Source organism: Callionymus lyra, chromosome 1 (assembly GCF_982586985.1).
Source record: "Callionymus lyra chromosome 1, fCalLyr1.hap1.1, whole genome shotgun sequence".
Classification (NCBI taxonomy): Eukaryota; Metazoa; Chordata; class Actinopteri; order Syngnathiformes; family Callionymidae; genus Callionymus; species Callionymus lyra.
This window is the reverse complement of record NC_141818.1, coordinates 29,353,479-29,414,426: the sequence shown is the minus strand read 5'-3', so window position 1 is coordinate 29,414,426 and position 60,948 is coordinate 29,353,479. Positions and strand designations below refer to the sequence as shown.

At 38.9% G+C, this 60,948-nt stretch overlaps 9 protein-coding genes, 2 long non-coding RNA genes and 2 pseudogenes across 13 annotated transcripts; 2 read left to right on the top strand and 11 right to left on the bottom strand.

The window, feature by feature from the left end:
* Window positions 1–633: 633 nt before the first annotated feature.
* LOC148088816 (uncharacterized) lies at window positions 634–2,088 on the top strand. Of its 2 annotated transcripts, XR_015709302.1 has the most exons (4): window positions 634–831; window positions 932–1,036; window positions 1,115–1,308; window positions 1,537–2,088. It is a non-coding gene; the product is annotated as an uncharacterized LOC148088816 (long non-coding RNA). The 2 variants fall into 2 exon arrangements; XR_015709296.1 differs by having other exon boundaries at window positions 1,115–2,088.
* Window positions 2,086–2,638, top strand: LOC148088815 (uncharacterized). Its single transcript, XR_015709307.1, has 3 exons — window positions 2,086–2,223; window positions 2,354–2,438; window positions 2,529–2,638. It is a non-coding gene; the product is annotated as an uncharacterized LOC148088815 (long non-coding RNA).
* A 13,264-nt stretch (window positions 2,639–15,902) lies between these two features.
* Window positions 15,903–16,389, bottom strand: LOC148088814 (histone H2A-like). Its single transcript, XM_087800342.1, has one exon. It carries the CDS (start codon window positions 16,387–16,389, stop codon window positions 16,003–16,005), a length of 387 nt encoding a protein of 128 aa, XP_087656468.1. The 3' UTR covers window positions 15,903–16,002.
* A 1,108-nt stretch (window positions 16,390–17,497) lies between these two features.
* Window positions 17,498–18,103, bottom strand: LOC148088813 (histone H1 pseudogene; annotated as a pseudogene).
* Window positions 18,104–19,847: 1,744 nt separating this feature from the next.
* LOC148088812 (histone H3) lies at window positions 19,848–20,284 on the bottom strand. Its single transcript, XM_087780090.1, has one exon. The coding sequence runs from the start codon at window positions 20,282–20,284 to the stop codon at window positions 19,874–19,876; it is 411 nt and encodes a 136-aa protein (XP_087636216.1). The 3' UTR covers window positions 19,848–19,873.
* A 1,090-nt stretch (window positions 20,285–21,374) lies between these two features.
* On the bottom strand, window positions 21,375–22,111 carry LOC148088811 (histone H2B-like). Its single transcript, XM_087800295.1, has one exon. It carries the CDS (start codon window positions 21,747–21,749, stop codon window positions 21,375–21,377), a length of 375 nt encoding a protein of 124 aa, XP_087656421.1. The 5' UTR covers window positions 21,750–22,111.
* A 424-nt stretch (window positions 22,112–22,535) lies between these two features.
* On the bottom strand, window positions 22,536–22,938 carry LOC148088810 (histone H2A-like). The gene has a single exon (XM_087800269.1). The coding sequence runs from the start codon at window positions 22,936–22,938 to the stop codon at window positions 22,552–22,554; it is 387 nt and encodes a 128-aa protein (XP_087656395.1). The 3' UTR covers window positions 22,536–22,551.
* Window positions 22,939–24,250: 1,312 nt separating this feature from the next.
* LOC148088809 (histone H1 pseudogene) lies at window positions 24,251–24,867 on the bottom strand (annotated as a pseudogene).
* A 1,576-nt stretch (window positions 24,868–26,443) lies between these two features.
* On the bottom strand, window positions 26,444–27,329 carry LOC148088808 (histone H3). Its single transcript, XM_087800255.1, has one exon. It carries the CDS (start codon window positions 27,327–27,329, stop codon window positions 26,919–26,921), a length of 411 nt encoding a protein of 136 aa, XP_087656381.1. The 3' UTR covers window positions 26,444–26,918.
* A 1,075-nt stretch (window positions 27,330–28,404) lies between these two features.
* Window positions 28,405–28,733, bottom strand: LOC148088807 (histone H4). Its single transcript, XM_087800320.1, has one exon. It carries the CDS (start codon window positions 28,714–28,716, stop codon window positions 28,405–28,407), a length of 312 nt encoding a protein of 103 aa, XP_087656446.1. The 5' UTR covers window positions 28,717–28,733.
* A 964-nt stretch (window positions 28,734–29,697) lies between these two features.
* LOC148088806 (histone H2B-like) lies at window positions 29,698–30,076 on the bottom strand. Its single transcript, XM_087800308.1, has one exon. The coding sequence runs from the start codon at window positions 30,074–30,076 to the stop codon at window positions 29,702–29,704; it is 375 nt and encodes a 124-aa protein (XP_087656434.1). The 3' UTR covers window positions 29,698–29,701.
* Window positions 30,077–30,866: 790 nt separating this feature from the next.
* LOC148088805 (histone H2A-like) lies at window positions 30,867–31,269 on the bottom strand. The gene has a single exon (XM_087800283.1). It carries the CDS (start codon window positions 31,267–31,269, stop codon window positions 30,883–30,885), a length of 387 nt encoding a protein of 128 aa, XP_087656409.1. The 3' UTR covers window positions 30,867–30,882.
* A 1,120-nt stretch (window positions 31,270–32,389) lies between these two features.
* On the bottom strand, window positions 32,390–33,022 carry LOC148088804 (histone H1-like). Of its 2 annotated transcripts, XM_087779986.1 has the most exons (2): window positions 32,507–33,022; window positions 32,390–32,437 (listed from the first exon to the last, which is right to left on the bottom strand). In XM_087779986.1, the coding sequence occupies exons 1-2, from the start codon at window positions 33,020–33,022 to the stop codon at window positions 32,390–32,392; spliced, it is 564 nt and encodes a 187-aa protein (XP_087636112.1). The 2 variants fall into 2 exon arrangements, with proteins under 2 accessions (XP_087636112.1, XP_087636042.1); XM_087779916.1 differs by having other exon boundaries at window positions 32,390–33,022.
* Window positions 33,023–60,948: the final 27,926 nt, after the last annotated feature.

The following is a 60,948-nucleotide window of genomic DNA, read 5'->3' as shown; positions in this document are numbered from 1 at the left end:
AATGGCATGTTTTTAAAACAGAACCTGAGCTTTTTCAGAAAAACTCTGAACTGGAGACACCAGAGGAAACGTCACACGCAGAGTGCCAAAACGAAGGTCCTCCTTTCTATCCCCCGAAAGGTTTGATATTACAGAACATGGTATCATACATTTATCAAAATAAAAAGATACCTGCTGATCTACCCAAGGATTTGAGGGCACTATCCCTTGCTTTAAATTATTCAAAAAACCTAGTTCCAGATGAGAGTAGCTGTCAGAGTTGTCCAGGTGTCACCCCTCTCAGTGATCCCATACTCATAACAAAGAAGGCAAAAATAATTACATCCTCCTCCATCATTGAAGGTATGTTGGTTATATCAAACTATGTGCATTGTATTCGTCATAAGTGTCCTCTAATAAATGTATATTTATATTTTAGATGTAGCCACCTACTGCAAGCAATGCCCACTCTGTGGAATGCTTTACCGCTATCAGGAGTGGAAAGGCCGGTTACACAATTTTAATGATCATATACTTCTTGACATTTCATTGTGTTTAACCTTAAGTCTTCTCCAGGTACATTGTTCATAAATATTTATATTGCAAAAAATGAATGTATCATGTAAAAATGTTTATTTTTTTTCAAGGTGCATACTTCAGTGAGCAGGGCAGTTTAGTGTTTCGAAGACTTGACAGGTTTGAAATATCCACCATCTGATACAGTGCTACATGCCTATTTGCACTTTGAAGCACTCACAGACCATGAATACACATATTCATGTCTTAAGTGGGGTGATTACCCACCAGTCGTGATTTTGGATCTGCATAAGAAGGGTGTTTTCAACTTATCCAGTATGTTCATTAAAATCATGTTCTCATCTTTTATTTTGAAATTATGTTATTGCTTAAAACTATACTAATATATATTTGGCATTTATTTTATTTTCTGCAGTCAGTGACCTGCATGAACCTCCAGAGAACTTTGTTGGAGAGGTAAATGTAGAAACCTTCTGGGAGGCATTGTCCAAAGAGATGATATGCAGAGGATTTGTTGCAAGTAAGTACAGTCCTTTTTGCTATTTCATATGTCAAATATTAAATCCAGTGACTTTAAAGTGTATTGCTTTTATTAAAGGCACTGGACAAAATCAGTTTGGAGTAAAACCCACTTATCACTTTTGGGCCCCTTGGATTGGGAAAAAGACACGCCGGTCGGACAGTGTTATAAACACTGAATATCTGAAAGTTAAACCTTCGAAACCTGGCTCTGAGACTGCAGAAATCTCTGTGACTGAGGAGCGTCTAAAGGAGGAATTACAAAAACAAAGGGTCAGTCACATTTGTGGATAACTACTTTATTGTATGATGTGTAACTAAATCTTCCAAATATACAATATTGTTTTCAAGGTTAATGTTATACGGGAACTGTGCAGAGAGTGTGGCCTTGACCCAACAGGCTCCCGTAATGACCTTAGAGCGGAAAGCCCCCGCGACTTTGTTGATGTTTTTTTCCCCTGGAAACATCTGCCAAACATTATTATTTATGACTTTGCACAGGGTCTTGCAACTCATGCCAATCTTCGTGCACCAGAATGGGTGCCCATACACCCTCATGAAGGGCGTCTGGCAGAACCCTCTGAGACCAACATCCTACTTGCCAAACAAGGAAAGCTCGAAGTGACCCTTCCTTGGCTTGAGGTAAAAAAGCCTATCAGTGATCCAAGTGGACATCCTTTTACAGGGTCTTCTGATCATTATGTGCAGTCAGATCGGTTTCATGAGCGAAATAGCAAGGACAAGAGAGATGTTCTCCGCAAAATAGGCCTAGTCCCTCAACTTGCTGGCAAAATAAACAGCCAGGTTGCCGAGCAACTTTTTTCCAAAATGTACAAAAACAATTATTTTTTGAACATGTCACACCCCTCCACCCATCTTTTTCAAATGAGGGCAATCCTTCATTTTTACAATGTCAAGAAGAACAACAAACTAAAAAACAGACTTATGAAGACTTTCAGCTCAAATGTGGGAATCGACGTACATGGAAAAGCTGTACTAGGTATTTTGAAATCAATACAATTAACATGTTGTTATACAAAAATTCAATTAATTTAATTCATTTTACATCAACTACAGGCTTCTCAAGTGATCTTAAGATGACCGAGGACCAAGACATAGTTGAGTGTGTGAACCCTGACCATTTGCTGAAAGATGCAGCTGTAGCACCAACTTTGTTGCCAACCACGAGTAAGTGTGTGTGTGTGTGAATATATATATATATATATACTGTATATACATATATATTATACATCCTGTCAATAATTGGGTAACACCCTTGTGTTTTTAGTAGTCTTCTAATTTATTTATTTTGATGTAGATAAGGAGATGGTGTGCAACATAAAACAACTGTCTGCCGAACGAGTTGTTAGGACTGTGACCCAAGTCAGCGGCAGCTAGACATGGTAAGAAAAGGGTTTTTATTCAATTGTAATAATTGCATGACACATAACCATGTTAAATGATCCTCTCTTTCTTTTCTACTTAATTTAAAGCTTGAATGGACATTGGGGAATGAGCGTCAACACGAGCAAGTGGCTGAAGTTGGCAACATCATTTTGAGAAGAGAAGACCTCTGGATCTTGGGTCTGAATGAGGAGTTGGAGGCAACGGTAAGTTTTGTAACGAGCTCCATTGGCATTGACAAATACATCAACAGACATATGGATTTTCAGTCATTCCTACTCTTTTAAACACACAGGTGGCAAACTGCTGTCTTCATGTGATATCTTTGGTGGTCAAGCAACATGTAAAATAACAACACACAAAATAGCTTCTTGTTGCAGTGCATACATGTTGGCTTCCAATTTTGTTTTTTTAGGGACTGGACATGTGGACTGCCAATGCATATGTGGTAGTGACCTTGTTGCCTCCAAATTATGCTGACCCATCCTTCGCATTTCCCGTAAGAACATGAAATTGGATCTGTCTGTCTTGTCCATATATTATGTATAACATATAAATATATAATAAATGTTAGATTTTTTTCATTTTATTATTTTATTTCTGGGTGTTTTATTTGTGGTATATTGCTCTTGCTGTTGTTTAAACCGAATTTCCCCTCGCGGGACAAATAAAGGATTTCTGATTCTGATTTCTGATATATCAATTTGTGATTAACTTTGTCCTAAGGATGACTTTGCTGGGAAAGACTGTATTGTCTTCCCTTGTTGGAAGCCAGGGCACTGGATGTTGTGTGTAAGTAATTCTTTTTTTCTGGCTGCATTTTATGTAACAAATAACATTAATTGAGCTTGATTTCCACAAATAAGAAATCAAGGGTTGTTTCTGGTGTTAAATTGATGAAAAATGACGAAACAAAACCATTACTTTAGGCACTATGGCTATTGTGAAGTTGCCAAAATTGTTTTACATTTTCATGCAGATCATGAAGCCAAAAGAGAGGCTCATGCACTTTCTGGACTCTACCAATCTCCATGGATTGGGTTGTCCAAATTATGTAGACCTGTTCAGTTTGCTTATTACACATTTAATCATTTGAGTGAACCTGTTCAAAGTTCGAAGTTCAAGGTTTGTTTTGCATGTTGGGATGCACATTGGAGGTTGCATGTCACATGGTTGCATGTTGCATGGTTGCATGTTGCATGGATGTGTGTGTCTTTAAAACATGTTGAATAACAGAAAAATGTATTCAATATTAATACTCTTTGGAGTGTGTTCAGTACTAAAAATCCAAAGTGCCTTTTTATACAATGCTTACAAACTCATCTGTTATCTTTGCAGTAAGATTACATCAAAAGTAAGTCCTGGCAGCTGGAAGCTGGTGCGAAACAATGTTTGGCAAAAAAAAAGTGTGGTAAAGCTCACATTATCATTTATCTTTCTTTTTTCAATTTATATATTTTTTAATATAGATTTATATAGCACACTCCACAACAAATTTGTGGGGTTGACTGTGGAGTCTACAGGTTGATGGTGAGATATGGTTGTAACTATATTAAATTTGGGTTCTACTTAACACGTTTATCATTTAACTTGTTCCAATTAATCTTTTTTAACCTTTTTTCTTGCGGCACCCTACAACTTCACAGCAGTATGTGCAAAATATTAACCTCTGTTTTTTTTAAAACAAACATTAAGTTCTTTCAATACATATTTTTCTTCCAGTCTGACCTTCCACAAATAAGGAAATGTCGGACCCTGGTTTTGATGGAGAACTTTGGGGACTTCCATGAAAGGCAAGTCCTACAACATTGAATTACCGTGTGAAGAACCCATGTCTAACCAATTCATAGTAGGACAGAAAACCATGACAGAGAGAGCCAGCGTTGACCAAAAAATAATACATCAGATGAGAACTACTGTTGAAAGTGTCTCATATTTAAGCCTTATATTGGTTTTATTCAGATACGAAGAATGACACTGATAAGATATTGTGTACAGTGTTCCAGTGTCTGTTTGGTAAACTGTTCAGGATTTTATACCAATAAACACTCATTTATTTTTGATTTTGAAACAATATGCAAAAACTTTTATCTTATAACATTGAGAGATTCTCTATAATGGTAGAAATAAACAAGTGAGTAAATAGTTCATAGCAATACAATAAGTACTTGTTTATGGTAACCCTTGCTGAGGACATAAACAACAAAAACAAACAAACATGGAACGTGTCACACCTGTATACGTGCCTGTCATGCGCAGTATAGTTTTCAAAAAATGTTATTTTTTATTTAAGTCACATAACGTAGCAGGTATCATTAGATCATCCATTATCTGCCAGAAGTATCTTTAACGCTCTGTTTACTAACTAGTCGTGTTGTTTCTAATTATAAATAAACTAAATACGTGTTGAACGTTCAACTAACTCCCCGTTTAATTGAATTGAATCACGCTTTGTCGTTCGATATACAAATCATGTTTTTTATCATTTGAATATGTTACAGTTTAGTTATAAAAACATGCATTGTAAACAGGTATTTAAAAATGGCGCCGTTTAAAAAAAAAAAAAAAAAAATTCTCGTGTAAAACAACTTCCTGTCTGGATTTACATTCCGTCTGAAATTACCGGCTGCAGGTGGACCCTCCTCCGGACCAGTACCGAGCCGCGGCCCAGTGGTTGAGGACCCCTACACTAGATGACTATATTGTAATATCTTGCGAGTGTTTTATTGCCTTATTTTGAGGGCAAATAGTAGAGCGATGGGCTCATTTCCATTATGCTTAACAAGGTTTCAACATCTATTTAATGGAGTCTGAGCAAAATAGCATTACATTTAAATGGCTATATTGTTTGTTGTATAAACATATTACATTTTGTCTTTTGTCATTTATTTATATATATATATATATATATATATATATATATATATATATATTATATATATACTATACTGTTAACGTTGGAGACTGGAATCCAGGAGAGTCCGGAACTCTCCTAGGAGAGATTGGAATTCCAAGCGTTGGGATTATTTTTAGAATAATCTGTTCTTTTTAGAGTTATAGACAAAAATGTTTTTTTCATTTTAATGTAGCGACTGGAGCTCAGTTGTCTTCGTCTTCATCTTCATCCAAAAAGACACTTAACAACATCCAAATACCTTCAAACTGCCTGACTGTCTAACATAAGAGATTAAGCCTAACAAACAAGTATCATCCACTCAAAACAATCTTAAAATATAGAATTCCAATCTCAACTAATAGAATCCCGAACTCTCCTAGATTCCAGTCTCCACTGTGACGAGAGGGACTCATCCTTCGTATCTTGCTAGTGTGAAAAAAACAGTATACAGTTCATTGATCTTCTTTTGGGTTTATTTGCTTTAATTGGTGTTTCATATATATATATTTGCATTAATCACATATGCAACTCACAAGGGTGATTCAGAAGTCAGTTATTTATCATCCACAATAAAATGTTTGCACTCCAGTTCAGAGATTTAAAAAATGATGGAATTGTTTTTTCAGATGTCGGCAGCCGACTTTGCCAGCTATACTTACGATTCGATCTTGTTCTCTTTAAAAAAGCCATGGCCGAGATTTTCAAATGGCATGGCAACAATTTAATTTAGTAATTTAATATTTGCACTATATGAGATTGTAGTGATTTATAAAACAAATCTAACTAGACATAAAGTGATTCATATAAACATGAAGTTGTTATCAACTATAACAAATCCAGGTGCGCGTCCACATCCATACACAAACCGCAGCTACAGCCATCTGCACACGAACACGCTGTACTGAGATTCTGTTTTCAATTATCTTCAATTTGTTTATTTTGCAAACAAATGAATTGTTGTGGAAATTCAATATGCAATGTGTTGGTACAATAAAAAAAAACTATTCTATCCTCATTGGTAAATACAATAAATGTCTACGTATTTGGGGATTTACTCTTTATGTTAGAAACATGTAACCAATGTGATATTAACAATTTCTCTATTTGTGATAATTATTAAACTTAATTGCTTTAGTTTCATTAAATGTAATAAAACTACAGTTGTGTTCAGACTTTATTATTAATTATTCTTTACAAAGTAATTAGTAAGTTTTAAATGGGTGGTGCCCGATTTCCTTTAAAATGTCAAAATAACATTGTTTGGTGGCTGTTACTCATAGTCTGCTGTCAACTGTAAACCCAATTTCCCGAAGAGGGAATAATAAAGTCTGTTTATGTATCTACTGAAGTTCACAAGTAGAGATACACTGACTTAAAAATAAAGGCATGCCCAATGTGTTGCTAGGTTAGTTAATCCTAAATGAAAATGTATAAACTAGCTTTATTCAAATGCATATCAAAACATGTTAGAGATTCGGACAAACGTATGAAAATTAAAAATATGTTTCTTAAACTGCGGATGTACATGCCAGAATGTATTACATACGTTAAAGTACTTGCATACAGCATACATGATCGTATAAATATAAATATCGCTATCTTATTTATCTTTAGGTTAATAACCTAGCTAGACAGTTTGTAATAAAGTGTATTGAGCATAGATTGATAGTGAGTGATATACTGTATAGTCATTGTTATATACACGGTTGGCATGATTGTATGCATAAATGTACAAATACTAAACCTGGTCTTAATCTAGACGTTGATTAAACATCTTAATAAAGACTAAATCTAAACTTAAATGTATATTGAGCAATGGCCATTCAAGTCACTTAAGTCCAATATTTGGACACCAGTTTTAATACGTTTTGTGCAATTATTTTTAGGGTCAATGCTCGTTATTTAAACTATTTAATTAAATTGTCTAGTTTTGGTTTAAAAAGAGACGTTGATTTGATATGTCTGGATTTAGACGTCTAAATATAAAATACACTTTCAATTGATAAATGACTGTTGGACTTGTATACATGATAAGTTAATGATGAATTAAAACGACCTATTGTAATATTTTTCCAAAAAATATATATCGTCTATACTTTGGTCAAAAATAGAGCACAGAATCAGAATCAGAAAACCTTTATTAGTCCCGCGAGGGGAAATTCGGTTTAACAGCAGCAAGAGAAATAAAAACACCCAGAAATAAAAACGAGAAAGAAAATCTAAATGGAATAAAAGATAAATCTGCGCTATATAATATATACACAATCATATTTACATAAATAACAAGAGGTGCAGTTAAATAGTTATCTTGGTGTGTTCTTGTTGTGGAGCACGATTATAAACAGGACTTAAAGGCTCAGTGGGTGTAGATAGACAGACAGACAGACAGATATTTTTGCACATGGCGTACATCAGAGTAGCTGAGACAAACGGGGAGTCAGACAAAAAGAAGGGAGCGCATGAAAACAGTCGCATGGACTTGCTCGGGGGTAACTATGCGAGTTTCAAACCACGTTCTTTGGAAATCTAAGTGGAAAGTAAACAGGGACGATTATTAAAGAGAAGGAGGAAACGAGATGCTCACACAGAGAACCACAAGTGTGTCACATGTTGGTTATTGTTTTTTTTGTCTTCTCTGAACTTTAAAACTCGCACTTGGTCGGATCTTTCCTGCTTGGTTCTTGCCATTGTCGTGGAGTTGTCTTCTTCAACAGAGAAGTATGAGCGAGAGCAGCGTTGGCTTCTATTTTAAACCGTTAGGCGCACGCGCGTCACTGAGACGCCTTGTTCTTCTCCCCCGTCTGATTGGTCACTTGTGCACGCCTGCCGCCTACAGGAACATAACGTCGCTACTGATTGGAGGAATCCGATTTGAAATGCATATATTCTTTTTAATTATTTTCGAGTGAATTTAATATCGGATAAGATGTTAAAAAACAGAAGACATTAAACTCTTGACAATTTCAGGACTTTGACTTTCTACCTTTGTTTTTGTCAAAGCTTTGTAATTGTAAGAAACTAAGATATAAATTGTTAGTAATCTAATCTAATACCACTTTTAAAAAATATAGGTAATTAAGGTCATAGAATGTGAATGCACTGATACAAAGAAATCTGTATCTTCTATCTTTGCAAAATATTGTGTGTTTTAGTTATTGTTCATTTTAAATAAAGGTTTGGGTCATGTTACAAGCACATACTTGACAGTTAGATCTGCATAGTTTCACTTTTATTGGAATCAACTCCCTGTGAGTTTTGGTGATTGTTGACCAATAGCTTGATTTTGTGATATTACATTCATAATTCCACATTTTTTGTATTAATTCAAATCGAGAACAGAATGTACTTTTTCTTAATTAAATTGTGGGAAATTATTTTAAAAATATCATTAAAACATCATTAAGCTAGATATATTTACGCACAAGATTATAACGCACTAAAAACCAATTGACAACTTCTAAAAGGTTCAAATACTATAATTCTGCTTTGTTTTTTGTCAAAGTTTTGTAATTGTAAGAAATAAATCATAAAGAATGCAATGCCATTGTGGTGGATGGATTCTGAATATATAAATATACAAACCAAACATGTCTCTATTCTATTCTTGCGGGAGTTCCGAATAACCTCCAATGAGCCAGAGCTTTAGTTATTGGTTTTTAGTGTTAGTAAGTAAGTAAGTAAGTCATTTTTATTTGTATAGCTCTTTTCCAGACCAGGGTCACAAAGCGCTTAAACAATCAAAACAATATTCAATAAAGTATGTATTTTAAAGATCAAGATAAAACTGATAACACCACAGGAGTTCCAGAAAATCAAGGAAAAGCCTGAACAAATAGAAACGTCTTAAGATGTTTCTTAAAGGAGTCAGTAGACTCCAATCAAACACAGAGAGAGAGGAAGATCGTGGTTAAAAAAACTCCACTGTCTACACTTTTTTTCATTCATGTCCATTGTCCTTTGTCTTTTGAGTTCTGTTAAAAATTTGTTTAAAAGTGACTTCAATTGATATGACCTTATTGTGAATAAGCAGTATGCATCGTGTCCTCCAGAGTTTACAAACAACAATACAAATTATGAACCAATATAACTTTTTGTTCTTGTGGCATATTCTCCAACACTCCATACATTACTGTGCTCCTTTTTATTTCAATGTCCAGTCCAATACTTTTTAATCTTGCCCAGATGCTTTTTGTCCTTTGACACTCCAAAAGAAGATGATCTAGGGTCTCATCCTGCCGACATTGATCGACGGGACACTGTTTAGTTTTAACGAAGCAACTCCATTTGACAACTGCGCGGACTGCGAGTCTACCGACCGAAACCAGCCACATCACGTCCCTAGTGTTCTCAGATATATCCTTAGAGAAAACATTTTTAACACACGTTTTGAAGTGGCACGTTTTCAGCTGCATGTATTCATGGAAACCACCGTGGAACATGTCTGAAATTATCTTTTAAATATTTTTACTTGAGTCATTGATCCAGTTAATTTTCAATTGTTCATATTTCGTTACAAAGTCACTATATATAAGATGGTAATATGGGAAACCACTTCTTGCTCTTCCCTTCTTCTTTTCCCATCTTGATTTAAGACCGATCCATATTGTTTTTCGACTGATAGCTGAAGCAATATTCCTGTTGTGGTCACAGCAGCCTGCTGTGTTCCCCTCCCCCTGGGCTGCCACTCCTCCTGTCGTCTCACCTCACACCTGGTCCTCATCACCAATCACACTCACCTGTTCCTGATCCCCCTTCATAAACCCTTGGATTCCCCGCGGTCGGCGCCAGATCGTACTTCACTCTACCGTGGTAACTATACGTGACTGGCTCAGTTTATTTGTTACCTCGTTCTCGTACTCAAGTCTCTTGTTGTTTTTTCGGACCTCATCTAACTTTTGTTCCTCTGCCTGCAGTAACTCGGATCCCTCACTCCAGCTCGCCGATCTCGCTCTCCCTCCGGCTTCCCCTTCAACTACCTGCTTCCCCTTCATCCAATAAACCCCTTTTTGTACTCTCTGGAACTTCGCCTCTGTCTGCTCTTGGGTTCAGCATCGTAGAACGTAACATATTCCTACAAAAAGCGATGTTTAATTTTATTTGCAAATCCATTGCTCCGAGTCCCCCGTATATACGGTCTTTATAGAGTAGTTTACGTGTCGTGACTTCTCTGGTGGTTCCCCAAATAAAATGTACTACCTGTTTATTTATGTTCTTCATCGTATGGGCTTTTGGAGGGAAGATATTTGCTAAGAAAATTAATTTCGACAATACAAAGGTCTTTATGATTGAAATTCTTAGTTTGTAATTTGTGGTTTTATTGTCCCATTTTCCAAGTTCTTCTATGACCTTTTTCTTTTTTCTTCCAGTTCTCCTCGTAGCTACATACATTAGAAAACATGATTCCAAGAATACAAACTTCATTTTGGTCTTTTATATTAATCTTTGGTTTGTTATTTATTTCACCAAACCACACACTCTCGGTTTTGTTTTGGTTCAATTTAGCTCCAGAGGCTTTTCCATAATTACATAGATGTTCGTTTATAATGTCCAACTCTGTTTGATTTTTTTACGACTACAACAATGTCATCTGCATACGCCATTATTACGACCCTCTCTCCATCAGTTGTGTCGGTACCCTTTAACCTTAGGTCTTCTTTAATCCTTCTCAAGAGAGGGTTAATAGCGAGGACGTACAATGCTGCAGACAGAGGGCAGCCTTGTTTGACGCCTCTTTTTATGCAGAACTGTTCAGTTAAAGTTCCATTTACATTAACTTGCACAGTGGAATCAGCATACAACAGTTGGATTTTATCAATAAAACTTTGTTTAAAACCATAACTCTTTAAAACATGCCACAAGTAATCTCTGGATACATAGTCAAAAGCTTTCCTTTGATCTAGTGTTAGAATGTAAAAGTTTTGTTTATTTTCCGTTATATTTCTGAGAGTTGCAAGATTGTCCCACATTAACCTCCCCTTTATTGCACAGGTTTGTTCTTGTGCAATAATTTTCCCCAAAATCGGGTTCAGTCGGTTCATTATGACATTTGCTAATATTTTGTAATCAATGTTATAGTTATTTGCCTCCAGTTGTTGAGGTCTTTGCAGTCTCCTTTTTAAAAAACAAGTGCCATCACACCTTTATAAAAGGAGGGGTGGAGGATCCCTGATGTTATTCCTTCATTAAAAACTACAGTAAGTAACGGAGAAATTTCTTCAACACAAAACTGATAAAACTCACAAGGAAGTCCATCCGGACCTGGAGCTTTCCCTCGATTTAACTGCAAAATGGCTTCTTTTACTTCATGTATAGCGAGTTGTTGTATTGAAGGTTTGGTATTTCTTTGTCATTTATAAAATATTTCATTTGTGCTTCTGATATTTCGATTTCTTTATACATTTCTTCACAAAGTGCTTTGATCGTTTCCCTTTTTAATTTTTCTTCTGTGATCTGTTCACCATTTTCATTATTTATTGTTGAAATAGTTATGTACGCCATCATGAGTTCTTTGTACCTTTGGTTTTTTTGTTTATTCAAAACTTTACATTTGTATTTGAAGAACCTTTTTAATCTTTCCTTCATATACTCCCAGAGTTCTCGCTTAGAGTGAAAAAATACCTCTAGGTTCTTGATTAGATGCATTTCAGCGATTAGTTCCTCTATGACGTCTTTTTCTTGTAGTACATCAATATTTAACTTCCAATAACCTCTTTGTTCGCAGTCTCCTAGAAGTAATCCCGTCTCAACTGTTAAATGATCGGAATTGATCAAAAGTTTTGTTTTATAATACACCGGTTTTACACTTTTTGATACATATACTCGGTCTATCCGTGTCTTGACCTTCACGTCAAAGCGGGTAAAATCTATTTTGTGCGGGTACAAAACTCTAAAAACATCTCTCATGTCACAACTTTCACTCAACTCCTTCAGTGCTTTCCCCTCTCTCGGCAGTTTCAGGGGTTTCACAGGTACTCGGTCTTTTTCGTCTGTGTATGCGTTGAAATCACCACACAATACAGTATTATACCCGGCAGTCAACAATTCTTGTACTTTTTTAAAAATCCTTACTTTGGTGGCAGCGTCTGGAGGAGTGTATACATTTATGGCTCTTAATTTAGTGCCCATATAAAAACAATCAACTAATAGAATTCGTCCTGGGATTATTTCCCTTGTTTTAAAAATATCAATTTTGTTCTTAAAAAATATTGCAACACCGTCAGCCTTATCACAACCTATGGAGATCGCGGATGATCCTTTTGTCCAGAGTTGAGTCACGTGTTCTACATCTTTCCTCGTCGTGAGTCTCAGTTCTTGTGCGCATATAATGTCATAGTGTGTGTGGATAAGAGTGTTGATTTTTGCGTCTCTGTTTCCTTTAGATTTAATGCCTCGCAAGTTTCATGTTGCCACGGAGATGACGCCCATATTAATATCGATGAATTACAATTTGCGAACTTTTTTCTCACAGACATTTACACACTCACTCGGGGATACTCGGTTTCGTTTACAACTCACGTGACCCGTGGGAACCTTCGACGCGGCGTCTGGCTGCTCCACGTCTTCACCAGATCCCTCGTCAGTGACAGATTCCTCACTTCGAAAGGAATCTGAATCACCACTTTCCGACTCGTCTCCATGACCCTCGCTGCTGCTGCTGCCTTCACTCGTCACAGGAAGCTGGACCTCCGCTGCATGGACTGGTGGGCTGCGCCGTGGAATCGCTGCCTCCGCTTGTCCTCCTCTCCTGTCGACCACTTGTTCCTCCGCCGCGCTTCCTGGAGTTGCTTCCTGGGAGAGTCGAGGGGAAAATCCTCTTCCTCTTCCTACCGGAACGTTGAGGGTCTTCTGTGCCTCCTGTCTCCGGGACTCGACAGTCAGAGGGGCATTAGATGGTATTTTAGCGCCCTCTGTTGGATGGTTTGACTTGGTGGTCCCAGTAGAGGCAACTGGATTAGATCGTTTCTGGCTTTTTACGATGTTATTGTATGATTTGGGACACTGGAAAAAGGTATGCGACCCCCCACACAGGCTACATGCAGCTGCCTGTGTGCACTCCTTGGCTTTGTGGCCCGCACATTTCCAGCACTTTATTTCAACACAGTCTTTCACCTGGTGCTCCGTGCTGTCACATACAAAACACCTTGTAGCTTGACCGGGGTGGAATATTCTTCCGCTGTAAGGGCCAAGAGAGACTGCATTTGGAATCCGTGCGGCTCCAGAGTTGGTGTTGTTTAATTTAACCCTATATTTGCGGATGCCATACCAGATTCCAAACTCATCCAAAGGTTTATAAGGCTCTTCGAGGATTGTGCAGAATCTGCCCAGGAAAGTAGCCACGATCAGATACTCTGCCTGTCCAAAATTTCACAACTATGTTGATGATGTCGATTGTGACAGACGAGTCGATCTGCCACTTTCCATCTGCTGTCTTTTATGTTGTTCGTGTACTTTTCTAAGAATTTCCTCAATTCGGGTTCTTGGTAAAAACAGAGCTCGAACTCTCTCCTGTTCGGATATGTTTGCTTGATTTACTTTGTCACTTTCCAAAGATACTACTTAATTGCCGCCCTTCCTTCGTCCAGACATTGTAGTAGCTCGAGTGGTCAAACTTCGAGTGTTGAACTACACTGAAGCCGCTGCACTTATATAAACCAAGCGGACGTTTTTGAAGACAGGGGGGGTGGTTTTAAAAAACAATGCCAAAAATGCGGTGACGTCACTTGTTAAAGCCCTCCAGTCAATACAAACGTTATGATGGTTTTACATTACATATGAACTTCAGGTTCACATTTATTTATTATAGATTCATCTTTTAATTCATATTAATCGTGGATTATACGTCTTCTTATTCTTTTGCTTTCGGCTACTCCCTTCAGAGGTCGCCACAGCGAATCAACCTCTTGGATTATATGTCTAAGAGGTGAAAATTAACTTTCTGAATGTAAAAAAGAACACGCATCTCTTCATCATTAGATATTACCTTATTATGAATTACCATCATGCATCTTGTTGTAATTCAAAACGAATTAATTATTAATTAACTAAAATAAATAGTTTTGTTGATGAGGCATACATACAGATTTTCACATAAAGCTCTCCGCCAAGAGAAAACCACTCTGTATGGATGAAGGAAGCTGAAACACTATGATCTGATACATGTGTGTATTTGATAAATTCCAAAAGTGAGAGCTGAGTTGAATATATAATTTATTTTCTTCTCTTGGTTGTGACAGGACAGTAGGGTGTAGGGAAGTGACAGATGTTGTTAATCATCCTAAAATAACTTTCATTTCAGCAAGACATCAAAATAAGATCTCATCAAATCCCAACAGACAAAACGCTGTAGCTCAAGAGAATTTTGGAAGTTAGACCTGCCGTGATCATTGAATTAGTTTCGGACATAACAGACGGGGACAGGTTGCGGTGCAAATATTCCATATCAAACTCACTTTATGGAGGTCCTTTAATCTTGCACATAAGAAAGACTTGAGTAACAGGAGTGATCACACAGTCCAAAATATCACCAGCTGATGAGAACATTATTGAGGAAACCTCACTGTCAGGAAATATACTTGAAGATTGTTTCAATATGTTGACATTTTAGCCTATTATAAGTCTATAGGCGTATGTTATAATATTGTATATGTATATATAATTTTGTTTTAAAATAAACATTCACCACTTTGAAAGAATGTGGAATCTAAATATATAATTCACAATCATGAACCTAATCTGGATTTTAGAACTGATAATGTCAACTATTTTTTATGTCCAATTACGCTTTTTTAAAAAACGCATTTTCAGTGTGCCATTACAAAGTGCAATATGATAGATTATAAAACAGTGTCTTTGCTGCACTTTTGACCTGACACGAATTTAACATGCTTGGGAGCAAATTTTATCAGTATCTAACACAAGATTAGAGCTACTTAAATATTGATTAATGACTGTAGTGTATGGCTGTTCATTTTTATTTAATTTAATTTTTTTTATTTATTATCATTGCATAACAAACAAACAAAAAAGTTTAATTTGTAACACTGGAAAGAACATATACTGATTAAAATACGTTTTTGACCCAGCATGTGGGGCTAATCAAATATTTGAAAGGATGTCGTTTATCAGAATCTGAAACTGGTAGTGTCAGTGTTGTAAACATGGGAATCATACGATCACACATCACTGCGGAAGAACAGATATCAAGCAAACACCCAGGAAAGCTCACCTCAAACGAGCCGCACCACATCTCAGACTGTCGACAAAGACTTACAAGTCCACGTTACTCGTGTAAACCGAGCTCCCAGCACTGCTGCAGCCTCGATTGATGAACGTAAATGTCATTTTCCGTTCTGCGAGCCACAGCAACAACTGATGTGATGCTACATTTTAAACTTGCTTCTGTGTACACGAGTCCAACTCAAATGTGGCCCGCAAACACATGAAGCCCGTCAAACAATTCAGATTCAATCAATTTTTCGTGAAAGCGCTTCGACTTAAAATAAACTCTAATGCTTAAGTTGGACTACATTAAACGAGAAAAGCGGACACGTTTGGTTCTTAGCTCTAATTGAATATAATTCAATAATTTAAATTGTTACAGGATCTTGCTCTCTGGATTGAGGTGGGTGGCTCTTAAAAGAACCGTTGAGTTTGTTATGATAAGTCGTTTACTTGGATTTCGCCGCTTTCTCGGTCTTCTTGGGCAGCAGGACTGCCTGGATGTTGGGCAACACACCACCCTGAGCGATGGTCACTCCTCCGAGCAGCTTGTTGAGCTCCTCGTCGTTGCGGACAGCCAGCTGCAGGTGACGCGGGATGATTCTGCTCTTCTTGTTGTCGCGGGCAGCGTTTCCAGCCAACTCCAGGATCTCAGCGGTCAGATACTCCAGCACAGCTGCCATGTAGACGGGAGCACCAGCGCCGACACGCTTAGCGTAGTTTCCCTTCCTTAGCAGTCTGTGGACACGACCGACTGGGAACTGGAGGCCAGCTCTGGAAGAACGGGACTTGGCCTTAGCGCGGGACTTGCCGCCGGTTTTGCCTCTGCCACTCATTGTTGTAGATAATGTCGAAGTATGTTTAAAAATTCCGGACAGTGTCTTTATATATCCGTGAGTAGAGGGCGGTTCTTTCCCTCTCACGCCAAGCGCTCGCTCTTAAACATGTCCTCCAATGAAAGGCTGAGTGTGCGGAGGGGTCGCTTTCAGAGGCGTGGTCACACGTTAACTGGAACTGAACGTTTGTATGTTTTTATTGATCATATGCACTTTTAAACTGATCTATAGAAGATATGCCATAAATGACGTTTAGTGGTGAAGTTTCACGAAAAGTAAAAGCTTTGTGGTTCTTGAGAGGAAGTTAAGAAACTTTTGCGAGCACCAGCTGCTTGAATTGATTCTTAGTCAACCGTTGAGGATATTTAGATTAATCTAGCCATTAAAAAAAAAGATCTAGAACTATAAATTAAACAATAACCCTTTAACGTTTAACTTGATCTTGTGAAAGTCTACGCACAATGTTTTTATTTATTTATTTGTAATTCATGTTTATTTTACCCATATAAATACATTAAACTTTGTTCACTTATACTTCAAATTCTGCTGAAGATGAAAATTAAGTCAGATCTTTGTCAACTATTACGTTTTTTTTTTTTAAATAATAAAATATTATAAAATACATTGTGAACAAACAGCTTTTTAAGCAAATATAACGTCATAAGTCAGTAATTAAATTATTAAACAACCGTAAATTAATTATTTTGCCAGAAAACAAAATTATAAACGGGAAATTATGACAGATCAGCAGAAAATAAATTTCATATTTCCACCACTTTTCTTCCAACAGTCTCACACACATCTGTAGACTCTGGTCTCATCACACAAGTGCCACTTTAAATCTAGAAAAGTAGTGTCTCTAGAATCTATAGAGAGAAAATGTCACTATATCAGTGATTTAGCGTAAGATTTGTTGCAGCTAGATTACGGCTCACTTGACCGCACTAAATAGACCGACTTTACAGGTGAACCTCGGTCTAAACTTGGCTCACGTCTTCATTGAATGAGTGAGTTATTGACAGCATGTGACATGTTGAGTGACAGTTGCTCTGTAGAGGAGTTGGGTGGCTCTGAAAAGAGCCTTTAATGGAAGCGGAGATTTGAGAGACTACTTCTTCTTAGGAGCTGCTTTCTTGACCTTGGGTTTAACGACCTTCTTGGCAGGAGATTTCTTCACTGCTGGCTTCTTCTTCGCCACCACCTTCTTGGGGCTCTTGGCTACCACCTTCTTTGCGGCCTTCTTGGGACTTTTGGCTGCTGCTTTCTTCGCTGCTGGCTTCTTTACCGCCTTCTTCGGGGACTTCTTGGCGGCTGCGGTCTTCTTCACGGCGGTCTTGGCCTTCTTGGCCGCTGCTGGTTTCTTGGCTGCTGCTGGTTTCTTGGCTTTAGGTGTAGCTTTCTTGACCTTAGGAGCTTCTTTCTTGCTCAGCTTGAAGGAGCCGGAAGCTCCGGTGCCCTTGGTCTGGATGAGAGTTCCTGCGACGACCAGCTTCTTAACAGCGGTCTTGATGCGAACGTTGTTCTTGTCCACATCGTATCCAGCGGCGGCGAGAGCCTTCTTGATGGCGGCCAGAGAGACTCCGCTGCGCTCCTGTGAGGCGGACACAGCATTGACGACCAGCTCGCTGACGCTGGGGCCAGACTTGCTCGTCGTCTTCTTCTTCTTGGCGGCTTTGGCCGGAGCGGCGGCGGGAGCTGGAGCGACTTCTGCCATGATTTCAGATTCTCAATCTAACGCGGGTCAGACTAGACTGACATGCGCGGGGAGTGGGATGGATTTAAACTCACCATGAGAACCGTGGAGAGTGAAGGCGGCTGCAGCTCCAGCGAGCAGCGTCTCTCTGCTCCTCTCCGCTCCTGTGTTTTCTCTTCGTCTTTCAAGCTGAAAAACAACAACATGGGACAAATAAATCATTATTTTACTGAACATTTGTGAAAGCGGACATGTTTATTTTCCCGCTTAACACACGAACATTTTAACTGGATTCGCAATATTTGCTGTGAATCGTTATAACTTCACCTCTTTGCTGTCGTCAGCGCTCGTACTCGCAGATTTCTTCCTCGTTTTTCTCCTATAAAAGTTGAAAAATGAATAGAAACATCTTCAAACCATGTTAAGTTAGAGGAGTCTTCTTATCTCACATCTGAATGTCTTTAATGTGACTTTCTTCGACTTGAGTCGAAACATTTGACGTTTGATTCAAGTAGCAAACACACACTTACAGGCGCCGCTGGATGTCACTTGAGTCTCTGCTTGCTGCTCGATTACACGACACATGCTTTCTAAATGCAAAAATAGAATTAGACAATCCCGTGTCAATAATTCAACATTATCAATGCTGCTTTAATATACAGATTCATTTCTCTCTCTGTCATTTAACAATCTTAAATTCCACTCTGATGATGATAGTCTGGAAGTTTGATTTTAAAAGACAAAAAAAAGTATTTTAAGAAAACGTATTCGACCACTGAGGACTACTTGTTTGTATACATTATTAAATAACCAAAGATTCTGATATGAATACAAAAAATAAAATCTAATTGTTAACAATTAAATTAAACTACATTATAGAAAATCGCTCTTCAAATATTACTTCTTAATATAATACTATATATTATTCTCTCAGACCCAAAACATAGCTTTCGCAAATCTCTTACTTTTTTAATTACTTGAATAATTTAGTTTCAGAAACTCTCTAACAAGATAAACAAACCAAGGTAATTCCCAATACTGAAAGGTTAATATACTCCACTTTTTATCTATACATATATATATTATACATTCATAGTTTACGAACAATACAAAAATACAAAATAAATGTTTTTGTCTCATTAAATTAAAATGTGCATGTTGCATAAGGTTGATGTTCAGAATGTTTAAGTGTATTAATGAATGGAGTCATCAATGGAAGGACTTAAACATCCAATAATAACTTATTCAGTGTTGAAAACGCAACAAGGAATTGTTTGTCTCAACAGTACAGAAAATAAAGAAGCAAACATCAAGGCAGCCAGTGTACAGTGCCTAAAGTTGTTTTATGCCACTTATTTTGATAGTTCTCAAAAGCCTCAAATGTGATCTTAGACCAATGAACATATTATCTTGACATGTTAAGAGTCAAGTAAACAAATAGATAAATGTGATTCTCACATGAAATGAAAGTTTGATTCAAGACATTTGATAATTCTCGTAGCCTTCAGAGCTGATCTTGTTCACACAGAGCAGGTGTTGTGGAATGTAGCAGGACACATGCCAGGTGCTTGCCAATGCAGTTAACAATGGGTAGTTGTGGAGGGTCAGTGGTCAATGAGAACATTTTAATTGATGTTCAGATCCCACAATCAATAAAATTATATACAACTATTTAAGAGCAAATAATAAAGTTTTGATTTTAAATGAACTTCGAGTAACCCGTGTTAAAACATGAGCTCGTTATTGGATGTGTGTGGCTCTGAAAAGAGCCGTTGTGATGGAGGGGCTGCTTCAAGCCCTCTCTCCGCGGATGCGACGAGCCAGTTGGATGTCTTTGGGCATGATGGTGACTCTCTTGGCGTGGATGGCGCACAGGTTGGTGTCCTCGAACAGACCCACCAGGTAGGCCTCGCTGGACTCCTGCAGAGCCATGACGGCGGAGCTCTGGAAGCGCAGGTCGGTCTTGAAGTCCTGAGCGATCTCACGGACCAGACGCTGGAAAGGAAGCTTGCGGATCAGCAGCTCGGTGGACTTCTGGTAGCGACGGATCTCTCTCAGTGCGACGGTGCCGGGCCTGTAACGGTGAGGCTTTTTGACGCCGCCGGTGGCCGGGGCGCTTTTACGCGCTGCCTTGGTGGCGAGCTGCTTCCTGGGAGCTTTTCCTCCGGTGGACTTACGAGCGGTCTGTTTGGTTCTTGCCATTGTAGTAGAGTTGTCTTCAACAGAGAAGTGTGAGCGAGAGCAGCGTTGGCTCCTCTTTTAAACCGTCAGGCGCGCACGCGTCACCTAGACGCATTGTTCTTCTCCCCCGCCTGATTGGTCACTTGTGCACGCCTGCCGCCTACACGAACATAACGTCGCTACTGATTGGAGGAATCAGATTTGAAATAATAATTCTTTACATTAGTTTGAAGATATTTTCAATATCAGTAAATACAACATAGACACATATTTTATATTTACCAGTTTATTAGTGAAAAAACAAATATATTTACACACAAGAATTTAACACACGAAAAATAGACTTTCTTTTAACTTCAATTCGTTTTTGTCAGTATTGTTACAATTAACTTGGATAAATAATTAAATGTCATTGTTATAGATGGAACGTAACGGGGGTATACTGTATATAGTCTGTATTCCATTTTTGCAGCAGAATAAATAATTACAAAATTAAATAAAGTCTGGATCAGGTTACAAACAGGAGTCCGTTTCAGTTTTTGAAACATTTCTGTTATGGTCCGTAAAGGGGGGTGTATGTATTTATGTATATATATTATAGTTTATTCTGTTTTTGCAGCAGAATAAATAATTAAATTACAAAATTAAATAAAGTCTAGATCAGGTTACAAACATACGAGTCTGGTTCAGTTTTATTCAACTCACTGTTCGAGGTTGAATTGAAATGAGCGTTGTCAGTTTGTGCGATTCAATAACATGTTTTATAAATATGCATCCCTTTTATAGTTTTTGGAAGTTACACTGGCCGTGATCATTGAATTAATTTGGGACATAACAGACGAGGACTTGACCGGTTGCGGATCAAACATTTCAAACTAACTTCATGTCGGTTAATATTGCAAAGAAAATGCATAAGTGATGTCAGTGATACGAGCCTGACAACATTTTAGCCTCGGAGTATATACTGGTGTACTTAATATTCTAAATATTTACTCCCGATAGAATTTAAATAAAATTCATAACCATATTGTAGGCTAATATACTGTCGACGAAAGCGCAGGAGATGGAGTGAGTGGCTCTGAAAAGAGCCGTTGGGTTGTAGGAGCGAGGTTTACTTGGAACTGGTGTACTTGGTGACGGCTTTGGTGCCTTCAGACACTGCGTGCTTGGCCAGCTCACCGGGCAGCAGCAGACGCACAGCGGTCTGGATCTCCCGGGAAGAGATGGTGGAGCGCTTGTTGTAGTGAGCCAAGCGAGACGCTTCTCCGGCGATGCGCTCAAATATGTCGTTGACGAACGAGTTCATGATGCCCATGGCCTTGGAGGAGATGCCCGTGTCTGGGTGGACCTGCTTCAGCACCTTGTACACGTAGATGGCGTAACTCTCCTTCCTGGACTTCCTCCTCTTTTTGCCGCTTTTGGCGGCGGTCTTGGTTACGGCTTTCTTGGAGCCCTTCTTGGGCGCAGGCTTGGCTTGATCAGGCATGATGACGAGAGTCAATACCGAGTGACTGGCTTCAGCTCAGCAGACATTCTTATAGTCGTGCTGCTGCTCTGGCCAGTGTGTGGTTTCCTTATTCTGATTGGCTGTTTTAAAAAGTGGCGGGCTGATTTGTTCATCAATCTAGTTGATTGTTTGAGTTCATGTGTTGTTTTAACGGCGCACGTTAGTTTTGTTAGTACTGTATGTTCAATGAAAAATCGTAATATAGTTTGTAAATAAATATTTGTTTACTCTTTAATTATACATGTATATAACAGGAAACTTTAGGCCAATGTGAATAATTCAGGGGAATGTACATGCAGGGGAACCATTGTTCTAATATAGAATTAAGATATACATTTTTAAACACGTATAGTTTCAGTTATATTCTCAGAATGTATCAGACAATTATGAATACAATTGTTCCATTTTGATCACCGAGCTCCCAGCCCTGCTGCAGCCTCGATTGATGAACGTAAATGTCATTTTCCGTTCTGCGAGCCACAGCAACAACTGATGTGATGCTACACTTTAAACTTGCTTCCGTGTACACGAGTCCAACTCAAATGAGGCCCGCAAACACATGAAGCCCGTCAAACAATTCAGATTCAATTTTTCGTGAAAGCGCTTCGACTTAAAATAAACTCTAATGCTTAAGTTGGACTATATTAAACGAGAAAAGCGGACACGTTTGGTTCTTAGCTCTAATTGAATATAATTCAATAATTTAAATCGTTACAGGATCTTGCTCTCTGGATTGAGGTGGGTGGCTCTTAAAAGAACCGTTGAGTTTGTGATAAGTCGTTTACTTGGATTTCGCCGCCTTCTCGGTCTTCTTGGGCAGCAGGACTGCCTGGATGTTGGGCAACACACCACCCTGAGCGATGGTCACTCCTCCGAGCAGCTTGTTGAGCTCCTCGTCGTTGCGGACAGCCAGTTGCAGGTGACGCGGGATGATTCTGCTCTTCTTGTTGTCGCGGGCGGCGTTTCCAGCCAACTCCAGGATCTCAGCGGTCAGATACTCCAGCACAGCTGCCATGTAGACGGGAGCACCAGCGCCGACACGCTTAGCGTAGTTTCCCTTCCTCAGCAGTCTGTGGACACGACCGACTGGGAACTGGAGTCCGGCTCTGGAAGAACGGGACTTGGCCTTAGCGCGGGACTTGCCTCCAGTTTTGCCTCTGCCACTCATGGTTGTAGAAAGTGTTGATGATCGTGACCATCGGACAGTGTCTTTATATATCCGTGAGTAGAGGGCGGTTCTTTCTCGCTCTTAAAGCTTTCCTCCAATGAAAGGCAGAGTTTGTGGTGGGGTCGCTATCAGAGGCGTGGTCACATATCAGCTGCAACTGAACGTTTGTAAGTGAGTCACTTTATATTTGTAGAGCGCTTTTCCAGACAAGGATCACAAAGCTCTTCAACTATCAAAACAATAGTAAATAAAATATATGCTTAAAAGGTAAACACAGCACCATTTTATTGATCACATACTTGTAAAAACTGATAAATCCAAAGAGATGCCTTAAATGGAAAAGTTATGCGGTTCTTAATAGGAAGATGAGAAACAATTTTGACGGATCTTGACATCAATGATCGTGTTTTAGACTTCTTTAGAATATTCTGATATATGTATCCATTAAAACGGATCAAACTATTCACAAACACTAACATGTTATATTTAACTTGATGTTCCGATAGTTTATACATAAAGTGTTTCTTTATACACTATATGTTTTAGTTTTGTACTTTTGTGATGTTTATTTTACCACCTGATATAAATGAATCTCCTGTCGTTAACTTTGACTAAACTTTCCTCCAGTATCACAATAAACACATTTTGTTTAAACCTAAGCAATATACATAGGTTTGATTTCTTAACTATATGTTATTGTTTTTTTTAACTTTTAAATATGTTCTAATCCTCCATTTAGCTGATATACTGTATATGTAAATACATAATTATGATTTACAACTTTTTTTTATGATTTGATATTTATTATCAATGTATTCAGATCAAAAAAGGTGAAAATAAACTATACAGAAAACAAAAACCTGTTGTAATTAACTCGATGTTGCAGTTTATGCACTTAGTGCTTTTTTTTTTATTATCTTTTAAATATGTTTTAGTTAAACTGTTGTCATGTTTGTTTTACTATATACACATAAACACATTGAAACAATGTGCAAACAAAATACATGGTTACATGGTTCATTTCCTTTATCTATGTACATATACAATATGTGTTATGTATATATATATATATATATATTATTTAAAACATGTATTTTTTGGTTGAATTTGATATTGAATGACCAATGTAAACAGTTCAATATAAGGTGAAAATAAACTATACAGGTGAACATGGGTCTGAACTAATGTCATGTCACATGTACTTGAATAATGAGTGTTATTGACAGCATGTGACATGTTGAGTGACAGTTGCTCTGTAGAGGAGTTGGGTGGCTCTGAAAAGAGCCTTTAATGGAAGCAGAGGTTTCAGCGTCTACTTCTTCTTAGGAGCTGCTTTCTTGACCTTGGGTTTAACGACCTTCTTGGCAGGAGATTTCTTCACTGCTGGCTTCTTCTTCGCTGCCACCTTCTTGGGGCTCTTGGCTACCACCTTCTTTGCGACCTTCTTGGGACTCTTGGCTGCTGCTTTCTTCGCTGCTGGCTTCTTTGCCGCCTTCTTCGGGGACTTCTTGGCGGCTGCTGTCTTCTTCACGGCAGTCTTGACCTTCTTGGCCGCTGCGGGTTTCTTGGCCGCTGCGGGTTTCTTGGCTTTAGGTGCAGCTTTCTTGACCTTAGGAGCTTCTTTCTTGCTCAGCTTGAAGGAGCCGGAAGCTCCGGTGCCCTTAGTCTGGATGAGAGTTCCTGCGACGACCAGCTTCTTAACAGCGGTCTTGACGCGAACGTTGTTCTTCTCCACATCGTATCCAGTGGCGGCGAGAGCCTTCTTGATGGCGGCCAGAGAGACTCCGCTGCGCTCCTGGGAGGCGGACACAGCATTGACGACCAGCTCGCTGACGCTGGGGCCAGACTTGGCGGGCTTGCTCGTCGTCTTCTTCTTCCTGGCGGCTTTGGCCGGAGCGGCGGCGGGAGCTGGAGCGACTTCTGCCATGATCTCAGATTCTTAATCTAACGCGGGTCAGACTAGACTGACATGCGCGGGGAGTGGGATGGATTTAAACTCACCATGAGAACCGTGGAGAGTGAAGGCGGCTGCAGCTCCAGCGAGCAGCGTCTCACTGCTCCTCTCTTGTGTTTTCTCTTCGTCTTTCAAGCCGAAAAACAACCACATGGGTCAAATAAAAGATTATTTTACTGACAATTTGTGAAAGCGGACATGTTTATTTGCCCGTTTAAAACACAAACACTTAAACTAGATTCGCAATATTTGCTGTGAATCGTCATAACTTCACCTCTTTGCTGTCCTCAGCGCTCGTACTCGCAGATTTTTTCCTCGCTTTTCTCCTATAAACATTGTAAAATAAATAAAAACATCTTCAATCCAGGTTGTTAAGGTAGAAGCGTCTTCTTGTCTCACATCTTAATGTCTTTAATGTGACTTTTCTCGACGTTTGTTAAAAACATTTGACGTTTGGTTCAAGTAGCAAACACACAAGGCGCCGCTTGATGTCACTTGACTTACTTGCTGCTCGATTACACGACACATGTTTTCTAAATAGAAAATAGAAATAGAGAACCGTGTCAATAATTCAACATCGTTTCATGCCGCTTTTATTTTCATGTACAGTTTATATTCTCTCTATGACATTTAACAATCTTAACTTCCACTCTGACGCTGATAGTCTGGAAGTTTGATTTTAACAGACAATAAAATAAAACTTCAAATGTGATATAAGATCAATGAACACAGGCGACTTTTTGTATTTAATATTCAATTAAATAAATATTAATTTGTACATTATTCAATAACCAAAGATTCTGATATGAAACTGAGGGTGAAATCTAACCTTGTTCTGTTCACTAGGAATGAATCATCAAATATATTCCACATTTTTGTAATCATCCTGACTTCTTTGAGCATGTATTGATTGTTTAAAATGTACGCTCGTTTTGTCCCATTACTTCTTTTGACTAGATTTACAATGTTGGTCTATCTATTTTTATTTTGTATTATCTCTTGTACTATTTCTTTCTCCTTGCACTTTATTTTCTTCCAACTGCGCTGTTGTGAAAGTGTGTTTCCCCTCTGGGGATGAATAAAGCCTTTCTATTCTATTCTATTCTATTCTATAGTGACAGCAAGAAAACACAAACAGACACAAAAAATACTAAATGTCATCACTGGAAGGACTTGTGGTTTAAACTTCAATTAATCCAACAAAAGTTAAACAAAGAGTAACTTTTATTTCCAGTTTTGTAAAAATAACAAGGAATTGATTTTCACGTCAGTACAGAATAAAACAATGAAACAAGAAAACACAAAATAAACAGAGCCAAGCACCAAGGCAGCTATTCTATGGTGCCTGAAGTTGTTTTCTCACTTTTAATTTGATAGTTAATTGTTCTCAAAAACCACCGTTGTGATCTTAGACCACTGAAAACAAATGTTAACTTCACATGTTATAGTAAAGAAAATAAAAAGATAAAAATGTGTTTCTCACATGAAATGAAAGTATGATTCAAGATGTTTGACATTCCTTGAAGCCTTCAGTGCTGAACTTTGTTCAAAGACAAAGAACATTTTGTAAGAATGTTGCAGGACACATGCTAGGTGCTTGCCAATGCAGAGCTATAGACTATACCTTGAACAAGAATAAACAAAAGTTGATGTTTGGTCTTGGATAATTTAACAAACCTTTGAAAAGTTTTAAATATTTGACTTTATACTGGCGTTTTGAAGCGTCATCTACAAGTGTGATTAAATGTTCATGTTCTACCGTTTCAACAAATTCTGCTCGTCATTCATTCGAATCCACCTACTGCAGGTTTTCAGTCAAATTAAGACTTTTACTCGAAATGAACAGATTTAACCACAAATATTGATTGTGCTTTGAGACCCCTCGATCTACATAAATGTAAATATTTTACAAATATGAATCAAGTTTTGATTTAAATGAACTTCCTGAGAAATGTGTGTTAAACCATGAGCTCGTTATTGGATGTGTGTGGCTCTGAAAAAGAGCCGTTGTGATGGAGGGGCTGCTTCAAGCTCTCTCTCCGCGGATGCGACGAGCCAGCTGGATGTCTTTGGGCATGATGGTGACTCTCTTGGCGTGGATGGCGCACAGGTTGGTGTCCTCGAACAGACCCACCAGGTAGGCCTCGCTGGACTCCTGCAGAGCCATGACGGCGGAGCTCTGGAAGCGCAGGTCGGTCTTGAAGTCCTGAGCGATCTCACGGACCAGACGCTGGAAAGGAAGCTTGCGGATCAGCAGCTCGGTGGACTTCTGGTAGCGACGGATCTCTCTCAGGGCGACGGTGCCGGGCCTGTAACGGTGAGGCTTCTTGACGCCGCCGGTGGCCGGGGCGCTTTTACGCGCTGCCTTGGTGGCCAGCTGCTTCCTGGGAGCTTTTCCTCCGGTGGACTTACGAGCGGTCTGTTTGGTTCTTGCCATTGTAGTAGAGTTGTCTTCAACAGAGAAGTGTGAGCGAGAGCAGCGTTGGCTCCTCTTATAAACCGTCAGGCGCACACGCGTCACCTAGACGCATTGTTCTTCTCCCCCGCCTGATTGGTCACTTGTGCACGCCTGCCGCCTACACGAACATAACGTCGCTACTGATTGGAAGAATCTGATTTGAAATATTCATTCATTGGATTACAAAAAACAGAAGACATTAAGCTCTTTTAAAAGTTTAAAGACTGGAATTTCTACATTTATTTTTGTCAGACTTTTGTAATTGTAAGAAACTAAGTTAGTCATCGTTAGTTATCTAATCTAAAATCACTTTTTACTTTTAATATAAGTAATTGAAAGTAATATTATGTGAATGCACTGATATAACAAAGAAAACTGTATTGGTGATTACTGATTGGAGGAATCAGATTAGCACTATTCATTCTTTACATTAGTTTGAAGATATTTTCAATAACAGTAAATACAACATAGAGACACATATAAAATATATACAAGTTTATTACTCAAAAACCAAATATATTCACACACAAGAATTTAACACAAAAAATAAATTTTCTTTAAACTTCAATTATGTTATGTTATTTTAAACAATTAACTCGGATAAATAATGCAATGTCATTGATGGAACGTAAAGGGGGTTGTATGTATTTATGTATATATATTATAGTTTATTCTGTTTTTGCAGCAGAATAAATAATTAAATTACAAAATTAAATAAAGTCTAGATCAGGTTACAAACATACGAGTCTGGTTCAGTTTTATTCAACTCACTGTTCGAGGTTGAATTGAAATGAGCGTTGTCAGTTAGTGCGATTCAATAACATGTTTTATAAATATGCATCCCTTTTATAATTTGTTAATTTCATCCGACGGTTAAAGATAGAATATCCGTCACGGATTTAAACAGAAATGAGACTTAATTATTAGTATCCAAGTTTGTTCATTTGAAATAAGATCGATAAAGCAGTGAAACTAGTGAACACGGACTCATCTCTTTAAAAGGGAGTGTGTGGCTCTTAAAAGAGCCTTTTTGTCATTTCGTTGTCGCAGATGTTTAACCTCCAAAGCCGTACAGTGTGCGACCTTGTCTCTTCAGAGCGTAGACCACGTCCATGGCGGTCACGGTCTTCCTCTTAGCGTGCTCGGTGTAGGTGACGGCGTCACGGATGACATTCTCCAGGAACACCTTCAACACACCACGAGTCTCTTCGTAGATCAGGCCGGAGATACGCTTCACTCCACCACGGCGAGCCAGACGGCGGATAGCGGGTTTGGTGATTCCCTGGATGTTGTCGCGGAGAACCTTGCGATGACGCTTGGCGCCTCCTTTCCCGAGTCCTTTGCCGCCCTTCCCTCGTCCAGACATTGTAGTAGTTCGAGTGGTCAAACTTCCAACGATCAGCGTCAGTAAAGCCGCTTTATTTATTCCAACTGGGCGGAAGTTTTCGAAAACAGGGGGAGTGGTTTAAAAGAATATGAACAAAACTGCAACGACGTCATTTGTTTCAGGCATCAGCTCAACAGTAACAATGACGGTTTTTAAAATGGTTTTACATTATACATCAACGTCATACTCACATTTTTTAGTAGAAGTGGAATATTTTAATTCAAATTCATATAAATTATAGATTATACGTCTAAATGAAAATTAACTTCATAAAAGTAAAAAGAACACACATGACTTACTATAAGTGCTGTTATAATCCGTTTAAAAATTACATAAGATATTACCCTATTATGAATTACCATCATGCATCTTCTTTTAATTGAAACCTTAATGAACCAAAATAAATGGTTTGGATGTTGAGGCATATCTACAGATTTTCAAATAAATGTCTCTGCTACTACGTGTTTTAAAAAAGAGAGCCGAGTCGAATTTATATGAAATTGTATTCTGTTCGTTACAGAAGGGTAAAAATAATGCATTCTATTCCTATAACCATCTTTGTCATACATGACATTGTGGTCATTAGTGTTCAAATAAGTGTCGTATCAGGCATACGATGTAGCTAAAGATATTTTTGGAAGTTTGACTGGCCGTGAACATTAATTTAATTTGAGACATAACTGACGAGGACTTGACTGGTTGTGGATCAAACATTTCAAACTAACTTCATGTCGGTTAATATTGCAAAGAAAATGCATAAGTGATGTCAGTGATACAAGCCTTTTTGACAACCTTTTTAGCCTCGTAATATACTGTACTTTAAATTCTAAATAATTACTCTGGTTATTACTGGTAAACATTAAAATACAATTGTAATCATATAGTTTGATAATATTTGGACCCAATACGAAAGCTCAGGAGATTAAGTGAGTGGCTCTGAAAAGAGCCGTTATAGGAGCGAGGTTTACTTGGAACTGGTGTACTTGGTGACGGCTTTGGTGCCTTCAGACACGGCGTGTTTGGCCAGCTCACCGGGCAGCAGCAGACGCACAGCGGTCTGGATCTCCCGGGAAGAGATGGTGGAGCGCTTGTTGTAGTGAGCCAAGCGAGACGCTTCTCCGGCGATGCGCTCAAATATGTCGTTGACGAACGAGTTCATGATGCCCATGGCCTTGGAGGAGATACCGGTGTCGGGGTGGACCTGCTTCAGCACCTTGTACACGTAGATGGCGTAACTCTCCTTCCTGGACTTCCTCCTCTTTTTGCCGCTTTTGGCGGCGGTCTTGGTTACGGCTTTCTTGGAGCCTTTCTTGGGCGCAGGCTTGGCTTGATCAGGCATGATGACGAGAGTCAATACCGAGTGACTGGCTTCAGCTCAGCAGACATTCTTATAGTCGTGCTGCTGCTCTGGCCAGTGTGTGGTTTCCCTATTCTGATTGGCTGTTTTAAAAAGTGGCGGGCTGATTTGTTCATCAATCTAGTTGATTGTTTGAGTTCATGTGTTGTTTTAACGGCGCACGTTAGTTTTGTTAGTACTGTATGTTCAATGAAAAATCGTAATATAGTTTGTAAATAAATATTTGTTTACTCTTTAATTATACATGTTTATAACAGGAAACTTAAGGCCAATGTGAATAATTCAGGGGAATGTACATGCAGGGGAACCATTGTTCTTATATCGAATTAAGATATACATTTTTTAAACACGTATAGTTTCAGTTATATTCTCAGAATGTATCAGACACTTATGAATACAATTGTTCCATTTTGATCACAGAGCTCCCAGCCCTGCTGCAGCCTCGATTGATGAACGTAAATGTCATTTTCCGTTCTGCGAGCCACAGCAACAACTGATGTGATGCTACATTTTAAACTTGCTTCCGTGTACACGAGTCCAACTCAAATGTGGCCCGCAAACACATGAAGCCCGTCAAACAATTCAGATTCAATTTTTCGTGAAAGCGCTTCGACTTAAAATAAACTCTAATGCTTAAGTTGGACTATATTAAACGAGAAAAGCGGACACGTTTGGTTCTTAGCCCTAATTGAATATAATTCAATAATTTAAATTGTTACAGGATCTTGCTCTCTGGATTGAGGTGGGTGGCTCTTAAAAGAACCGTTGAGTTTGTTATGATAAGTCGTTTACTTGGATTTCGCCGCCTTCTCGGTCTTCTTGGGCAGCAGGACTGCCTGGATGTTGGGCAACACTCCACCCTGAGCGATGGTCACTCCTCCGAGCAGCTTGTTGAGCTCCTCGTCGTTGCGGACAGCCAGCTGCAGGTGACGCGGGATGATTCTGCTCTTCTTGTTGTCGCGGGCGGCGTTTCCAGCCAACTCCAGGATCTCAGCGGTCAGATACTCCAGCACAGCTGCCATGTAGACGGGAGCACCAGCGCCGACACGCTTAGCGTAGTTTCCCTTCCTTAGCAGTCTGTGGACACGACCGACTGGGAACTGGAGGCCAGCTCTGGAAGAACGGGACTTGGCCTTAGCGCGGGACTTGCCGCCGGTTTTGCCTCTGCCACTCATTGTTGTAGATAATGTCGAAGTATGTTTAAAAATTTCGGACAGTGTCTTTATATATCCGTGAGTAGAGGGCGGTTCTTTCCCTCTCACGCCAAGCGCTCGCTCTTAAACATGTCCTCCAATGAAAGGCTGAGTGTGCGGAGGGGTCGCTTTCAGAGGCGTGGTCACACGTTAACTGGAACTGAACGTTTGTATGTTTTTATTGATCATATGCACTTTTAAACTGATCTATAGAAGATATGCCATAAATGACGTTTAGTGGTGAAGTTTCACGAAAAGTAAAAGCTTTGTGGTTCTTGAGAGGAAGTTAAGAAACTTTTGCGAGCACCAGCTGCTTGAATTGATTCTTAGTCAACCGTTGAGGATATTTAGATTAATCTAGCCATTAAAAAAAACTAATCTAATCTAAATCTAGAACTATAAATTAAACAATAACCCTTTAACGTTTAACTTGATCTTGTGAAAGTCTACGCACAATGTTTTTTTTTATTTATTTGTAATTCATGTTTATTTTACCCATATAAATACATTAAACTTTGTTCACTTATACTTCAAATTCTGCTGAAGATGAAAATTAAGTCAGATCTTTGTCAACTATTACGTTTTTTTTTTTTAAATAATAAAATATTATAAAATACATTGTGAACAAACAGCTTTTTAAGCAAATATAACGTCATAAGTCAGTAATTAAATTATTAAACAACCGTAAATTAATTATTTTGCCAGAAAACAAAATTATAAACGGGAAATTATGACAGATCAGCAGAAAATAAATTTCATATTTCCACCACTTTTCTTCCAACAGTCTCACACACATCTGTAGACTCTGGTCTCATCACACAAGTGCCACTTTAAATCTAGAAAAGTAGTGTCTCTAGAATCTATAGAGAGAAAATGTCACTATATCAGTGATTTAGCGTAAGATTTGTTGCAGCTAGATTACGGCTCACTTGACCGCACTAAATAGACCGACTTTACAGGTGAACCTCGGTCTAAACTTGGCTCACGTCTTCATTGAATGAGTGAGATATTGACAGCATGTGACATGTTGAGTGACAGTTGCTCTGTAGAGGAGTTGGGTGGCTCTGAAAAGAGCCTTTAATGGAAGCAGAGATTTCAGCGTCTACTTCTTCTTGGGAGCTGCTTTCTTGACCTTGGGTTTAACAACCTTCTTGGCAGGAGATTTCTTCACTGCTGGCTTCTTCTTCGCCGCCACCTTCTTGGGGCTCTTAGCTACCACCTTCTTTGCGGCCTTCTTGGGACTTTTGGCTGCTGCTTTCTTCGCTGCTGGCTTCTTTACCGCCTTCTTCGGGGACTTCTTGGCGGCTGCGGTCTTCTTCACGGCGGTCTTGGCCTTCTTGGCCGCTGCTGGTTTCTTGGCCGCTGCTGGTTTCTTGGCTGCTGCTGGTTTCTTGGCTTTAGGTGCAGCTTTCTTGACCTTAGGAGCTTCTTTCTTGCTCAGCTTGAAGGAGCCGGAAGCTCCGGTGCCCTTGGTCTGGATGAGAGTTCCTGCGACGACCAGCTTCTTAACAGCGGTCTTGACGCGAACGTTGTTCTTCTCCACATCGTATCCAGTGGCGGCGAGAGCCTTCTTGATGGCGGCCAGAGAGACTCCGCTGCGCTCCTGGGAGGCGGACACAGCATTGACGACCAGCTCGCTGACGCTGGGGCCAGACTTGACAGGCTTGCTCGTCGTCTTCTTCTTCTTGGCGGCTTTGGCCGGAGCGGCGGCGGGAACTGGAGCGACTTCTGCCATGATTTCAGATTCTCAATCTAACGCGGGTCAGACTAGACTGACATGCGCGGGGAGTGGGATGGATTTAAACTCACCATGAGAACCGTGGAGAGTGAAGGCGGCTGCAGCTCCAGCGAGCAGCGTCTCACTGCTCCTCTCTTGTGTTTTCTCTTCGTCTTTCTAGCTGAAAAACAACAACATGGGTCAAATAAATCATTATTTTACTGAACATGTGTAAAAGCGGATATGTTTATTTTCCCGTTTAACATACAAACACTTTAACTAGATTCGCAATATTTGCTGTGAATCGTCATAACTTCACCTCTTTGCTGTCGTCAGCGCTCGTACTCGCAGATTTCTTCCTCGTTTTTCTCCTATAAAAGTTGTAAAATGAATAAAAACATCTTCAAACCATGTTGTTAAGGTAGAAGCCTCTTCTTGTCTCACATCTAAATATCTTTAATGTGACTTTTCTTCACCTATGTGGAGACATTTGACGTTTGATTCAAGTAGCAAACACACACTTACGGCGCCGCTTGATGTCACTTGAGTCTCTACTTGCTGCTCGAGTACATAAGATATTGTTTTCTGGATACAAAACTGATCTAATCGCCAACAGCTTATTTAAACAACGTTATATGGAGGTTTGGTTCTATCTGCAACCTAAAACACGTTACATTCGTCAATATTTCTCTTTTACCTTTAATTAAAAAAAATAAAATAAACACATTGCATCTTCTGATGTTCAGGGTTTTTATTAAAAGTGTATTAAAAAAATTATACTGGATGAAACTTCCAATTATCAAACAAGAATTCAACTTAGAGGAGCTGTTGTTATCAATGTTGTAAACATAAGATGGGAATTGTTTGTCTCGTCAGTCCAGAATAAAATAATAAGTAATAAGATACACAAAATAAGCTATGAAAGTATGTTAGTAAGTTGTTTTATGCTACTTTTATTTCGATAGTTAAATGTCATTAAAAAGCCTGTACACTACAGAATCAGATTCTGATATGCAATAAACAAACAAAAATTGACAATGTTGAATTAAATACGGTTTAATAATAAGAAAAAAAAACATAATTCATCAAAAATATTTATATTAAATAATTAAATATTTATCTAGAAGTGTTCAGTGGATAAACATATTATCAGAAGGCTCCCCAACAATAACTTTATCTATGCACTTTAAAAGCCACAGTGTCAGATTTGTTTCAGTGTTGGGGGTATATTGGTTGTAAGAGTTACCATGGCAAGTGGGGTTTAAGATAAGCAGTAAAAGAAAATCTAATCACAAACTGCAGTAATGTTTTTTCGACTCATGTGTAGCTACAATGAACTGAAAAAAATAGGTTCAATAGAAAATTATTTGGGAGAAAAGAAAAGGCACTAAGATCACACTACAATGAATTTGTGTGTCTGCGTCACATCTTCACATCTTCACTTAACAAGAAAGGTTTAAGCCTGTGGTCCTAAAAAGGCCATATTCTTTATCCCAACAAAATTGTGTATGGGGATGATTATGGGGATAATAACATTGTTCAAAAAGACAGAGCAAAGGGGCCTTTTTACGACGTCTATCAATCAGTTGTGAGAAATCCTAGAAAGGTGAGATCGGCGTGACCTGATGCACCATTACATGTCTGGTCGCCTTTGATCCCACCACAGTCTGTGACATGTTTTCTCAATCCTTCCTGACTGAGCACATAAAGATGTTTAGAAATGGAACAATAAAGAGGCCAGCCATAATTATGTATGGTGGTTCCTCTTCTCGATGAGATCTATTGCAAACAACAAAAATATTCTTTGAAATAAAAGTTTTATAACACACATCTATATTTCTTATTCTACTCTTGAATCCCAAACCATAATATAGCCTTGTTTTTGGCTTGCTGGATTGCTGTTCCACTTTGCCCTCCTCAGTACAGCAGTTGTCTTTGTGAGCTCATGGAGGTTATGGGTACCATGACATTGGATGATGTTAAAGTTGATGATTTACTCCCAGAAGACTACAAGGTAACCATGAATCAAGTGTCTCTTTACATCAGGGGTGTCAAACTCAAATACACAGTGGGAAAAAATTAAAAATTAGGACAAGGTCAAGGGCCAAACTCAATATTTATTGAAAAATTGCAATGCAATTCAGCATGTTTTCAAGTAATGTTAAACCTTTTCAGAAATAACGTTTAACCTTTGAAATGTAGGCCTAAATATTTTTTCAACAGTCCAACAATCAAACAGCCAAAAGCAACAATTTCTTTCAATGAAAATCCTCCTGTTTTCTCCCTTTTGTTTGGCCATTTTCTGTGAGGGGTTGAATAAATTCGAGTGAGGTGACTCACAGCTTTGCTAATGCGTTGTAACTCAGAGGAGTGGAAAATCAGTAAAAACATGACACAATTATTGTAACAGACTGTCTATGATTAAAAGATATCTCAATTTTAGTAGACATGATTAATCATTTTCCTCTTATCTTTCATAAAATTGATGCTTTGAGACTTGAAAAGACACTATGTCACCGGCTTTATGATCTATATAACAATATATATTTTATAATAATATGTCAGTGCACAAGTGTTTCCTGATCGCGCAGATTTCCCGGTTTCGTGTACTGAAAGGGGGTGTGTGGTCTTGAGATTGACGCGCCGGCGGCAATGCATTAGCAAAGCATTCTGGGATTCGTAGTCTTAGCGCTGCATGCGCTTATACTGGCGCGGCGGGCGGCGGGTCAGCTCTAATACATATTGGATATGATCTCGCGGACCAAATAAAATGAGATTGCGGGCCAAGAGTTTGACGTGTGTGCTTTACATAGTAATTATATCAGTGGTGGGCCGTCAGTACTCATGAATAGATATATAGATGGATGGGTGGATGCATGGATAAACTTTATTAACCCCTCTGGAGATCTCCTTCGGAAAATTGTTTTTCCAGCACACAGCAACACAGATGATAGATTCATAAAACAAGAACAAAGTGCAATAAAAAAAAAAGCACAAGATGAAACAATCTAAATCTAAAGATAGAGAACATAGATCAAAGAAAAATAGCAAAGAAAAAGGATACAAAAATGAACATGGAATATCCTCCTTTCTCCCCACTCCTGCCCCCAAACTCATAATTAAACAGCCAAATGGCACGAGGAATGAATGAGTCTCTGACTCTTTTAGTGTTGCATCTGAGAAGGAGCATTCATGAGACAGGCTTTGTCCTGGACCTCCCAAAGTCCAACACCAGCTCCTTGGTCTTTGAGGTGTTCAGCTGCAAGTGGTTCCTCTCACTCCCCGATGCAATGACAGCGTCGTCAGCATACTTCTGGATGAGATTCAGCTCGGAGTTGTAGCAGAAGTCTGAAGTGTATATGGTGAAGTGGAGAGGGGCCAGTACTGTCCCCTGAGGTGCTCCTGTGCTGTACATCACAGTGTCAATGTCAGTGTCATGCAACAGCTCTTTATACTGCCTTTCTGCATAATGGTTCCTTTAAATTGTCAATATGTAACTCTGGGAGTTAAACGCCGATGCTTCGGGTTGGTGGTGTTGGCTGCATTATTGTGTGTCGATCATTGATATAATCGCCTCTCAATATGACTTAGCTGCAGCTTGAACGCTGGCTGTGGTTGTTCCTCCTTATTTTGTTTGTCTTGTTGTCTTTACTAACTTTCGATGCAGGAAGCATGTATTTTTGTTGTCATTGAACACGGACAGTCGGAGTGATATTTTCAATGATGTGCTGATGTTGTGCCCATTTTATAATGCTCTAAACATCTTATTGACCTTTCTACATGGTGTATAATTAACCTTAAAAATGTTATTGAGAGATGGGTTCATTAAAACAAGCGCCACTGAAGGCCTATGTGTGAAATGCCGCCTCTAATGGCCCGCCTCTAAATTATATTGTAGTATTTGCTTGCACACGTCTTTGTTTTGGATATTTTTTGCCCCTCAGCATGATGTACCCATGACATCCCTGAAAGACCACTGGCAGGCTTTGAATTTAAACTTTTTAAGGTCAAGGCAAGTGTTACCTTAAAGAAGAGCATACATTTTAGGACACCAAGGCAAGTTGGAAGGGCACCAAGGCAAAAATTTTGTTCGAAGTGCACCAAATCAAATGTATATATATATATATATATATATATATATATATATATATATATATATCATGCTCTTGTTAACACCTATAGAAAACAACAAGAAAGTAAAATGACGACTTCAATATATATTTTTACTCATTTATTTGACTTACAACAAATAATGCAATAACTTTTTTAAATAATGCCCTTGGGTTTGACATAATGTCATTTTAGCATATCAGCTATGCATTAACAAAGTTTGCTGCCTGACCAAAGTTCACCGACACCTTTACCTCCTTCGAGGCGCACAAGCTTCCAAGATGGCTGCGAAAATGTTAAATCAAAACAGTCAAGTCGGGACGATTTAAATTATTAGCAAGTTACATGGTTGCCGTGGTTAAATTCGAACCCTGCACTGGATCTCATCAACTCTGCTTCAGTTGGTGTACATGGTGACGTAAATACTTATTATTAGGGGTGGGCATTTCTACAATACAAGACAATTCGATTTGTATCTAGATACATGGGGTATAAAATGATTCAGGAATTGTACATTTTTAAAACAAATGATTCTATTAGATTCGTTAAGGATTTGATCTGATCTAGATTCGGTACGATTGTAACAGTATATATAACAGTGCAACATGATGTAATTCGATGATTCAGTGCAAATTCTCATTAGTCCAGGTAAAAGGTATCTCTAGGCAATTGAATCAGGTCAACTTAACTCGTTTTTTTTTTCTGTGAAGACGTTTCCCTCCTTATCCAAGTGGCTTCCTCTGTTTGAGAGACTAGCAGGCTAGTCAGACTTGCCACAGACACAGACAAAAACCAAGTCCAGTTGACCTGATTCAATTGCCTAGAGAGTAATCCCATATAGGTCCTTGTTTAAAGTAGATATTCTACATGAATTATCCTAAATCAAGCCTAAAAATGTGATATTGTTTACCTTCATAGTGATAAAAAGACTAGCATATTTAGTATTTTTGTTGTGAATAGAGAACCCTGTCACTGTGTTTATTACTCTAACGTATTCAACTTTAAGAACTTTGGAAAAACTACTGACACAAATTAGAGCAAAAGAAACAAGTACAATTTAACAAGGTTGTCGTAATGGCTACTCTCCCTGCATCAAACCACTGGTATTTAACTTCATTATAACAATGTTTTGTACAGTATATTAACTTATTAACTGATTGTCCTGATGAACTCGTTTTTTTTCTTATGTAAAACACTATTCGACTCTGAGGGGTTGTATATACATTTATATACATAATAACAATTGTATTATAATTATTATATTATTATTATAGCACATTCAAAATGAAATGATTTGCTATCAAACTTAACCTTATTTAAAATAATGGAAAGGTCTGTTACTGACTGACTTGCTGAAAAATATGTTCTATGTTCAATGTTCCTCACATCCAAGTCGTCAACCGTCCATCGTGTTACTGTTTCTTTAAGAGTGAGATAAATAATTCCCCCCGTACTAAAAAGAGACAGTTCATCCCAAAAACGAACAACCAACAACAACGTTAAGTGCCGTGTCCATTTATTAAACTCAAGCACCGTATCAACATATCTTTTTCGGAAATAATTACGGATGTCCATACTAAAAAACAATTACTGACTCTATTAGCAACCGTAACCATTAATGTCAAATGATAACAATTACTGTAGTGAAACCTAATTTCCACTTGGGTGTGCTGTTCTCTTGACATTGGCGGATGTGTGTTGAGAGATCGAAGAAGATAATAAACGAACATATTTTGAATCCCTGATTGCTGTTAACGTTGTTGTGTGTTCTCACATGAAAATAACTAAAGAGTGGAGCTACGAGATTGTGTATCGATGCACTCACAAATTTTAAAAAGTGTATAAAAAATATATATAAAACCGATTTCCGATTCATATCGGTAATTTGTTATATTCCTACTTATTATGCAACAAATTTATAATGTAGAAGATAGAACTTTATGGATCACTTGTTAAAATTAACAACATAGATCTAGTGGCCATTGCCTCCAGCAACTCCTTCTGTATACCCAGAGACGCCGCAACTAAAATGGCAAAGTAGGCAATTGCCTAGAGGGGCCCCCACTGGAAGGCTGCAAGCACAACAAAACAGCGAAACTCAACAGATGAAGGTAGAAGGGTTTTCAAAAATAAGTAAAAGACAAGTGGTTCGCTATTCAATTTAAATCCATCATGAATTTATGTGATTTAATACAATAACACAAATAACTGAACCAATTATAGTATGTGTATATGTGTTTATACATTGTGAGCAGCAGCAGCAGCAGCTTGGCACCTTCACAATGAGGCAACACCGCATCTTTCTGCCACCTCCTCTTCACCATCCCATGACACAACAAAGAAGGTACTCTGAGCCCTCAAATAATATCAGATGATCCTGCACTGTGGCGAAAAATGTATTGACAACAATTCTCGTTGTAAAATTGTGTCAAAGGGACCTCTCTTTCAGGAAGCAGAAGGAAACCCAGGAGCAGAAAGTGTTTGTTGTCAAACTTGACAGTTTTTTTTAAGGGAGCAGGCAGAGGGATCGTCAGAAGCAGTCCAGGAAAAAACATCAACAGGAACGAGATTCAAAAAACAGGTCAGGGGCACAGGGAGGCAGAAAGGCGAAAAAATGTACTAGAGTCAAAAACCCCTGAGTTATCTATCATAACCTCAGGTTCTACGAGTTGGTGCGAAGCCCTCCAACGGCTTCGCTATTGGTTTACCCCGAGGCACCGCCTCGTCTCTGAGAAAGCTTAATGAACTCGCCACCCAGCAGGGGGCAGTCCACTTCCTATAAAGGCGGGAAGCACCTGCTGCACTTTCTCCAACTGAAAACTCAGCGAGAAGGGCGGCCGCTGGGCGACGAGGTTGGAGGGCTTCGCACCAACTCGTAGAACCTGAGGTTATGATAGATAACTCAGGGGTTCTACGTCATTGGTGCTCCGCCCTCCAACGGCTTCGCTATTGGTTTACCCAAAAGGCGACCCAAGGTGCCTCCCCAACCTGTCAGAGAAGCGTCTGTAAACACTTGAGTGTAACGAAGGACGCAACCCAATGGAACTCTCCGCCTGAGGTTGGCGTGAGAGTTCCAAAACTGGATGTCCTGCAAAACCCGAGCGGGAAGGCGCACTTTCCGACCTCTTTCCCGCTTGAGGTCTAGCTTGAGACGACCAAACCATCTCTGAAGCTCCCTCATGTGCAGCAAGCCCAGCCGAACAACCGTGTGGCCATGAGCCCCAGGAGGGACATAACAGTGCCTGCTGTTGTCACGTGACACCGAGCTTCCTGCCGGGCCACGACGTTCCGGAGCTCCGGACCGAACAGGGAGTCCTCCGTTATCGGTTTGTCCAGGAGGAGCCTCCGGTCTCTCTCCGGCAGCGCTGTGGCCAGGTCTAGCCACAGGTGCCGGTGGCCCAGCTGTCCAGCGTCGCGTAGTCCCCCTCCCAGGATCGCGTACGCCTGCGACATCCGGAGGAGCGCAGCCACCGAGTCCTTGACTTCCTCCAACTCCGAAGGTCCAAGGTCGCCTCGGTCCACGGTGAGCCTGTCGAGCGCACCGCACAGGAGAGCCATGTTGTTTGCGAGGGAGACCACCTGCGTCCCCCCCCTGTAGGATCTGTTAAACAACATTGCCGTCAACCTGTCTTCAGCTCTAGGCAGAGCTACAGGGCGGCCTGGCCACAGTCGAGCTCCCGGGTCGAGGGCACGTACCGTATCCGAGGGCTCCGGGACACCGCGCCGCCAGTCCACCCCGTCCACACAGCAATAGGGTCCGTAGGATCCTACGGGAGGCCCTGAAGCCATGGGAGAGGCAGACCCTCGCCGCGCGTAGCCCCAGATCTCGTCCAGCTTAGGACAGATAACCCCCGGAACCGTAGGCCTGCGCGCTTCGTTCCGCCCGACCTTCACTCCGCATGTAAACGGTGGTGGCGCGAGTGGAGGTGCGGGGGGGAGCTCGACCTCCATGCGGTTCGCCGCGGCGGTGAATATGCGCGGCAGGACGTCAAGCGGGTAGCGAGGAACCGGCCCGGCTCCCCCGACCGCTTCGACGTCCCCCGGCTCGGAACCGAACAGGGTGCTCGGATCCGCCTCATAACACCGCCGGTCGTCCTCCTCATCGTAGTCGGCCCACGACCTGGCTGGAGGACGCGGCGTGCGCCGACGGGCCTCGTATGCTCCCCGTCTCCTACGGACCTCCTCGGGAAGCATACGGCAGGCCCCACAATCCGCAAACGCGTGATCTGGGCCTAGACAGACGAAGCAGAGAGCGTGTGTGTCCCCCCTCCCCAGGGGGGTGTCACACGTTAGGCACAAAGACACATCTACGTCCACGTTCATGCTCACGTCCGCCATGCTGTATCCAGGAGCTTTCTCGCTGAGTTGAAAATGGAGAAAGTGCGGCGGGTGCTTCCCGCCTTTATAGGAAGTGGACTGCCCCCTGCTGGGTGGCGAGTTCATTAAGCTTTCTCAGAGACGAGGCGGTGCCTCGGGGTAAACCAATAGCGAAGCCGTTGGAGGGCGGAGCACCAATGACGTAGAACCGGGAAGGCAAAACAATCTTGTACCAGGAGTTTGTAACGCGAAACACACACACTAGACCAAGACCACTTACTTATTCTTTTTTTTTTTTCTTGGTTGTGTTTTTCTACATTCTGCTCAACGTTTTCATATTTCAGTTGTGTTTGTTATGTTGGCTAGTATACTGTGTATAGTATATTTACAAAGCTTTATATAGTTCAGAGTAGTTCTATGATTTTGTACTTCTGTAATTCAAAATAATCATTTCTGTATTTAATGAAATTTATTTCCTGGTGATCTTTTTTCCTAGCTCTTCCCTAGGGCCCCAAAGGTGACTAGAAACGCCACTGTGTATACCTTTAAGAAGATCCACAATCTCACCCTCCCTACCTGTCTGACCTCTTCATCACTCTATCTGACTTCGTCCATCGTTTCTTCTCCTCCATCCATCTGTATGTGCCCCCTGTGCTCTGCTTTAATCTGGTATTTTATTCTAGTATGCAATATTATTGTTTCCCTTACTATTTTTAAAGTGTCCTTCATATTTTTGAATTATACTTTGAAATAAAAAGTATTATTGTTATAAACAGTAAGAGATTATTTTTAGATTGTTTTTATACTTTCCTTTCCATTGTGTCAACATTACAAATGTACACTGCAAGCGTCCAATACATGCTGTGTGGGGCTATTTTAGTTGATGTCAGAGTTGTGGAAAACATATTTATTAAAGGGATACTTTTTAATCGCGAAACGTTTTAATTGAGACTCACTTCAGTATTGTTTTGATTGTTTAAGCGCTTTGTGACCCTGGTCTCGAAAAGCGCTATATAAATAAATATTACTTACTTACTTACTTACTTACATTGTGGACGATGTTATGGCGCGCTGTCATCTATTTATGGACAAATCCTGCCCTCTGGTGGTCGTATAAGTTTCATTATTGATATTATTCCATTGTTGTAAAGCAGTGGTTTCTAAATTACTGCCCGCTGGAAAACAACTAATTTCTAAGTTAAGGCACCCCTGCATTTTTTCTGTTACAAACTGACCCTAGAGAAGGTAAAAGCTATGTGGCCCTCACAGGAGATAGTTTTGGGACCCATAGTGTAAAGAGACCTGTTTAAAAAAGGGATTGTTTTGGGTTAGTGTGGCGGCACGAGCACGGATACAGTATTGCTTATGTAATTGTGTGTTCATCAACAACGCCACCCTGGGAATTTCACCCAGAGGATATTAATGTAAAGGAAAGCACATAGGTTCATTCGTGGGAAAGGAGCAGAGACAGTAATTCAGTAAGAATATTTATTATTTATATTATTTTACCACAATAGAAAAACAATGCTGGTTACGACTACCTTGCTCAGGGCTGACACCTACGGTGAGAGATTTCCGACGAAAAGGGGGGATCCCTGGGAACACTACAAAACAAACAAAACCCACGCGCAAAAGAAGGGGGGGAAACACCACCACCGGGACACCAATCCGACGCCGCAGTACGGCAGCTCCTGAGCAGATAGAGAATGAAACTTTAACAATGAGTGACGACAACGACGAACAAAATACAAATGAATATACGTTAACTGTAAAACTAAACAAATGACAAATCAGCAAATCACAGAATGATCAAAATAGTCACACGGAATGAAACAGACACAGTTGAAATAAACGTAAACAAAAATGAACACAAATAAGAACTCAAGAGTCCGGAGTGAACTGCGACACAGAGCCTCAGTCCGCTGTCGCTCGCTCGACTTAGTGCGATTAGCCAATCACACACACGCACAGTCGGCCGTCGGGACACGGAGGTGGTCGGGAGGGGCGAATCGTTGCCACCCGATCCGTCCCAGCAGTTCCAGGTGAAGATTAAATAAACAACCCAAGACAAAACAGGAGTGAGTTAAGCGGGTGGTCTTAGCGGAGGCTGCACTAAGTGACCTAGGGCGATCAATAAAAGCAGAGTTAAAAATAAACTAAAAAACCGGAGGAGGAAAGCTCAATACGTGCCAATCACCTAGCCACATACCGATCAAAACATTCTTGGGGAGCACGGCACGAAACGGCGTCACCCACTTCGTAACGAAGTTGCAGAGGGGAAGCAACACACAGCCAAGCACACACCCAGAGAGGAATCTATCAAAAGGATCAATGAGCTTACCACAGAGCACGACAGAACACAACGAGAGAAACACAGCCGTCGCCAACAGCCTACTTCTGGCCCCGGAAGCGGAAGCGTAGGACGCTGATTGAGGTGGGAACTCAGCCTCCAGCCATTCAGAGCGAGAGAGAAGTGTGCGCACCGCCCCCTTTTAACCAGCAGGCTAAGACGGGATTGGCTGGAATGCAAACAACCTCGTCCTGCTACATTAGTTTAAGTATATTTATTAGGGTTGTGTGGTATTTGCTCTGACGGACCGTTTGACATCATCACTGGAAGTGGGTTCGTTGTGAACCCTGTTAGCATAATAAAAGAGTGAATGACTGAATGTTATTCCTGTCAGTGAGTTATTTATAAAACACAACATTGGCGACGAAGAAGGAGATATCGATCTCACCTCTACCGCAGTTCCTCATCCCGTCTGGCGAGCCTCCCATACCATGGCGTACCATACCATACCATAGAGAGGGTGAGTCTGCCCCAACCTTTTTCTATAAAGATGATTAAATCCACACATCCTTCCATCATGAATGATTATCAGTTCATTCAGTGCAAGTCATCTGAGTGCACACTTACTTATGTTGAGCAAATTTGATGAAGGTAGATCTTTTGGACTCGATCATTTTAAAAGTAGCTTGCAAACAAAAAAAGTGTGGCGAACCCTGGTCTACAACTTCTCAGACAATCCCTGACTAATGATCTAGATTTTCAAAATGGACTTGCTCCTGCTGCTAGCACCACTGTGAAGAATCTGGGTGTTTGCTCTGATCAGGACATATCATTTACAACTTATTTTGACGATGTGGAGAGAGAGGACTCAGTGATTTAATGAAGTGGTCGTGTTTCTTGATGTGGGGAGAGGTTCGGGTGACGGGGTCTGTATAGCAGTGCAGCTGGTAGAGGACAGGGCCGGAGCGCAGGCAGAGGTGGACCAAGCCGGAGTGCAGGAGGTGGGGGGCCCAGCCGGAGTGCAGGTGGATTGTCCTGAGGCGAGAGAAGGTAACGATTTAGGCAAGGCAAGTAGGGATGGGTCCGGTAACACAGATGCGTCTGCGCATGAGTGGAGCTCATACAGCAGTGTCTGTGCTGAACGTTGATGCGCCAAACTGTGTTTAAAGATTTGCGCATCTGTCAACGGGATGTGTCCGCTAATGGCAGATAATTTGCATTTTAAAATGTATAAGAATTATAGAGCATCCTCCCACTATGTTTTTCTCTGAGTTATCTTGATCTTTTTAGTATATATTTATATGTTTTTTTATTGTTTAACCGCTTTGTGACCGTGGTCTAGAAAAGCGATATAAAAATATAAATTACTTACTTACTTACAAAACTTGTGACAATTTTGATCTTGTATCGAAAATAAGGTATTTGCTGTAGTTTCCCTATAGTTTCGTTCGTTCCTCTTGTTTCTTGCATCTTTTCCATCTCAACGTTTGTTTTCCACAGCAGGAGAAATTATACCAAAAAAGAGAAACCGACTTAATTTTAAAAATTCCGGAAAAGCTTTTTTTTTTTAATAAAAATCCCAATCCACAAGTATCCTCATTCATAAAACATTCACCTACATGATCACATTATGATATATATTTACATTTTCTATTGACTGTATAAAAATATCTTATAAATGTTAAATTTCAATGAAAAAATGAAGTAACACAATATAAAATAAATTGACTTGTGTATATACACATCATTAAATCAGTGTCATCGACCCATCACTAGGCAAGTAGACAACAGAGAAGACTATTAGCTCAAGGAACTTGACTGATAACAAACCGTAATTGTTTAATGGTCAGGCGCAGACTGGAGTGTTGAGCGGGTTCTTGTACCACATCTGAGATTGCCGGCAGGCGGTGTTGATGAGAAGGGCTGGACTCCCAGGTTGGAAAGAGGAGTCGTGACACTTATCAACCTTCTAGGATGCTATGATCCTTAAACTCAGATATATTAGTTAACACAAATCTTTAAATGTAGATATGGAGCCAGGGCCTTCAGTTATCAAGCCTCTGTACTGTGGAACCAACTACTGACTTCAGTCCAGTGGGCAGACATCCTCAAGACATCCTTCAGTGCCACCTCAAAACTCAAGATTTTGAGAAAGCCTATAGTTAGGACAGACTCAGGCTTATATCGTTGGAGGAGGAGTTTTAGAAACCAAGCTCTCTCTTTGTGTATCCTTCTTTTCTGCATTATACTCATCACCTGTGCAGTTTAAACACACACTTTTCTTTTCTCCCGGAGCTCCACGATTGCTGCTGCTGGATCCAGGACCATGTCAACGGATCCAGATTTCTCACTCTTTTCTCTATCAATCTGTCTACCGCTCATTCACCCTCCAAGCCGGTCCCAGGAGGAGGCCATCAACACTGAGTCTGGTTTTGCTTGAGGTTTGTGCCTTCTCATTGTTGAGTTGCTAGGTTTTTCTTTTCTCCAATACAGTCTTATTTCAACCGTAAAGTGTCTTAAACTTTGTTATAATCTGACACTTTAAATAAAATTGAATTAAACTGAAATAAAGACCTCTGGCCGGTCCTGCGTGTATCATTGGAGAGAAACGTTAAACAATCGGCTTCTAAGATGGTCGTGCCACATGGTGGCTGTTGTGGAAAGTTACCGAAGTTTATCTCTATTAGAGAGAATCGGATTATCAGTTGATTCACACAGATGGTGTCCTTGAGCAGAGACTTGCTGGCACAATTTAAAAATTAGTTTTGTTTTATCAGTGTGTAGGCGTCACCTGACAAGAAGTACAGCTGAGACCATAAGTAATGATTATTTAACTTAAAATTTAATCTGAAACAACCTGTTAATCAAGTGATTTATTTTTAATTGTCTGTTAAATTTAGATGATTAATTATATTAAAATTGTCACTTTCCCACAGAATCATCTCATACACGAAGTTGAAGAAAGAGGTGATTAAAGTGGCGTACAAGAGAGTTTATAGGATAGGCTCATGGTTCCTTGTCATCCCTTCCTCCCTCCGTCTCTGACAAGAGAGTAGCATTGTCTACCTCAAACAGCCTGGCGTCCTTTATCTAGCCAAGATTTAGAGGAAGTATGACGCGGCGTCTCCACGCGAGTCATGGTCGCCTCCTGTCGAGCACCTCTGCGGGCCCAAGGAAGCCCCATAGGTGCCAAACAGTCACTGGTGTTGTGACTGGGGCCCTGGCAAATAAAACAGGAGGTGTATGCGTCTGTGGCTGCCAAACACATCTTACGGGATGAGCAATGACCTCCATGCTATCCAAACAATGTGTGGGGAAGTGTGTCACTAACACAAACAAAAATGTAACTATGAGCTTCATCATGAGGGCGCAGGCTGTGTCACAACCCCTGACACAGCCTGAGACGTAAAGTAGGATAATAAAGTAATCGTAAAGCTGCAACCACCAACATATCTAACTTAAAATAGACCTTATGCTTTACATAAAACAAATCCCTCTTTCATTCAAGTATTTACACGGATAGCAGGTGGGATTGGGGTTGAAAAAAATAAAATAATAATTGTTTATTAGAAAAAAAAAGTGTGTTTAGTTTAGTTGAAGCAGACTTTCTGGTCTATTTTTCAATTTCCTTGCAACGAACAAATTGACCACTAGATGGAACTACAAAACGCTTTTTTTCTTTAACCGAAACGTCAATATATTATTTCGATGTACTGTTATAACATTCTTTTCGTTTCTTCCTACAAAAAATTGAATCAAATACGACAAACCCTTTGCTTTCCATAAGCATTAGAGGATTACAAAAAAACAAATCAATATCAAATCTTTGCAGTAAGTGCAGAAAGTAGTAAGAAAATAATAGCATTTTTGTTCAGCCAGCTTTATTAAAACTTTTTTTTTTTTTGTGAAACAGTATTTTCTGTGCACATTCATGACCACAAATAATACAATTCAGTGTCATGTTCTGTTGTGGTACGACTTCTACTGATGAGACATTTTCAGATAGATGACCTATTAGAAGTCCTCATTAGAGTAACTTCCACAGTAGGATGATAAAACTGGTTCTATCCTCTGGGAGAAACTTACACATCATCTCCTGTACGATCACCTAACACTGACCTTTTTACATTGAGATGATTTAGGCAGCAATGAAGACATAATCAAGACTGACTAAAGGGCACCAAAGCCAATTACTTTCCTTTTAACTGATCTTGCTTTTTATATCTAGAAATATACTGTACGACCTAAAATGAGTGGCTCTAATACAGACAATTTGAACTATTGTTGAAATTATTATTATGATTCAAGAAAATTTACCAAAAATATTTATGAAATGCATGACATTTTTTTAAATGTTAAATATTTTATTACCATAAAACTAAGTGACCATTTATACTTCTACAACAACCTTGCAGGTAGATCAAATAATGTTTTATTATGTTGGTGAACATTTTTTAAATTATACAGTACAGTGGTCCCTCGTTTATCGCAAGGGATACATTCAAAAATAACCCATAATAGACGAAATGTGCGAAGAAACCAGCTTTATTTTTTACAATTATTATACATGTTTTAAGGCTGTAAAACCCCTAACCATACACTTTTCTCAGACAGGCATTAACATTTTCTCACAGTTCTCTCTCTTTTAAACACTCTCAAAGTTCAAACTTTCGCAAATTAAAAAAAACAAGTACAATATTAATAAATGAAACCGAAGATCAAAATCTATTTTCAGCCTTTCTGTCATCTTGACCGTAGTTAGACCCGCTGGTTTTCAAAAACTACCAAATTACCAAACTTTGTTGGCTCATTTCATCGGTAACTCAGCGTCCGGATAGTTTTATGTGAAACTGAGTAGTATTCGGAGTAACAACAACTTCTTTTGTTTGGCTTGACTGGTTTATTTTTGGAAGCAGGCCCATTAAATTTGTTTTTCTCTTTAGTCTTTACTCTGTTTACTGTTTACTTTCCACAGCAGTTTGTTATATATTTTGATATATAGCAAACTGAATGTTATTTAGATTTTTTTCAAATATGTTATCATGTGACAAATTTTATTTAAATTTTCTCAACGTAAATGAACACAAATCCTACATGTTTAAATTATTTAACCAAGGAAATGGCAAATATGATCAAAATAAAGCATGCTTAAGATATTTCTTGATTAGATCTAAAAGGTTGACATAACAGGATGGATCGATGATGGTGCACATAATAAAAATCAGACTCAAGGTAGACGTTTATTTGTTTCAATCTCGTCCTGTCTTTAACATCAGTTTCAGTAAATCTAAAACGGTTTTAAACAATCCTACACATTTGGTAAAACACATTTGTGTTTTGTATTTGTCTAACAAGTCCATTTTTAGAATCTTTGACTATGATCATCCAACCAATTTGTCTCAGATATCAAACAATTTACAGCTGCGATCAAACAAGTTTTAAACTTGATCAGACAAGATGTTAATTGAGATAGAATGAGTAGAGAACAGTTCCTAATACTATTTATTTCACTGAACATAATAGTTATGTATTATTGATGTTAAACAATGCTGAATCAATTATGAGCGTATTATAACTACCATATACATATGATCATTTACAACATATGATCCCTTTGTGTATAATGCGCACATTAGGTATAAGTTAAAACATTACCAGATGATGTTTGTTAACTGAGGCTGTTTGAATAACAGTGTCTTTATTTTGGGTGTGCTTTGTGTTCTACCTAGTATATAACTTTTCTCTCTTCTGCAGGAGAAGCAGCTGCTTGCCATGATTTTAGATGGTATCACCCCCAAACATCAACACTATATAATAGGTATAGAAGAAATAGCAAACCTAGTTGAAAATAACTCGTATACCTGCGCAGGCTTTTCCTTGATTTTCTGGAACTGATGTGTTGTTTCTCGATGTTATCTTGACCTTTTGAGTATATATTTTATTGAGTATTGTTTTGATTGTTTAAGCGCTCTGTGACCCTGGTCTGGAAAGGCGCTATATAAATAAAAATTACTGACTTACTTACTTACTTACTTTCCATCGGGTAACAAATATTGACTGCACATTTGAATCTAGAATCTTTGAGGTACTGATTATTTCAAAATCCCATTTAGCCATGCATCTTGCACATATGCTATTGTCAAAGATGACAGCTTTATAATTCTTTAAATCAATAATTATCCAAAGTTTCAATGGATGACTGCCATAGATCTCTTCTAGAGGATATGGGCTACTATCCCACAGAATGTCATAACAATTCAATGTAGAGATTTAGAGAAATTGCTCATTAAATCATTATGTATAGCTGGCCTGGAGGCGAGGACTTCTAACTATCAGTCCTATAAATTGTATAAATCGACATTAAAAAGGCCATTTCCTTTTTGCCAAGCAAATCATGACACTCAAATCTCTTAATCTTGAACTCACACCACTTTAGGACGTAATTTATTCTATATATTTTGCCCATTCCTCTCCAGGTTTCAGGTCTTTATAATTTCCAATTTGTATTAAGTGTAGGTCACATTCAATGCTAGAACGGAGTGGTGCAGGAAAACACTTGCTGGTTCTAGTTGCCTCCTACTTTAAGTAACTTTGAAAAGTGAAATAAGTATTTAAAGATGTCTTATCTTATTATCTGTTTTCTTTGTGTGTTGCCTAAACACTTGCGTTTCCCCAGAACTGGCAGGCTAACACTTTAACGTGGCAGAACAAAAGTGTTTTGTCTAGTTCTGTCGAGTTTAGTTGTATTTGCTCCGTTTCTTCTAATTACTGTCACAAGACCAGGGGTCGGCAACTCGCGGCTCCGGAGCCGCATGTGGCTCTTTCAGCCTCTGATGTGGCTCACTGAGTTTTTTTTAAAACAAGTACTGGTATAAATATGGGAATTTTATTTAAATGTTTCGTGGCGTTTTTCCAATGATGCACGAAGAACGAGAAAACCTCTCCTTCAGTTCACCTTTTATTTAACAAAACTGTTACTGTAAGACGTAACTTCGCTGATATAAAAACATCATCAGATCTTCATGATCATCAGCACGGAACTTTAATTCCTCGATCCCCCCTCCCTCACCTGTCTCAGTTTTAAAGGAACAGTACCACACGCACAACAATGAATGTTATAGAATTTTAATTTAGTTTGTTAAAAAATGCAATTTCAAATTTGTGGAGACAAAAAAAAAAAATCAAGACCCAGTGGATTTTCTTTTAGCCTATCTAGGAAATATTTTATATTTTTTAGCAAGTCAGTCAGTATCCTTCCATCCATCCATCTATCTATCTATCTAAATAATTTAATTTTGATTATTTTATAGTCTGCATTGTTGAAATAATAATAATAATAATGATACAATTGTTACGATGTATATTAATGTATATTATATAACCATTCAAAGTCACATGGTGCTTTACATAAAAATAGCTAAAAACAAACATTAGTTATTTGATCAGGACAAACTGCAGTACATAAACCAAACATTGTTATGATAATTATCAATGCTTAAAGGGATATTTCTTACTTAAAAAACATCAAAATACCTCCATACTTCTCGTCTATAACATCACCATTGTATTAAAGCCTCAACATGAAGGATTTAGACTGACAGCCTGGTATCATCCACTCAAAAACAAGCCAAAAATATAGACTATATTTTTGGGTAACAATTCCTCATATTTGGATGTTTTTAAGTGTCTTTTTGGATGAAGGTGAAGACAACTGACCTCCAGTTGCTACATTAAAATGAACAAACAGTTTTGTCTATAACTCTAAAAAGGAACATATTATTCTGAAAATAATCCCAATCCTTAGTCGACATGAAGGTGAGTAGAAAATTAGTAAAGTTTTAATTGTGTGTGAATTATCACAAACAAATGTTTTTTAAATTGTTTTATATATATAGCATGAAGGCAAATAAAGCTAGTGAACATTGTATGCAATGATGTTTAATTTTAAAAGTCAAAAAGGGTTTTAAGGCTCATAAGGTTTTCTTTCCTCTTTCTTTTCTTTTTCTAGGAAACAGGTCCAAATGGCTATTTAAGTGGTAATGTTTGCCGACCCCTGCACTAGACGGTAATGTGGTGTGGAGGCAACATGCCTTAAATGACTCACCACTCAAGCTCAGTTTATAGCATATTATTCTTTTTCACATGAGTGAAGAAAATGTACTTATGAAGTTAGAAATAGCTGCATTCCAACTATAAACAATTTTCTCTGCATTATGGTAAAAAGGAGGATGATTGTAGATGTGGCTATGTTATATTTTGTTCTGTAATTACAGAGCTGAATTTTATATTCCACATTTAACACACTGATGGGCATTACCCTGGATTAAAGTGAGAAAAATCAAAATAATATTCCCTCAAACCAATTTCTTTTTATCATAAAATTTAAAATAAAAGAAAACTGAATAATCCTCCTCTGTTGTGGAACCTTCAACCTCAATACATTTATAAATCCATTAATTAATATAAATATGTATAATGATGCAAAAACATAAACACACAAAAAAACAAATAAATACAAATAAAACATCTAAAATGACTAAATAAATTCACAGTCCCAAATGAACAGAACTCAGATGGCGGAGAAGCCCAAGAAAAGAAAAGTCTTTTGAATGCTGGTACCGTTAAGGTTTGATGTGGGTTTGAAGGTTATTATATCTCTGATGTGTAAGTGGAACCATTAACATTCTTAGTTATTTAGCATTTGAAATATGACTTCTGAAGTTAAAGCTCAAGTTTGCTTTGGTTTAAGTAGTTTAACTATCTCTATATTATGAACTTGCTTCTGTGAAGTCTTGATTCAGAGCTTACTACGATGTTAAGTTCAATCCCTGGCTCTAAATCGAAGGCAATGCATATAAATATACTGACACTATTTATTTATTTAAATGAGAAATAAATGGATTCAAAAAATTGACTCCCTGAAATGTCACAGGTTCACAGCCCCTGCAGGGGTATTTCATAGGTTAGGTTAGGTTAGGTTAGGTAGAACAGTATTGATCCATCAGGAGGTCTCCTTCGGGAAATTGTTTTTCCAAGACACAGCAATACAGACGATTACTCATCAAAATAAAAATAAGAACAAAGAGAAATAAAAAGAAAGAACAAGATGACACAATCTAAGTCTAAAGATAAAGAACATAGATCAGAGACAAATAACAAAGACAAAGGATACAAAGACTAACATAGAACAGAATGTCAAGATACTTTCGCTCCACGCCTGCCCCCAAACTCATAATTGTACAATCTAATAGCCCGAGGAATGAATCAGTCCTTGAGTCTTTTAGTTTTGCATCTGGGAAGGAGCATTCGTGCTCCATCTGCTTCTCTTCTCACTGATGACAGTGTTCAGAGCATGATGTCATCATCCATGATGGACACTAGTTTATACAGTGATCTCCTCTCTGCAACTGTCACCAGTGAGTCCAGCTTCATGCCAACCACAGAGCCAGCCCTTCTGATCAACCTGTCCAACCTGTTGACACTCCTCTTGGACACATTCCCACCCCAACACACCACAGCATAGAACAGGACACTGGCCACCACAGACTGGTAGAACATGCAGAGGAGCTTATTGCATGTTCATTCATCAGTGCTATGGTGAGCAATCCTGTGCTTAATTAAGCTTTTTAGTCTTTTAAACAACCTCAGTGGTTTTAATAACAAACACTAATTGCCAAGATTTAAATTGTCAAGACGGAAATGAACGTGATTATGAAAAGTTAGCGTGGCTTCCCTCCGTTCCAGTGAATTTGAAGTAAAAAAAAGTATTAATGATACTTCCACAATTACATTTTAGGTGTGTCTGGTTTGGTTAATGATCTTAATCTAATCGTTTTATAGAACACCTTTTAAACTTAGCATATATTTGCATATATGCATATTCAAAACATGTAAATATGACTTGTACCTGCATCCTCTGAGTGACTTAATTCAAAAAGGCCACATTTTAGACTAAGACTAGACTACATGATGTCCATCTGAGTTATCATTCTCTTGTCTTGTTTAACCTGGACTTCATCCCTGAACCTAAGCCCTTAAAGGTTAGGTCTCAGAGGCGTGTCATCTCAACCAATACTGCAGACAGTTTTTCTGCTATATTTGACCCGCTTTCCTTCATGATTGCCTAAACGTGGACAATTTGATTCACTTTTTCAGTAATCATTGCCTTGAAATACTAGATCAAGTGGCGGCTGTTAAATTAAACCTGACAATTCATAAAAAACAGTGCCCTTGGACAAATGAAGATCTCCTGAGTTTGAAAAAACTTTGTCGAAAGACTGAGCGTCTCTAAGAGTCCACTAAACTTGAGGTGCACAGACTTCATCTCAGGGATCTGATGTCCTCATACAATGAAATGGTAGAAACTGCCAGATCATATGACATCAGGAAACCGGTAGCAGCAAATAACAAAACCCCAAAGTGTTGTTTGACATGATTAATTCTCTCATGTCTCCTGCTCCTCAAATCACGCCTGTCTTCTGTGAAGCTGACAGCAATGCATTGTTGAGATTTTTCAATGACAAAATTAAATTGATCAAATAGAAAATCTCTCCCCCTTTGTGAGGAACCCCACCTGTTACTGAGCATGTCTTCTCCTCGTGGTCTTCCTTCAGTGCTGTATCTCTGGGTGATATTTCAGCACTGGTGAGCAAGATGAAACCCTCCTATTGCTCGTCCGAACTCATTCCTTGTAAGCTCTTTACCAAACTGTTTGATGTAATTGGGCCCTAGGTTACCAAAATGGTAAACCCCTACCTTTCCACAGGGATTTTTCCCAATGCATCTAAACATGCCATTGTGGAACCTTTGCTCAACTGACTTCAGTAATTTCAGGCCTATTTCTAAGCTCCCTTTCTTGTCCAAGATCTTGAAGAAGGTGGTGTCTGAGCAGCTGTCATTGTTCCTGGATCAGAGCGACATCAATGAGAAGTTTCAGTCCGGCTTCCAATGTCCAGTGACATCATGATGTCGGCTGATTCCGGTAAATAAACTGCTCTGGTTCTCTAGATCTGTCCTCAGCCTTTGACACAGTTGATCACCAGATCCTGCTGAGAATCCCTACTGAGGGATGAAGTGGGACTGTCTGGGTCTGTGTTACAGTGGTTCTCGTCATAACTTTCTGGGCGCAGATTCAGTGTATCTGCCAATCAAATGAGGACTGAATTGGCGGATCCCTTTTGTGGAGTCCCTCAAGGTTCTGTTCTGGGTCCTTTATTGTTTTTGCTGTAATTGATTCCCCTGGACAAAATAATTTAGATATTTCCTGATGTTTCCACATCTTTGCTGATGAAATCCAGCTCTAATGCTCTTTTGATTCAACTGAGCCCCAGAGGCTGAACAGCTTAGTCAATTGTTTGATAGAAATCAAACAATTGCTTAGTATAAACACTTTGCAGCTAATTGTGGATACAACTGAAACTTTGGTTATTGCTCCTGATGATAAGGTTCCAGGGTTGAGTCATTACTTAGGTGACCTAGGTCAATCTGTCAAACTGAGCTTTCGAAATATGGGTGTTGTATTTGACAAAGACATTTCTCTAGTTCAACACTGCAGAAAACTGACTAGAAACGGTTTCCTTCAACTGAGAAACATCTCTAAACTTAGGAAAATGTTGTCACAGCACGATCTGGAGCTTGTAATCCATGAGTTTGTGTCTTCTCGTCTGGACTATTGTAACAGTTTGGTTTCATTACTTAACAAGAAGGAACTGTCTCGCCTACAGAACTCTGCAGCGAGAATTCTGACCCGCTCTAGTAGAAGAACTCACATTTCGCCGATCCTTAAATCTCTTCACTGGCTGCCAGTTTCTTTCAGCATCAACTTTAAAATTCTGGTTCTTACTTTCAGAGCTATTCATGGTCAGGCTCCTCCTTACATCAGTGATCTGATCCAGCCTTACAACCCAGCTCGGGCTCTTAGGTCTGTGGATCAGAATCTACTGAAGGTTCCTCGTTGCTAAGCTTTGGAACGATATTCCCCTCTCTCTGCGAGTCTACTGACTTCTTCAAGAAACAGCTTAAGACACTTTTATTTGTGCAGGCTTTTCCTTGATTTTCTGAGACTCCTTTGTTTGTCTCGGTGTTGTCTTCACCTTTTATCATATATTTTATTGAGTATTGTTTTGATTATTTTTGCGCTTTGTGACACTGGTCTGGAAAAGCGCTCTACAAATATAAATTACTTACTTACTGACTTGATTATAAGCATGCTGTATGGTTTATCTAGTTTCAGACTATTGAAAGGTGACTTTGCTTTAAAGAGTGCCTTTAGATGGTTTAAGATGCCAGGTGCCCACCCTGGGCAAACAATTACACAACTGCTGTAGGTAGGTAGGTAGGTAGGCAGGCAGGCAGGCAGGCAGGCAGGCAGGCAGGCAGGCAGGCAGGCAGGCAGGCAGGTAGGTAGGTAGGTAGGTAGGTAGGTAGGTAGGTAGGTAGGTAGGTAGGTAGGTAGGTAGGTAGGTAGAACTTTATAATAAAAAAAAAGAAGTAATTTGCCTTTGGCAAGTGGTATCAAGTCTCCCTGCTTTTTGGCTTTTATGTTTAAGCTCCCGTTCCATCTTAAACAGGCTGCATGGAAAAATATAACTGTAGCACTGGCTTCCTGTATGTTACATATGTTGAGGACAATGCAATGTGTTTAGTGGAGACAACAGATAATGTCAACTTCTGTCAGACATGTGTTATATTTTCTACAAACGCAAACAAAAATCTCAGAAGAACCAATATCAACCACAAGTCACTACCAAGCTCTGTGTCACATGAAATGTCATGAAATCAGCAACTTAACAAAAACTGATCTTAAAACCACTAACTTGATGTAGATATATGGCTGTCCAGACTGTCAGAAAAAAAGCTTTAAAAGGCAAAAAAAGCAATCTTATGTTTTTCAGTGATAGACCTGTTATTAAATTTCATTGTCTTATCATTAATTTATATTAAATTTGAACCTGTTGTTGATATTCATCTTAAAGGCTGTGAAAGTTAAACGTCAGCCTTAAGCTAAGATGAAAAAGAACGTAAACACCATGAAAGAAAACAAGGGGCACAAATGCTCATTTTACTCTCATCTAAATATATATAAATGAGCCACTTTCTCGTCACAAATCACACTCCTTAAGAATGGTACCTCTTATTAGCCTTCAAAGGCATTAAAGTCAAGGTCAGCACCCAATACTTTCCCAGGCCTGTGGAAAATTATACCTCCATGTTCACATTGGCAGAAGAAAATGTCCTTCTCAGAAATTTCACAACCACTTACAAGATCCTTGCTTTGGGAGATTTTCTCTGGATTAGTTCAGTGTTAGCAGAGGAAATGGAAGGACTGCTGCATAAGACCAAAACCATAGACTGTACAGAAAAGTTTTGCAGAAAACAAATCAGTTTTCTGCAAAACTAAAACACTATAGCTTGATTCAGTACTTCTTAAACGCAAGTCTATTGAAGGTTTATTTACACTTGAAGCAAGCATGTGTCCTGGGGTAACCTTCTGGTTGTTCATGGGTTTGAATGCACCCCTTACAGATTTAGAAATATATAATTTGTTCCAATCTGGTAAAATCACAAAAGCTTCAAGGTAAATTAAAAGGTCCAACAAGAAACCAACCAACGCTATCAAATATGTTCACAGACCAAAATATTTTAAAGGTTATTTAAGTCAGGTGTTTAGATAGCTAGAAGAGGTTTTTTGAAAAAGAAGGATTGCAGTAGTTCAAATACTATGTCAAAAAACGAAACCCGGAAAATTATACTATCTCAACAAAAAAAATGTTTTTAATGAATTATTTTGAGTAACTAATATTTAAGTGTGTCTTAAATAGATTGTGGACCTCTATTGTACTCATAAATGTGTCTGTTTGTGCAAAACTCTTTTCATTGATGCTGATTGCTTAAGCCCGCCCACTGAAAACACTGTTTTTTCTGGAGATTAAAACGTGTTAACCATAACCCCGCCCACTCTTCTGTGATTGGTCAAACATCGAGGTTTGTCACCGCTAGTCATAAATTCCGGGAGTCTCAAAACATTTTCCTCGGTCTTCAGATGTCTTTTTTTCTTTCCAGACAGAGTTCTCTTGAAATACACAGGATAAATACAACATTAGAATGTATCTAATATAATCTTGTTTGTAAACATAGCTCAATTTTTGGGAATTGATTGATAACAAATTGTATTTAATAATGACTACAATATATGTAAGTTACATTTGAGATGTTGTAATTTTAAAATGTATTTTTACTACAAAAGCATAAAATATTTCTCAACTTTTCATCTAATTTCAATTAAATAAAAGCAAGTTAAAGATAACGTACATGGTCACTTATTTAATACTCATTTAAACCCATTTTACAGTAGTATCCACCTCTGCATTTACACTTCACACCGTCTGGTTGTCTGCTTCATCTTCCCTCTTTGATCTGTATGAGGCCTGAAGGATATTAAGCCACAATTCATCATCATTCATTCACAGATGGTTTATATTTAGAGTGCAATATTGGCTTTAGGCTTAGTAGCCAGGCCTAGATTGCAAAGTGTTATAGACGTGCGCACAAACAAGTATGCATTTACACACTAATTTTGCATGGACCAAAGTTTGAGAAATAGTTTTCCCACCATCAAGCCTTTTTATTAGTCTTTCAATTAATAGCCTGTTGACACTGCTGACTCAGGGTCCGTCAGATAACACCCAATCGAGTTAAGTTTCAACACGTTGGTAAGGACCATGGCATCAGAAGTGACACATGTTTCATTAGCAGCGAATAGGTGATTAGCTTTCAACGACTGGCCAATACAAGATAATTACACTTGGTGACATTTGAGGAAGTGTGTATTGCCTAAGGATAGTGGATTACACACACACACACACTGGCGGTCACACATGCACACACTTAAGGAATTGGAGCAGGTTAAATGAAGTGAGAAAGGCAAGGAGGGACGAATTAAATGAAGTAGAGAAGATCCACAATCACATCTCATGCTAATCTGTTGTGATTGTACCCAGATCAAGATCTGTCATGGGCAGATGGTACACTCAGACACATACACTAGAAACACACCGGAGCAAAAACACACATGCGCACACATGCATAAGCACACATCCACAATACACTTTAAAACAACTACATTTGTATGAAAGGTAAGGCTAGCGTGGTTGTGATTCAATTAGAGAGAATAGAAAATGAAAACAAAGAATTAACTTTTATTCTATCTTTTTCTTTTTCTTCTTTTGTATGAATCATATGTCTGCTGGCAGCTGGAGTTCAATCACACTTGCTCCAAGAAAGAAATGAATGCCCGCTCTCAGAGGTTCAGACACAGGCTCACTCTTCACACATGAAATCACATCTATTCACACACACTGCACTTGTCTTTCTCTGAATAACCAGAGAATCACTGCCTGAGTGGCTGGCTAGCAAGATGCTTCAGGGCAAGTCTGACATGAATCCCATCTGACGGCTGTTTTTGCACTCCGATAATTCAATTAGGAAAGAATATGGCCAGCACACTTGTGCAAACGCCGTCTAGAAGTTTTGCCAAAACCCCGGGGCTTGGGGTTGCAATGAGAGCGTGGATACATTACATGAATTTACCTGCACACGCCAACTGGAAGAGACACAGTGTCACTTACAGGGCATTTTAACAGGCTCAAAGGCAATTTGACCAGACTGACTAGGCACAAAGTCTGCTGAGATCATCTGACCTGCAGTGGTTTACAAACTTTGGTGTCTGCACTTCCAAGCGACTCCAGTTGATATTATTTGAACCGCTATGAAACGTGAAAAGATCTCATAAGAAATGAAAAGTTCTTGTTTTTCAGCTTTTAATTGGCTAATTTCACCAACAGGAAGTAGTTCCTTTGCGGCTTCTATCATCCTCCAAAAGTAGCCCAGGCAACCCTTTGAGTCTTAGTGTAGAACTGCTCGCAAAAGAAGGATCTAATGAATATGCATGCAGATCTTTTGCAGGTTGATACATCCACAGGACACCATGAAGCAGACCCTGTAACAGCCGACCTAGGCCAATTTACCCTTTACCTTTAAGTCAGAACCAACATTGAATCGAACTATAACTAAGATAAGACTTTCCCCAAGTTGGTCATTTACACATATAGTGTACTTTTCTTTTCAGCCTACATTTATTTGATAATAATTCAAAATACATTTTAATAATTAAATTATAGCTGATTACCTAGATGGGACAAAAGGTGGAAGTTCTGGTTGGTCCTCCCATTTACAACACACAAAATAACTATGATCAAGAACTGTAGCTTCATATTTATATTTAGTTATTGAGAAATTAAAAAAAAATGTTTAGAAAATAGTCATCATATTTTGTGCCAATTTTAATACATTTTATCTCCAGGACGTTTCAGAGGAGATAACCATTTTTGATTGAGAGGAGAAGTACATAAATATATTTGCCTGAGAGGTAATGTGATGTATCAAACTATTGGGATAGGAATTGTGTCTTTACAGTATAAAGGTATGTTTTGTGTGTCATTGTGCAGACAAAAGCTAACATTTACGTTCACTTTCTTTTATATATACCTTTGTTTAAATTCACTATTCTTTAAATATTGTTATATACACCATTTTAGTGTCGTCTTTGGTTGAGCCTGATGACTTCAACCTGATCTGAAGAAACTTAAGAAATTTTGAATGTTCAAAATTGTCCATGAAGTCTTAGTAAATCAAAAACAATGCACGGTTCCTTCTGAGCTGAGAAAACTATGTAGTACGAGTTAACACTAATCTCTAAAAGTCTTAATAAATATGTTTGACTTAAGACTGTTAATTGTAAAATTTCCAATTAAATAAATTATATAAACACACTGAATAAAGCATCTTTAAATTTCTGAATGAGGTTCATACTATTTAATTGTAAATAATTAACTTACATTGAAAAAATAATTATGCAAATACATATTTTCCTGTAAAGAAATTAAATAATATATATAATAATTCAATAATATGCGCATATTATTGAATTATTATATATATTATTTAATTTCTTTATATAATTTATATACACAGTTTCACAGACAGGGAAGAAACGATACATGAATAAATAATAAACAAATTGTATTTTCTAGTGTTATTCATATCATTATCTTGTAGGTCAAATAGTGTGCTGATGGACAAAAATACATAATTAGAGAACAACAGGCAGATATGTCACATATGTCCATGTGTAGTGAAGGAGAGAATTATTGGAGTCACTCGCCCATTA

Coding starts and splice junctions, on each gene's coding strand:
- LOC148088814 (XM_087800342.1), bottom strand. CDS start 16,389: ATGAGTGGCAGAGGCAAAACCGGCGGCAAGTCCCGCGCTAAGGCCAAG.
- LOC148088812 (XM_087780090.1), bottom strand. CDS start 20,284: ATGGCAAGAACCAAACAGACCGCTCGTAAGTCCACCGGAGGAAAAGCT.
- LOC148088811 (XM_087800295.1), bottom strand. CDS start 21,749: ATGCCTGATCAAGCCAAGCCTGCGCCCAAGAAGGGCTCCAAGAAAGCC.
- LOC148088810 (XM_087800269.1), bottom strand. CDS start 22,938: ATGAGTGGCAGAGGCAAAACTGGAGGCAAGTCCCGCGCTAAGGCCAAG.
- LOC148088808 (XM_087800255.1), bottom strand. CDS start 27,329: ATGGCAAGAACCAAACAGACCGCTCGTAAGTCCACCGGAGGAAAAGCT.
- LOC148088807 (XM_087800320.1), bottom strand. CDS start 28,716: ATGTCTGGACGAGGGAAGGGCGGCAAAGGACTCGGGAAAGGAGGCGCC.
- LOC148088806 (XM_087800308.1), bottom strand. CDS start 30,076: ATGCCTGATCAAGCCAAGCCTGCGCCCAAGAAAGGCTCCAAGAAAGCC.
- LOC148088805 (XM_087800283.1), bottom strand. CDS start 31,269: ATGAGTGGCAGAGGCAAAACCGGCGGCAAGTCCCGCGCTAAGGCCAAG.
- LOC148088804 (XM_087779916.1), bottom strand. CDS start 33,022: ATGGCAGAAGTCGCTCCAGTTCCCGCCGCCGCTCCGGCCAAAGCCGCC.